This window comes from Magallana gigas, chromosome 2 (genome assembly GCF_963853765.1).
Source record: "Magallana gigas chromosome 2, xbMagGiga1.1, whole genome shotgun sequence".
NCBI classification, from domain to species: Eukaryota; Metazoa; Mollusca; class Bivalvia; order Ostreida; family Ostreidae; genus Magallana; species Magallana gigas.
The window spans coordinates 61,190,714-61,262,802 of record NC_088854.1 but is presented as its reverse complement, the minus strand read 5'-3'; the positions used below and the strand labels follow the sequence as shown (position 1 = coordinate 61,262,802).

Sequence of the window (72,089 nt, the reverse complement as noted above, 5' to 3'; positions counted from 1 at the left end):
TACTAAGTTCATTTTGATTGGCCGATTACCGGTGTGATACCTTGAAAACCCTTCCAAACTCCATTTGCAGGGGGTATAAAAGAAAATTAAAACAGCATGGAAAATGACAATTGTTCAAGGTAGATGTGTTTGCTGCAATTTGACATTTGTATAAAATCCTTCAAGAGTCAAGATTTTTTGCACAAATTACACAACAAAACACTAGACTCAAAAAGTTACACAATGTCAATTTCTAAAACACAAATCACCCTTTCAAGATTGGAACATGAAAACAATAAGTTCCAATATTTCCTTAGGCTAATTATACACTTTAGTAAAAGGATCACAACAGTTAAAATTTAGTATCATATGCTATTGGTACAATCCACTGAGAAAACCACAACATTTACATCTCTTAATACACTAATCAAATAAGTCCCATGATGAGAGGATCAAAACAGGTAACCATAATGTCATATGCTAATTATACAGTCTACAGAGAAGATCTTAATAGCTACACATAAATACCCTCAGCTATTTGTACACTCTCAGTCTATTAAAAGGATCACAACAGTTACATAGTTTTTGGTACTACATTACACATGTAAAGAGCAAATGGTTTAAGTTCAAAAGTTCACATTAGTACTACACACTACTGATACAGTCCCATGAGAATATCACAACAGTTACAACACATTAATAACCTAGTCAACTGATAGTCCTCTGATGAAAGGATCACAACATTTACAACATATGAGTACCAATAGCTGGGGATACAGTCCCTTGAGATAATCACAACAAGTTTACATTAGTACCATATAAGGCTATTGATACAGTCTACCGAGAGGAACAGAGTTTTCTTTAAATAAAACCCCTGTTTATTTTAAAGATATCTATACTTACCTGCTTGTGTTGGTGGTGATATCACTGGGTAGTGAAAAGTGTCTAATTACATGGATTGACCAATAGACCTACTGCTGCTGCTGGCTAGCCCTACATGTCGGTGAAGGAGAAGTCACTGGGTTTTAGATTGCTGTTGACTATCAGCCAATTGCCTATAAAAATTTAAATTGGCCAAATAAAATATAATAAAGAACCAAAAAATGCCTATATTAGGGATAAGACATAATAACAAATCAAATTCATTGAGTAATGGCCATTTATGCTATGACTGTTTATATCCAATGCATTATCTTTGTTACCTTCTGCATCTCTAGATTTCGCCAGTCAATGAAATTTCACATTTATTCTTAATAATCTTCTGAGCGCTTATTTACACAGCATACTAATACTACAAGATATTACGAAGGATAACTTAGAATAATACCAGTAGTGAAGTAATGGATAAAGAGTCCAAGACTGTCACACGTAAGGACATATGAAAATTTCAAAGCGCATGGCTCAGTCTATACCCTTGACTATGCAATAACAGGAACACCAATTCTATGACATGTGATTGATGCCTGCGGTCTAACCAACGCAATACTATTTCATACCATTGGTAACAAAAACTTTAAGACAAGTTCCATAAAAGATCACATCATATCATTAGACCATTTAAGAAAATATTTTGAAAAATCACAAGACAAACAACAGTTTGTAAAAGACAGTGCAGTTACAATTGCATTAAAGGCAATGTATTGAATGGCTAAAGATGGTATAGCTTAGACAAAATTCAGATCTCTTCTAAACTTTTTGAAAAGTATCAGAGTTAAAGATCTAGAAATGCTGTAAGTTGATTTGGAGAAATCTGCATCTACATTATATGAGGATGTTTCCACACAAGACAAATCACTTTTTAAAAAGATTTTAAAAGAGTTCCTATATAATATATTCCCATGTACAACTTGATCCCTCCATTAAGGCCCCACCCTACCCCCGGGGACCAATACTTGAAAAAATTCTTCGCAATGTTTCGCACTTGTCGCTTAATTCTGAGACTTGCACGTAAACTCAAAATTGTTCATTCGATGAAAAACTAGTCGCTGCATGCTCTTACGACAAAGTCTGAGGGCATCAAATATGACTGCGACAACCGATCTGCACACTTTTACAGCATCTAGAACACAGACACCAATATTCTAAGCTCCAGTGACTTCATATAATCCATTTTTAAAGGTTTTTATTATTATATATTAAAAATTACATGTTTTCCACACCAAAAATCATCATTTTTCATATTTTTTTCATTACAAAATTTTAAAAGCATTTTTCTATCTTCAGACTACAGAAACTAATTTCTGTTAACAAGATTTGACATAAAATACTGAAAACTTGCACCTGCATGCATTTTTTCAATTTGACACAAAGCCCTTCAAGGTATCACACCGGTAATTGTTTTCACTATATAACACTATAGAGGGGAAAAAATTCTTAAAAATCAGTTTGTATTTTTCATGACAAAATATTCGGAGGAAATGTTATTTGTTACCTATCTCATCAGCTAACACCATAAAAAGGGCAAGCGATACTGCATTTTCTCAAAATATCTAGCTCCAAACAGGTCTACCCTCAAAACCACATGTTTTCCATTTGTATGTAAACAGACTGCACACTCCCCAGGAAGCTGCTGCATGAGCCCTGAAAGAAGTAGTCCCTGTGAAAAAAATCATCACCTAACAAAATACATGAAATATCCTACTCAGTGGTACATAAAATTTTAAAACTGAGTAAAGGAAAATGTAAAAATGCAGTCAAGGAAAAAAATAATTCTGAAGTATATATGGAACTACTAAGTTCATTTTGATTGGCCGATTACCGGTGTGATACCTTGAAAACCCTTCCAAACTCCATTTGCAGGGGGTATAAAAGAAAATTAAAACAGCATGGAAAATGACAATTGTTCAAGGTAGATGTGTTTGCTGCAATTTGACATTTGTATAAAATCCTTCAAGAGTCAAGATTTTTTGCACAAATTACACAACAAAACACTAGACTCAAAAAGTTACACAATGTCAATTTCTAAAACACAAATCACCCTTTCAAGATTGGAACATGAAAACAATAAGTTCCAATATTTCCTTAGGCTAATTATACACTTTAGTAAAAGGATCACAACAGTTAAAATTTAGTATCATATGCTATTGGTACAATCCACTGAGAAAACCACAACATTTACATCTCTTAATACACTAATCAAATAAGTCCCATGATGAGAGGATCAAAACAGGTAACCATAATGTCATATGCTAATTATACAGTCTACAGAGAAGATCTTAATAGCTACACATAAATACCCTCAGCTATTTGTACACTCTCAGTCTATTAAAAGGATCACAACAGTTACATAGTTTTTGGTACTACATTACACATGTAAAGAGCAAATGGTTTAAGTTCAAAAGTTCACATTAGTACTACACACTACTGATACAGTCCCATGAGAATATCACAACAGTTACAACACATTAATAACCTAGTCAACTGATAGTCCTCTGATGAAAGGATCACAACATTTACAACATATGAGTACCAATAGCTGGGGATACAGTCCCTTGAGATAATCACAACAAGTTTACATTAGTACCATATAAGGCTATTGATACAGTCTACCGAGAGGAACAGAGTTTTCTTTAAATAAAACCCCTGTTTATTTTAAAGATATCTATACTTACCTGCTTGTGTTGGTGGTGATATCACTGGGTAGTGAAAAGTGTCTAATTACATGGATTGACCAATAGACCTACTGCTGCTGCTGGCTAGCCCTACATGTCGGTGAAGGAGAAGTCACTGGGTTTTAGATTGCTGTTGACTATCAGCCAATTGCCTATAAAAATTTAAATTGGCCAAATAAAATATAATAAAGAACCAAAAAATGCCTATATTAGGGATAAGACATAATAACAAATCAAATTCATTGAGTAATGGCCATTTATGCTATGACTGTTTATATCCAATGCATTATCTTTGTTACCTTCTGCATCTCTAGATTTCGCCAGTCAATGAAATTTCACATTTATTCTTAATAATCTTCTGAGCGCTTATTTACACAGCATACTAATACTACAAGATATTACGAAGGATAACTTAGAATAATACCAGTAGTGAAGTAATGGATAAAGAGTCCAAGACTGTCACACGTAAGGACATATGAAAATTTCAAAGCGCATGGCTCAGTCTATACCCTTGACTATGCAATAACAGGAACACCAATTCTATGACATGTGATTGATGCCTGCGGTCTAACCAACGCAATACTATTTCATACCATTGGTAACAAAAACTTTAAGACAAGTTCCATAAAAGATCACATCATATCATTAGACCATTTAAGAAAATATTTTGAAAAATCACAAGACAAACAACAGTTTGTAAAAGACAGTGCAGTTACAATTGCATTAAAGGCAATGTATTGAATGGCTAAAGATGGTATAGCTTAGACAAAATTCAGATCTCTTCTAAACTTTTTGAAAAGTATCAGAGTTAAAGATCTAGAAATGCTGTAAGTTGATTTGGAGAAATCTGCATCTACATTATATGAGGATGTTTCCACACAAGACAAATCACTTTTTAAAAAGATTTTAAAAGAGTTCCTATATAATATATTCCCATGTACAACTTGATCCCTCCATTAAGGCCCCACCCTACCCCCGGGGACCAATACTTGAACAAATTTGAATCTACACTACCTGAGAATGCCTCCACACAAGTTTAAGCTTTTCTGGCCAAATAGTTTCTGAGTAGATTTTTTAAAGATTTCCTCTATACATTATATGTGATTATGTGTGGGGACCATGATTTGAAGAAACTTGAATCTACTCTTCCTGAGGATGCTTCAAAACAAGTTACAGCTTTTCTGGCCAAATAGTTTTGGGTAAGATTATTTTTTAAATATACCATAAAATTTTCAATAATTCTTAAATATCTCTCCTTTAAAGAGAGTGTGGCCCTTCATTTGAAGAAACTTGAATCTCCTTCACCCAGTGGTCATGTGTGGCAAAGGACTATGTGCGGTATGGTCAAATATCTGCCCCCGATTTCAACCAATTTTTAAATTGTATTGTATAAAAATAAAATCTTTACAAATCATTGTATAGAGGATGCCTATAACTTTAATCTTGATTTTAGTCACCATTGCTCATTCGCTGTTTATCTATGACGTCACTTAGATGACCTAATTCCCGCAAATTTGCAAAAAAAATGAAAATACTCTCATTTTTTCTCCATATTTTGCATTCGGAAGTATAGAGCGCAGGTCTGCTCAAGTGTGATTTTAACATATGTTTTTCTTCCGATAGTTATACACATTATATTAAAAAATGGTACTTGAGCAAGCCTGCGCTCGATGTTTCCCAATCGAAAAACCATAGGAAAACACCCATATTTTGCTACAAAACCTCAATTTATCAAAATAATGTAATCTTCATGACGTCATTTCTACATTATGACGTCACTGTGGTGATAACCCCTTACACCTTTATTTCCAATATGATTTGAGCTATCTTTCACCTTATTTTTAAAGCTCTTTCTAAAACTTTGATTTCGGGGGCAAAAAATGCATAAAACCGCACATAGTCCTTTGGTTGAAATCTGCCCAGTGATTCTGGAGAAGAAGATGAAAATGTGAAAAGTTTACAACGACAATGCCAACGCCAAATACATCGACAGACAACAGACAAATTTTTATCAGAAACATTCACTTGAGCTTTCAGCTCAGGTGACAATGGAAATTTTTTTATCAGAAAAGCTCATTTGAGCTTTAAACTCAGGTGAGCTAAATACTGCTAAACTATGGAACCATGCATTTAAAGAGCACTCACAGAAATTACCAGAATGTGACGGTTCACTGGACTGGAACCAGCATGAGGAGAAAAAGTGAGGCCTGGCAAGGATCCTTTCCATTCGATGTAAGAAGTGCCACTACACCAGTCACTGTGAAAAACTGTATGAGGAAGTTAACCAGGAAGGGGATGAAGAGCCGAACAGCTTAAAGCTGCTTGGTCCGATTTTTTTGTAATTACAGTATCAAAATGTTTTCCATATAAATCATTTATCTTAGAAAGTTATGGACTTTCTCCTATTTACACCAGTAGAATCGGTCTCCTTTCAAAGTTAGAAATATTCAAAGTAAATAAAAATAATTTCTCTTTGGGCAAACGAAAAAAAAACCAAAATGCATCACGGGAATGTTTAGAGTAGGAAACCGCTTGGTTTCGTCCCCCGAATTATTGGGTTATTCAACCCGCATGCTATGCATCAATTGTAAAGAAAGCAGACTTTAGAAATATTAGCAAACAAAACGTACACATGTTTATTTGTAATTTGTCTGATCATTTCGACCTTTATTTAAAGCGAAGTCAAAGTTGTAATACAACCATACCGGTCTCGTCGTCAGGGGTGAAATTTAACATGAGGCGAAATAACGCGGTACCTTTTAATGTCGTTTGATTTGTTAGCAAATTTTGTACGTATTTATCTTCATTGAAATTTGGCATAATTGATGGGTAAAACTACTGCAATGTCTATTATTATACATATACTAAGCATAGCCATCGTTTAAAAGCGTGCATAAAATTTGATATAAAATCGGACCAAGCAGCTTTAATGTGGCTATGGCTGTCGGCCACTTGGGTACCAGTACCCATATTTACTAAAGTTCGTAGATGTAGACATAGACGTAAACTGAGACGTAGCGTACGTTTACGTCTAAATCCGTATTCACAAAATGACGTTGACGTAAAATTACATCATAATCGGACGTAAATCTACATCTGCTCTATAGGTAAACGTATTTTAATCAAACATGGCAGCAATTTTGTTTACACTTGCGAGATAGAGAAGTCTAAGACATCAGAGAGTTTTCCGGGACCGGACTAACCCCTTAGATGTCTTCAGTGACAGAGAACTGATTTGCCGTTATCGATTCCTGAGGTGAACTATCATTGATTTCATTCAGCAGGTGGACAGAAGACTTGCATGATCTACTAACAGGTATCATCACCCTCTGCCTGTTTCATCTATGGTAAGTAATTTCGCTGATATTGAACCCGATGTATTTCTTTAAACTAGTTGCAGTATAATTTTCACCCAAGCATTTCACTCCCCCCCCCATATATATATACCTGTTATATGTAATTACATATCATATAATATGTAATTACATATAACAGGATAACAGTTGAAATTGACACCCCTCGAAAACCATTGTCAACCTCCGCTTCGCGTCGGTTGACAATGGTTTTCTTGGGGTGTCAATTTCAACTGTTACCCTCCCAAAAAGGCTCTATTTATATAATGTATTATTATAGACGACAAGGTTCAGTATAAAGGGGTACACAGTAGTTCCACATACGTGAACTTATAATAAGATGTTTGTTATTTGGACAATGCAAAATTCAGGACATTTGATAATTGTTATTCCTTTGTGTCCTCATTAAAATTACAAGGGGTATAGAAATTTACAGTACAAGAGGCCCATGGCCACATCGCTCACCTGAGCAACACTAGGCAGGATAAAATTGGCTTCATTGAGTCATAATACAAAATATCTGGACAATGTGGTATAATACATGTAGATTCTATACAAAAAATCTGTTTCCCCCTGGATATTCTTATATTTACCGGCATAATCAAGTCCCTCTTCTAACACGATTTTATAGTCATGTCACATTCAGCATACATGTACATCAAACTCTGAACCTTTGATTTGATTTATTTGAACATATTTTATTGTGTAAATTATATCTGAACCTTTGTGAGGCCCAATAATCATCCAGGGGCCAAAGTTTAAACAATATTAAAGAATCAGCAATATATAAAAATGCTATATAAATAAGTAAAAGCATAAATAACATTTCAGTTTTTGTGAATAATTAAATTGTTTTCCTTTGTACAACTGAATCCCCATTGTGGCCCCACACTACTCCTAGAGATTGTGATTTGAACAAATTTGAATGTACACTATCTGAAATCCCTTTCACAAAAGTTACAGCTTTTCTAGGCAAATGTTTTTTAAAAAAAAGATTTAATGATATTTTTCTATATATTCCTATGAAAAAATTTGTCTCCCCCCCCCAATAACCCCATCTTACCCCATGGTAATCATTAATTGTCCAAACAACTGTTCTATTGCAGACATTCTGCCGCCTCCACAACAGGGCCATCGAAGACCGCATTCCAGCACCAGCAGCAGGACAAGTACCCATCTTCTCTGATAATGACACTTTCAATGCTGAAACTATTGTCAATGCAAACGCAGTTAACATCAGAAACATCGTTGTTAGAAGGTTTTAATTATTTAGTGGAATTGTCTGTTTATTTTATATATTTGCCTGCCCAATAGTTAGTTATTTTTGATAAGTAATGTGCAACACCCTGTTAAAAGTAGACTGATATTTTAATTATTCAAATAAGTGATAATTTTTTTCTGCCTACAGGTCATTATCTTTGAATTGTACAAAAGTTAGTATGTTAAATGTGTTCTAAGATTGATGTTTTCCAATGTTATCTAAAAAATCATGTTCTACATTGTCAACTCAATAATGGTAAACAATTTGGTTATTGTTTTAGATTTGTTTTATTTGATATTTTTAAAGAGATATCATTTAAAGCTGCCATCTTACTTTAGAATTGTAATATTTCATTTTTGAATTCTCCATCTAACTGGAACACATACAAAGAAACATTTTTTGTTAATCCACAGTGTCATTTTCAATTTTTTTTTTGTACGATAAATCTAAAAATTAATACCGTTCAACACATTAAGATAATGCCAGAGTATGACTTACTGTACTTTTTAATTTACATTTTATATGCATGTATTATTGTTAAGGTTGTCTTCAGATGGTACTCTTAAAATACATTTATGAAATACATTGAGTCCCTTGAAACTTAGCATGTGTTTCTTTGTTATTTGATAAATTTAAAAATAATTAAGTCTATTTTCCAAGACAATTCATTCATGTACTTAATGTTTTCACATTCTTTAAAACATACACAAAAATATTCTAGTCCATATAGTGGATAATTATAATAAAATTTAAAATAACCAGCAAATTAAAAATGCTGCTTCCATACAAGTAATTGTAATTGTAATAATGGTTAGAACAGGCAGATCAAGATATCTGTGAGCTAATGTTCACTAGTAATACCCAGCTCTGATGTGAATATGCAAAATGAGCAAAGTTGATAGAAAGCTGATTGGTACAAAAATAAATCTTAACTTCTGGCATGCCTAAACAAATAGTGTGTTAAAATTTCAAGCATCTGTAATGAATAGTTGCTGAAAAACTGTGATAGAAATTACCGTTACTGACAGATGAACAAACGGACAGTCATGAGACACACAGACACACAAGGGTAAAACAGTATAACCCCTTCTCCTTTGGAGCGGAGGTATAAAAACATTGGTCTCACATAGGGTGGAAGTTTCACGCAATTATAAACAAAATTACTAATTAAACTCAGACAAAAGATTACAAACAGATTGAACATTTGAAGAAGAAAACAAAGCATAAAAGTTCTTCAAAATCTCGAGCCTCTCTTTTTCAATTTCCGGTCTCTGCTTTTTGATTGAAAGCTTCTCCTCCTCAATTTCAATGAGGCGCTGAGATCCGTAGCTGTACTCATTAAATGTTTGAGCTTTCCATTTTCCTTATAAACGGAAAATAAATCTTATCTCGATATAGAGTAATGCCAGAACATTTTGTTTAATCTTTTTAAAATCTTAATATTATAAACGAGAATTTTTTTATTTTTAATTAGGAAAAAGCTTTTTCTTTTCACATATGTAAGGCAAAAAAGAATTGTGTTTCTGTTTTGTGCTTTTCTTGTTTTCATACCTTTAGAAATGAACGGTTCTGACAAAGAAGATTCTTCTGAGAAGTTAAAGGAAATTTTAAAGAAAACTAGCAAGAGGTACCTTGAGCTTGCAAGCTTACAAATGATACACCCCGTTAAGAAAATATCATAATTCAAGTTATCTAAGAAATAAACAGCATTGAGAAAAGTTCATTGATGATTTTTTCACATTGCTGTATATTACTTTTATTAAAGCTGACATGAATTCATAAATACGCATTATTTCCCTTTTATCTCCGACTACTGCCATATTAGTTGTTGATTTCTATTGTTCTGCTCATCGCTAAACACCCCCTATATTTATAGAACCGATGGAAAAGAGTCGCTGTTACGTTGTTACTATCTTGGATTTACTATCATTTATTTGCTGGGTTGGATGTAGTGCCGCCGGGGTTTTCAAAAAGATGCAGATGTTGTGCACTCTGTATCAACGACACACACATGTTCTATGTGCATGTGAAGTAAAGCAGCACTATCTGTGCAAAATAATACAAACACTTTGGAAATTCTTTCAAAGAATAAATAGATTTTGTATTTTATTGATTCTTGTTTCCTTTATTCTTTATTACAAACATTTTAATGCAATGTGTAGTTTATGAATTTAGAAGTCCAGGCAACCTGAATGCCTCAATCAGAAAGCAATCGACCGTAACTTTCTCGACCGGTATATATACCCCAGTGGCAGTAGAGGAGCGATCGAAACTAATATGGCGACCAAATGCTTTTATGAATTCATGTCAGCTTTAACATTTGAGAATGGCAAATCCATCAGAATCATTAACATAATGATGATCTTACAATATCAACATTGCAACCATCATGTGTGTGCAATACATGCAATCATTGACATGACTGCACAGACCGGGAACTCAGGGAATGACAGACGGACAAGGAGATTCCTATTTATCCCCCCCCCCCCCCCAAATCTTTGTTTACAAGGGGTATAATCATATCTGCAGTGTGTATAATTACCGGTATATCAATCTGATTAAAATCAGATCTGCGATCCTCTCCAACTAATTTGATGTTGCCACACAAGAGATCTTTGTGTAGCGACATTCAATTTGTTGGAGCGGATCACAGATCTGATTTTAATCAGATTGATAATTACATTTGCTTAAACTAACAGTTATAAGCATTTTGATAAATTTTGCACTTTTCTTGGGCAGAATGACCAATTTCAGTTTAATACCAGTAGTTCAAAATGTTGAATTGTTTAAAGTATACTAAACATAAGATATATTAACCTTCAGATTGAGAGACAACTGGCACATCACTATTAGTGTCTAGATTTTCAAGTTCTTCAGCTGGAACAAAAACAAATGTTGTTCTTTATTTATTTATTTAGTCATACTTTTAACCAGAGGCCTCTGGGTTACATCAATGCTATTTTTTTTATTTACAATGCAGAAAAAAGACAATAAACCCAACCTTTGCAGTTAATGAAAATAGCCATGCAAAGCTCTTTGATGGATAAAACCTTGAATAATCTAAGACTTGACAGAAGTAACTAGATGCTGTCATTAGACAGTAATACCCGCACCATGTGTTTGCCCCTAAATAACACTGTTTTGTACCAGTTTAATTAAAAATGAAGGCTATATGCAAGCTCCGATAATACAATTAAAATTTATAATTTTCATATGATAATACACATCGTGACATGAGCAGCACTTTATGTGCAATATAGGGGAGAACTGTTAACGTTTGCATTGAATTTTCAGTTAATCAATAATCTTAACATTTTATGTCATAGAAAGTATAATGGTCTATATAATTATTACAAACAAAATTGAAAATTAAATTATGCCCCCTCCCCGTGGCGGTTGCCGGTTTTAGATTTGCTTCTGTGTGCCTACATGAACATCATCGTGTGCACCATCTTCGCTAGCCAAGGGTTTTCGGTCCACTTTGCTCCCCATAAACCCTTGGCGGATTTCATTGCAAAAACTCGGTGACGAGCTCCGTTTTATGATTGGCTGCAGCTGCGAGTAGCTGATCCAATCGCAGTGCTTGTAAATATAAACTTTAAAAGAAAACACATGTGTGATCTTTGGTAAATAATAAATTGAGACACAAGTTCTCGAGAACAGCTAGTGCCTCGCCAACGATGGTCTAACCAGATCGCTTTGAAAACCTATATATTTTACTGGGATTGAACATAGTTCTACAAACTTGTCAAGGCTCGCGTGATAGCATGGGAAGTAAACATGGCGAATGTAGACGTTGCCCATCCCGTTACTATATACGTTCCTGCTTATAGTTATTGCTTTTAAAGGTTCAGTGAGATTTATTTTATTTAATTTCTTTGGTTCACAATATTTCCGACAACGATACCTGGTTTTATGACATGAAAGCTTTCATATAAATCGGCGACTTTTTCACTCCTGGTACAGGTCCATACAAAACACTATGAATAAAACATTCCGTGCTTTCCCTAGTTTAGAACTTAATTCGTATTTAATAGCATCGTTAATAATGTTCTAATATTCGGTAGTCAACATGTTTTCAAGTTGTATTAATGCCGTAGTGTGTATATAACCCGTTCTTTAATTCGCTTAAAATGTAAATATGCAAGGGGCGCAACTCAAGTTGCTCGCTAGATAGCGCCACCACATCACCGAGTTTTCGCAATGAAATCCGCCAAGGGTTTATGGGGAGCAAAGTGGACCGAAAACCCTTGGCTAGCGAAGATGCGTGTGCACAGATTTAGAGAAGGGGTGGGAGTGAGGGGTCCAGACCCCCCCCCCCCCCCCCCCCCATGAAAATTCATTCATATCAATTGTAAAAGTACCAAAAATACACCTTAGACCCCAATGCTCTTACAGACATGTAAATGCTCAAACCCATTGCGCTTCAATGTTAGGTAACATTATTTGGGGGGTAAATATTTAATCAATATTTGATATACTTTATTGTTTATCTCAATAGAAAGTTTACATGTACATCACAATGTGCAGGTGTCCTGCACCACCTTAAAGCTGTTATTTACCTAATAACCTAATAGTGCAAGTGGATTTGAAGAATAGGTCATAAAAATACATGCATGTTACAAATGAATGATCTTTGTCTGAAGTGACGTACACAACACACATCTGCATGTCCAATTAGCGGGTACTAGTTTTACCCAGCTCTTCGATTAGATGGGTTCACGTGTATACATACATGGGTGTTGCTAAAACGCGGAACGGAAAACGGAACGGAAAGCGGAACGGAAGGGAAAACGGAAAATCTTATCTAATGTTATTTACCTCATAGATTTGTTAATCATGCTAAAACGATATACTTTATGTACCTTTTTATTTTTTTTTTTGAAAGATTAGCAATATTAGAATATTTATTACCTCAAAATTAACAGTACATGCATTGACCACTATATTCTGTCCCAAAATATCCTCGATTCACTTTTTGCTGTATATTTATATATACCTCAGGGTTTAAGCGATTCTATTTTAGAAGCATTACACATTCTCATTATTCTTTCTTTAAAACGTCCTCTCTAGCTTATCAGCTGGTATAAATACACGGCTAAAAACAAAGAAGTCTACGGGGTTTTGCATTTCAACAGACCCGGATTATAGTGTTGAAAAATTGTGCAAGGTCTTCTGAGTGACTTCCAAATGGAGAAAAGATGTCAACATTTTCCATTATAAATCGTCCAAATGTGCTGCATGAATGTTTTGAGATCGACATACTATAGTCCCAATATCTATACTACTATATTAAAATAATAGACTCGAATTTTTGGTCTTTAATACCGAGAAATCGGAAGAATACTGTCTTTTGTTTTATATATTTTAAACATCATTGGTACTTGAAGATTACCAATTTGTTTTTATTTTTTCTCAATTAAGCTTCGCTAATTAATAATTAACGAAAATTCCTCAAAAAATCCCGGAAATCACCTGAATTTTTTGGATTTTACAATCTTGCGCTTGCGCAAAACATTCACGCTAACGGGATCTTTAGTTTATGTTTCCACAATATCATATCTGCATGAATAAACTCAGAAATGGTAATACAAATACGGGTAAATTTTCATTGGACTTTTGCTATATATTCTGTTCTTATATATAAATGATTTCTTATGAGAGAAAGTATAAAATATCAAATATACATTTCAACTAAGTACTTACTTTTGTCTTCGTGATGACAAAAAATATTTGATTACATGCAAAAAAGTTACATATATTTTTTAAGGAGAGTGAAGATAGAAAACGTTTTATCGTAAAAATGAATAATGTCCTAATGACCCAGTTTTACAAAGAAAATACGTATACGTTGGTGAAAAGGTGTTGAATTCTTCCATTCAATGGATTAACATTTTTACTCGAAAGGTATTTGCAGTCTCAAAAAGGTTTGTTGCGATGAATTTGACTGTTATTTTCAAGGCAACTTCATTAACTTTCTCCAAAATCGTTCCGGAGCGATTCTGCAATTTTCTGCTACATTACGGGTATAAGGGTATAATTCTAACTGTGGTGAGGGCCTTTCCCGAGACACTGATTATACAAACTAAAGAAAGTGTAGTAAAATTAATAACATTATTGTAGGTTTATAGCTTTGTTATGTAAATGTCAATAATAATTAAAGTGTTTCGATGTACCTATTTCGTAAATGTCCGATAAGCAATGTCAACCCGTGCACGCACGGGTCAAAGTCTAGTATAATCTTAAAATCAAATTCGGCAACGTCTAGAGCTCTCTATTCGGATCATATGTTTATAGCTGCTGGAATAAACAACTGCTTAGTAATGCAAACGTAAACAAAATTGCATTGCTAAAAATACTAGTTTCACAAATTACTAGTTTCACAAATTACCGGGTATATTTTAATGTTTTCTGAATTTTAATTTTTAATGTCGTCAGTCCTACGGTTTTTTTTTCTTCCATCTCAATGATACTGTATCGTCTGTATGGTAAAAGATCGTCTAGAACACCGACAATTCAATTTTGATGTAAGTATATACATGGACATCATCATATTTGAAATATAAAAATGTATACATTTGATTTTTCCGTTTCGTACTCAACTAAAGCCGAATGAATACAATGCTATAATTGATAGACATTCATATGAATATTAATAAGATAACAACATGTTGATAATCATTCATTAGATATAAATAAAAGATACAAAGTAAATCGTTTCTGGCCAGTCTATACCCTTTTTAAGCGATAAACGTGATGCTATTTTCCATTCCGTTCCGCTTTCCGTTCCGCTTTTCGTTCCGCGTTTTAGCAACACCCATACATACATGTCTGTGTTTTCCGTATGCAGAAAAGGATTAAGCCCCTAGTTAAGATCAGCTAAAGGAATTCATTATTGTGTTTTAATTGGATTATCATTATGATGTTGACCAATTTAGGTAAGCATAATACATGTAGTAGCAGTAGCGCAATATAATGAGATGCCAGCATGCATATATAAAAGTTCTACTTTCACTTTCTAAATGTGATCTCCCTTTGACAGCATACTGTATCATCATCTTTTAATATTTAAATAAGCTTATCATCGTTACCTATCCTATCGCATTTGTAAAGTTTCTGTCATTTTAGCTGCAAAAGTTATTTTTTTCATTTGTCAGACTGCATGATCATGCACTATTGAGTTGACCCCATATTGACCCTGTATAAACAATTTCTTATTAAATTTGTGTATTACATGTAAGTAGGTGTAGACACTTATCATTTTTATATGAGTTATAATAGGAAGGAAGGAGTATTTCTTTCCTAATGTATTATAATGCATCAAATACAATGTAGGTCATGACCTTATGGGACTGTTCTGACCCCACGAAACAGGAAAATACAAAATATCTTCTCATGTCATTATGCATGCATGATGCATCAAATGGTGTAAAGTACATTAATGACCCCCAGGTGTTGTCTTTAACCCCCCAACCCCCATAATAATGTATTTTATCTTATTCGTAGTGTTTGATCCATGTGCCGGGTAATTCCTAGCCTAATGATATGTCACTGCTTTGTTTAGGAAACTTTACAATTGCCCCAAATAGGCGATTAATACACATGGAAGTGATGCATATAACATTTTGTTAATCTAAAATGTTAATCACAAGAGAAAAAGCAATCAAGAAATGATTTAAAATGTGCTTCTGTACACATGTAAGAATGTACATGTATTAAGAAGACTGAATCTTTTTAACCAGATTAGATTGGGGGGGGGGGGGTGAATGTGGATATAAACACATTTATAATTTGAATAATTTATTGTTATTAATTTTAACTTGTCAATGAATACTACTTATTGATCCCAAGGTAGAAATATGACCTCTGATCATATCTCAATAGATCATTTGTCAATTATGCAAGGCGTAATATAATTTTTTTAAGAATAACATTTTTTACCAGTTTATGTAAGTTTTTAGACACCCAAATTATATTTTGATTTTGATAGATCATTCGACAAGGGAGTGGGGGGGGGGGGGGGGGGGGGGGGGGAGAACAGTTTATATTTGAGTTTGTTTGGGAGTGGGGGTTCCAAGTCATATATTTGACAATTTTTTAATGTAATTTAAAATAAGACTAAGCCATACTACAGTCATGAACATGAATAGTATAGAACAAAACAAAAACTAATACATATACATGTATATATACATAGGAAGTATTACAAAACAGATGATTGATCTGTATCTGGGTTCTTAAATTGATCAATCATATATCATGTACATATTATATTATTGTTTCTTTGTTTAAGGCATTTAAGATGGTATGTAGGTCATGATCCCAAATGCTCTTCCTGAAATTATTAAATATCATAAAAGCCATCCCCACCTTAATCCAAAGATATTATTCCTCCTTAGGTCATACAGGCGCATCAGATCATTATGGCATGTAAGTCATGACCCTAAGGGGTCATCCTGACCCCCTTAGAATCAGAAATTGTCAATTATCTTTAAATTATTGATGTTTGATGATCCTATCTCTATTTAATCTTTATTATTAAGTCTCCTGAATGAAATTTGAAGACTTATTGTTTTTGTACGGTTCTTAATACATGTATTATTATTCTTCATCTTCTTTTTCTTCTTTCCTGCTCTGAACTTGTTTCTTAGAGATGGCTGAACAGAATTGTACAAAACTCTAGGATTTGATAGGCCTGCATATCTAATTGTGCACCCTGGTTTGATTTTTCTCATTTTGGGTTAGACAACCACTTTTCGGGGGAGGGGGGTGTCAAAAGGGTGTGGGGTCTAACATTGAACCTTGTAGGAAGAATCGTAGACTCTATTGTAAAGGGTAACTTGAAAACGGACAAAGATAATAATATAGGGTTTTCATAATCATATATTGGCTGTTACTGGCAATATATAGGGTTTATTAGATCTGACCCCTGGGGTCATCCCCACCCCCCAGGAATTTAAAATTACTATATATCTCAGAAACTGTTATAATCATGACCCCTAAACCATATATATTCATGTTTCTGATGTCAAGGGGCATCAAATGTTATGTAGGTCATGGGCCCTGTGGGTGGTCCTGACCCCCTCAAACAGCAAGTCCCTTAATATCTTCAAAACAGTAGAGATCCCCACCCTTAAACCATATATATTCTTGTTCCTTGTGTCAAGGGGCATCAAACAGTATGTAGGTCATGGGCCCTGGGGGTGGTCATGACCCCCCTTGAACAGGAAGTGCACGAATATCTCGAAAACGGTTGAGATCCCCACCCCTAAACCATATATATTCTTGATCCATAAAGGGCATCAAAAGGTATGTACCGGTAGGTAATGGGCCTCAGGGTTAAATTTAATTTTTCAAAACCGTAATGCACATCTATGGAACAGTTCCTATCATATCCCAAGATATGATTGTCTATCCATTAAATCATAAGAGGAGCTCTTGGATCAATGTTTTGTTTTTTAGTAATAAACGTCAATTTTCTGCTACTATTTGACTCCCAGGATGAAATTTAAATTTTTAAAACCTTATTGCACATCTATAGGACAGCCCCAATTATATCCCAAGAGATGACGTAGCTACTCCAAAAGTTGTAAGAGGAGTTCTGGGAACCATATTTTTTGGCCAAAAAACGTCATTTTTTGTTGCCCACTGATCCCCTTAATAAAAAAAAAATTCTGGAACCTGATCACGCCTCAATATGACACCCCCAATCATATTCTAGAAGATCATTTGACTACTGCCAAAAAAAAGTGACGTTTTTGAAACCAGTTTTTTTGTAAAAAAAAACGTCATTTTTCAGCCATTAAATGACCCCCAGGACAAAATTGAAAATTCCGAAACCTTATTGCGCATCTACAGGATACCCTAAAACATATTCCAAAAGATGATTTGTCTACTGTTGAAAATGTAGGAGGAGTTCGAGGAAGAAGGTTTTTTGTGAAAAAACGTCATTTTTTACCAATTATTTGACCCCCAGGACTAACAGAGAATTTTTGAAACCTTTTTACAAAACAACATGATACCCCAAATCAAACTCCAAGAGTTCAGTTTGCTGGTTTATAAGATGTAAGAGCAGTTTGAGAAAGTAAAACGTGACAGACGGACGGACGGACGGAACAGGGTAACAACAATATACCCGAACTTTCTTTAGAAAGTGCGGGTATAATAAGTTGTTTTTCTCCTTCATTATTAATCACTTACTCCTATGGTATAATAATGCAACTCCATATCTTAGAAGACTGATCATGTAGAACAGACAGACAAAGAGATGGACAGAATGCTTCCAAAAAGATCCCCCTTCTTATGTGGGGGTATAACTACTGTAACCATTCATAGAGATAAACCAACATGATCAATGATAGCAAAGTATCATGGCAACTTATAATCTTACCCTCAGTGACAATAAATGGCTGTATCTCAAGGCAACTTGGTTTTTGGGACATCTGAAGGGAAGACCTGACTTCACTGGTGTCCACCCCATCCTTAATTCCAGATATGGCTGACTGAGGAATCAACTGCAATATCTAAAATTTTCATGGAGTTGAAAGTACATATTTCCTTACTATAGTCTGACAATTAACAACTCATTCCATAAAGAAAAAGGAGTTAAAAATAAAGCATCTTGTCAGAAGCATTTGAAAAAAAAATCATTTTCATTTCATCTTCATTTTCTTGTAAAGCAAATGATTCATAATTAATAACAATTTTATAAACAATATCATTTAGATTTAAATCGGATTGATGTTGGAGACAAAACAAGGGAAAAATAAAACAGCATGCAACCATAACAGTTGTATTAGTTGATACTAGAACTTGGAGACCTACCTTAAAACACTACTTGAAAACATATGCAGTAGTGATGGGATTTGAACCCATTATCTCCTAAGACAGTTATATACATTTAGGGTACATAAAAGGACAGACAAGGACTAACCCGGAACAACACATGTTCACAGAGATTGTCAGTAAGCATCAATACTGGTTAGTTCATACTTACCCACAATGATCTGTCTTCTCAGACATTTACAAATTTCAAGTATTCATTCACTAAATGACAAAACCTTAGCATGTAGCTAAATATTAATTTATACAGTAAAACTGGGTTATAGGGACCAATTGAATTACTTCGTTATATCCGTAATTCGTTATATCCGTATAACGAATCCGTAATAATATTTATAGCGAATTCACTATATACATGTTTTCTTTCACCAGACTATAATTTTTGCTATTTTAGGCTTAAAATAGAAATTCATTACTTTGATAACTTTACTAATCGGATTGTAAATTGAAAAAAGCATACGAAAATATATTCATTCAAACTAGTTTGTTAACTGGAAGTGCAAACTTTTTTTAAACTGTAAAAAAATTCGTTATAAAGGTGTTAAATTTCGTTATTATTCACCTCTATGGGACTCAAAATCAGTTCGGTATATCCGTAAATTCGTTATATCCGAATTCGTTATAAACGTAAAATTTTGTAAAGATTTGTTAAGAATTTTACCGGGGACTCTAAAAAACTTCGCTATATCCGATAATTCCCTATATCCGTGTTCGTACTAAACGAGTTTTACTGTATCATATTGTCAGTTATACCCACAAAATAATACCATTTGGGCTTATGTATGCTTAATCAATGGACCAGTACACACAATAACAGCTTGTCTTTGTATGTAACACCACGGATATCTTCAACTTGAAGTTTATCATTTCATTGTTACAGACCTACCTTAATTTCCTTGTAAGGATCACATGTAACAAATTAACATATGAATACAACAGTATGAAATACTTCTTGAAGGTTTGGCATGCCCTTTTAACACTGTAAAGATAAAAAGCAGACATTCCAGATGCTATCAAAATGTAGTTCTCGAAAGAAGACAGCAGTCATGAACTGAAGAGACAAAACATTGGCAGAATTGTGAAGGTCAAGAATTACCCGATCAACCTTCGATGGCCTGGATGGACTTCAAGGTTCATTTTGAATACTGCACAGAACTGAACAAATGAAACAGACTTCAATGAAGAAGAGATGTTTATAAAACACTTATGTCCCCTTCCTTGGAAACATCTGCAAAGAAAATGGATGGAAACTATAAATAATTGAAACTTTTCTATGACCAAGGGGTATAAATTGCTAGATCATACCCATACCTGTTAACCTTTCAAAGCTGCTATGTGGGAGAATCTCCCCCTTACCAACTTGGCTAAGGGGGAGATTTTGCGTAAACGACGTTTTTTCACGTGAAATGCAAATATATATTAAAAATACTGTTAGATACCTTATTTTACCATTGTAATTAATGCATTTGCAATCATTTTAAATTTTATCATTTCTATGACTACCAGTGTGCAATTACAACTTGTGTTGCTGTACATGTTCAGAAAACTATTATTTTGTTTGCATGGTACAATACAAGAAGTCAATAGTGCCACTTTTTATATTATTATAAGTCTTCTTATTGTTCAGTATTGAACCATCACTGCATAGAATCATAGATTTTTAATTCACAAAACAACATGTATTTCTCCAGCATTTTTTAAAAATGATCTCTGTTGTAATGTCTATAGCATATCCCTGTAATTCATAGTACCGGTGTCATATAATATTTTGATACCGCGAAATATTGAACCCGGGTTCAATATATTATGCGATATTATGAACCCGGGTTCAAAATATCGCTGCGATATATTGAACCCCCCCATAAAATATTGAACCCTGGGTTCAAAATATTATGGCCGCGATATTTTGAAACCCTCTCGAATTTTCATTGCTCTTGGAGAGGGGGTTCAAAATATTATGGCCGCGATATATTGAACCCCCTACCTATTTCCAATTCCCTTTGGAGAGGGGGTTCAAAATATTATGGCTGCGACATTTTGAACCCCCTACTGTTTCCAATTCCCATTGGAGATGGGGTTCAAAATATTATGGCCGCGATATATTGAATCCCCCTCTATTTTATTTTGCTATTGGAGAGGGGGTTCAAAATATTATTGCTTCCAATTCCCTTTGGAGAGGGGGTTCAAAATATTATGGCTGCGGTATATTGAACCCCCTACCTATTTCCAATTCCCATTGGAGAGGAGATTCAAAATATTATGGCTGCGATATTTTGAACCCCCCTCTATTTTTTATTGCTATTGGAGAGGGGGTTCAAAATATTATGGCTGCGATATATTGAACCCCCTACCTATTTCCAATTCCCATTGGAGAGGGGTTCAAAATATTATGGCTGCGATATATTGAACCCCCTACTGTTTCCAATTTCCTTTGGAGAGGGGGTTCAAAATATTATGGCCGCGATATTTTGAACCCCCCTCCATTTTTTATTGCTATTGGAGAGGGGGTTCAAATATTCCCTTTGGAGAGGGGGTTCAAAATATTATGGCTGCGACATTTTGAACCCCCTACTGTTTCCAATTCCCATTGGAGAGGGGGTTCAATATATTATGGCCGCGATATTTTGAATCCCCCTCTATTTTTTTTGCTATTGGAGAGGGGGTTCAAAATATTATTGTTTCCAATTCCCTTTGCAGAGGGGGTTCAAAATATTATGGCAGCGATATATTGAACCCCCTACCTATTTCCAATTCCCATTGGAGAGGGGGTTCAAAATATTATGGCTGCGATATTTTGTAACCCCCTCCATTATTTATTGCTATTGGAGAGGGGGTTCAAAATATTATGGCTGCGATATATTGAACCCCCTACCTATTTCCAATTCCCATAGAAGTGGGGGTTCAAAATATTATGGCTGCGATATATTGAACCCCCTACTGTTTCCAATATCCTTTGGAGAGGTGGTTCAAAATATTATGGCTGTGATATTTTGAACCCCTCTCAATGTTTCATTGCTATTGGAGAAGGGGTTCAAATATTCCCTTTGGAGAGGGGTTCAAAATATTATGGCTGCAATATATTGAACCCCATACCTATTTCCAATTCCCATTGGAGAGGGGATTCAAAATATTATGGCTGCGATATTTTGAACCCCCCTCCATTTTTTATTGCTATTGGAGAGGGGGTTCAAAATATTATGGCTGCGATATATTGAACCCTCAACCTATTTCCAATTCCCATTGGAGAGGGGGTTCAAAATATTATGGCCGCGATATATTGAACCCCCTACTGTTTCCAATTTCCTTTGAAGAGGGGGTTCAAAATATTATGGCCGCGATATTTTGAACCCCCCTCCTTTTTTTATTGCTATTGGAGAGGGGGTTCAAAATATTATTGTTTCCAATTCCCATTGGAGAGGGGGTTCAAAATATTATGGCCGCAATATATTGAACCCCCTACCTTTTTCCAATTCCCATTGGAGAGGGGGTTCAAAATATTATAGCTGCGATATATTGAACCCCCTACCTATTTCCAATTCCCATTGGAGAGGGGGTTCATAATATTTTAGCTGCGATATATTGAAAACCCTTCTTATCATGGTACTCTTCCAAGTCCATGGCAGATGCGGTCACAAATTAATTGATCAGTAGAAACTCACAATTCCCAAATTGTATTACATAACAGGGATATTATACAGGCTGATGTCAGCTATGAAGGGAGCTACTGTTTACCTAGCTACTACCGGTGTGTATACACAGTACACAGGTGTTAGCCCCCTTTTCTCCCACCTGGGGACTACCATTTAGAGTAACCTCCAAGGATACCCTATTTTCTAGGGGGTTCAATATATCACAGCCATAATATTTTGAACCCCCTTTCCAATACCAATGAAAAATAGAGGGGGGTTCAAAATATCGCAGCCATAATATTTTGAACCCCCTCTCCAATGGGAATTGTAAAAAAAATAGGGGGTTCAATATATAACAGCCATAATATTTTGAACCCCCTCTCCAATACCAATGAAAAATAGAGGGGGGTTCAAATATCGCTGCCATAATATTTTGAACCCCCTCTCCAATGGGAATTGGAAAAAGGTAGGGGGTTCAACATATCGCGACCATAATATTTTGAACCCCCTCTCCAATTGGAATTGTAAAAAAAATAGGGGGTTCAAAATATTATGGCCTCGATATTTTGAACCCCCTCTCCAATACCAATGAAAAATAGAGGGGGGTTCAAAATATCGCTGCCATAATATTTTGAACCCCCTCTCCAATGGGAATTGGAAAAAGGTAGGGGGTTCAACATATCGCAGCCATAATATTTTGAACCCCCTCTCCAATGGGAATTGGAAAAAGGTAGGGGGTTCAATATATATCGCAGCCATAATATTTTGAACCCCCTCTCCAATAGGAATTGGAAAAAGGTAGGGGGTTCAATATATCGCGGCCATAATATTTTGAACCCCCTCTCCAATGGGAATTAGAAAAAGGTAGGGGGTTCAATATATCGCAGCCATAATATTTTGAACCCCCTCTCCAATAGCAATGAAAAATAGAGGGGGTTCAAAATATCGCAGCCATAATATTTTGAACCCCCTCTCCAATGGGAATTGGAAAAAGGTAGGGGGTTCAAAATATCGTGGCCATAATATTTTGAACCCCCTCTCCAATGGGAATTGGAAAAAGGTAGGGGGTTCAAAATATCGGGACCATAATATTTTGAACCCCCTCTCCAAAAGCAATGAAAAATAAAGGGGGTTCAAAATATCGCAGCCATAATATTTTGAACCCCCTCTCCAATGGGAATTGGAAAAAGGTAGGGGGTTCAACATATCGCGGCCATAATATTTTGAACCCCCTCTCCAATGGGAATTGGAAAAAGGTAGGGGGTTCAATATATCGCAGCCATAATATTTTGAACCCCCTCTCCAATAGGAATTGGAAAAAGGTAGGGGGTTCAATATATCGCGGCCATAATATTTTGAACCCCCTCTCCAATGGGAATTAGAAAAAGGTAGGGGGTTCAATATATCGCGGCCATAATATTTTGAACCCCCTCTCCAATAGCAATGAAAAATAGAGGGGGTTCAAAATATTGCAGCCATAATATTTTGAACCCCCTCTCCAATGGGAATTGGAAAAAGGTAGGGGGTTCAACATATCGCAGCCATAATATTTTGAACCCACTCTCCAATACCAATGAAAAATAGAGGGGGGTTCAAAATATCGCGACCATAATATTTTGAACCCCCTCTCCAATTGGAATTGTAAAAAAAATAGGGGGTTCAAAATATTATGGCCTCGATATTTTGAACCCCCTCTCCAATACCAATGAAAAATAGAGGGGGGTTCAAAATATCGCTGCCATAATATTTTGAACCCCCTCTCCAATGGGAATTGGAAAAAGGTAGGGGGTTCAAAATATCGCGGCCATAATATTTTGAACCCCCTCTCCAATAGGAATTGGAAAAAGGTAGGGGGTTCAAAATATCGCGGCCATAATATTTTGAACCCCCTCTCCAATATCAATGAAAAATAGAGGGGGGTTCAAAATATCGCGGCCATAATATTTTGAACCCCCTCTCCAATGGGAATTAGAAAAAGGTAGGGGGTTCAATATATCGCGGCCATAATATTTTGAACCCCCTCTCCAATAGCAATGAAAAATAAAGGGGGGTTCAAAATATGGCAGCCATAATATTTTGAACCCCCTCTCCAATGGGAATTGGAAAAAGGTAGGGGGTTCAATATATCGCAGCCATAATATTTTGAACCCCCTCTCCAATACCAATGAAAAATAGAGGGGGGTTCAAAATATCGCGGCCATTAAATATTGAACCTGGGTTCAATATTTTATGGGGGGGTTCAATATATCGCAGCGATATTTTGAACCCGGGTTCAATATATCGCGGGGTTCAAAATATTATATGACAGGGGTACTATAAACTTTAAAAACTCTTGTGAAATGCTTTTACACTTTTTCCTCGAGCTTCACTTTTATCGGTAGCTTGTATAAACACTCTGTTCCAAACTCACTTTGATTTTTACCGACTGTGCTGGCCAGACAGAATTAGTCACGACTCACTGCACGTGGCTTGGGTGCTTTACCTGTGCACCTGTTAAGTGACACCACTGGCTGTTATTGTTTTCTTTGGTGTTACAGAGTAAATCCAGATGTTTTAAGCTTTCATTTAATTTTTTTATAAGGCCTATGCATAACAAAATACATAACTGATTTAAGTCAAAACCGGAAGTAATCGTAAAAAGTAAACTGGGCTATAACATGTCATACTATGATCACGGTAGACAGTACTTGGATGGATTTTGATATATTCAAGCTATACAGCAGCAGTTTGAGCTTAAAATCAGAGAAAAACCCCCAGTGGTTGTTGAAATTTGCATGTAAAGATTCAGAATGGATTCCCTGGTACAGGGGAAGACAAATACTATTGCGGGAGAAATTTGTCTCCCACGCGGGAGATAGGTTGGATGCGGGAGATGTTAAATTTTTGGGCCGTTTTGCGAGAGTCTCCCGCGCAATGCGGGAGGGTTAACAGGTATGCATACCCAAAATAGCAGTTGACTTAGATATCATTATGATAAACCTGTATACTAAATTTCATTTCAATATGTGCATCTTCTGCGAAGAAAATGAAAGGAAACTGTAAATAATTGGAACTTTTCTAAGGTCAAGGGGCATAACTCTGTCAAAAATTGCTCGTTTGTACCCAATGATAAACCTGTATACCAAATTTCATATCAATATGTTCATCCTTTGCGAAGAAAAAAAACGGAAACTGTTGGTGGACTGACCGACCAAAAGACAGTAGCAAAGCAATATGCCCTCCCTTCTTCGATTGGGGGCATAATTAGTCACTGCCTTGGCTAATTGCTTTGCACGGACAAGTATTGAAGGACTTTATAAGTCTGAACTGAGGACAAGGCAGAGAAAACCTGGTGAGTCACTGTTGGAACTAGGGCAGGCGATTAGAAAGTTGGTTACCCTTGTGTACCCTAAAGCACCAAAGAAAGTTCTTGATACACTAGCTATGGACAGTTTCCTAAACCCGTTGACAAAGTTTGAAGTTTGTCTTAAAATTCTGCGTGCCCGGCCAGTTTTCTTTGACAGAACATTACAGATAACTGTGGAATTCGATGCTTGCATGAAAGCTGAAGTAAAGAGGACAGGGAAATTAAATAAGGCAAAATTGTCACTGAAACCCTGTGTAAACAAGATGATGGCAGAGATGCAGAAATCAGGGAACTTAAGTCTAAAATTCAGCAGTTAAAGCAGCAGGGAAATTTGGGTAGAGTTTGCAGACAGACAATAAGAGATGACATCATTTGTTTTAATTGCAATCAAAAGGACACATTAGCCACAAATGTCAACAGCGAGTGACACAAGAGAAGACAAATAATGAACGTCAGCTTAGTAAAGAGAATGATAAAGAGTGCACACAACCTAATTGCCAGGTGAGGAGTGGATGCTAGACATCAATTGTCTCTGGATTTTACATTCTAACTAATGTTAATGGAAAAGATGCCAATTTCATTGGCCACTATACGGCTTCAGTTACAATAGTCTTACAAAACATGATGCTATACCATCGACAAATCAACCGATATTACAAACTGGCATACTTAGGATTCCCTTCAACAGATGGTAAAACATTACAGACCAAAGGATCAGCAGTGTCTAAATTTAGAGAGGGATAAAATTTGATGCAGTTGTTGCAGCAATAAGAGGGCAGGGTATCCTACGGCTAGATTTAATGGTTGAACATGAATGCACTCTAAACCTCATGTCAATGACCCTTGTTTAATGGATGAATTTGTACTATTGGAGCAAAATGTGCAATGTTGCAGGGTTTCTATCCAAGAAATTTCAGTAATACCGGGCAGAAGTGAGTGGATCATCTTTGGTAAGGTGATACCCTCAGAATGCATTCTGTATGGAATTCAAGAACCATCCATGAATTTCAAAAAAGAAGAATTGATGATGAGTAGATCCACTGTATCCACAGCTCCTAGCAACACAGTTCCTTTGAGGCTGATAAATCACAATGAAGATCTCGTAGTGGTATAAAAAAGGAAGTATTGCCAAAATATTTGAGCTGAAAAGAACCACAACACCTGCAGACAGCGGTGAGTCAACAGAAAACACAAAGCTACCTGACACATTCAAACTCTTTTGGACAATACTGATGGTCTTTCACCAGAACAAAGAAAGCAAGTAAGTTCGTTTCTGCTTAAGCATGCAAATCTTTTAGCTGAACAGGGTGCTGATCAAGGTCACACAAACTTGATAAAACATAAAATTGATACTGTAGATGCAAAGCCTATATGCAAACAACCCAAGAAACATTCCATGATGTGCCATCAGGAGGACATCTTGGTAGACAGAAAACTCTTGCAAAAAAAAAAGCAAAGCTTCTACTGGCCTGTCATGAACAAAGATGTTAGAAGATGGTGAGCATTCTGTCAACATTGCGCCAAAAGAAAGAAATACAGTAAACTCCTTGTGCGCCTATGCAAGTTACCAGAGCAGGAGATCCAGGAGAAAGAGTTGCGATTGACATCTTAGGTCCTATTCCTACATCAACCAGAGGGAATAAAAACTATCTGGTAATTCAAGACTACTTCACTAAATGGACCGAAGCTAATCCACTTCCGCACATGGAGGCCAAGACAGTAGCGTAAGCCTTCATAGACAATTATGTTACCAAATACAGCCCACCTAGAACTCTCCATACTGACCAAGGGCGCAAGTGTGAATCAAAATTATTCAAACAAATGGGATATACTGAGAATCAACAAGACTCACACAACCCCATACCATCCACAATCTGATGGCATGGTGGAGCGCATGAACTGCCCAATTGAAACAAGATATGCAATGCTCACTAGTGATACCCCTGCTCTGATGTGAATGTGCAATATAAGCAAAGTCGTCATTTAACAGGAAGTTGATGTCAGATTGGTACAACAAGATATCTGTGAGCCAATGCTCACTAGTGATACCCCCGCTCTGATGTGAATATGCAAAATAAGCAAAGTCGTCATTTAACAGAAAGCTGGCATCCGATTGGTACAGAAATATATTCCCACAATATGGCATGCCTAAACAAAAAGTGTGTTAAAATTTGAAGCATCTGCGATAAATAGCTGCTGAGAAATCTTTGAGGAAAATTTGTTTGAAAATTTTGGCTAAAATAAACAAAGTACTCATTTAACAGGAAGTTGACGTCTGATTGGTATGAAAATATATCCCACAATATGGCATGCCTAAACAAATAGTGTGTTAAAATTTCTAGCATCTGCGATAAATAGCTGCTGAGATAAATGCGACAGAAATTTTTGTTACGGACGGACGGACAGACAGACAGACGGACAGACAGACACACTAGGGTAAAACAGTATACCCCCTCTCCTTCGGAGCAGGGGTATAAAAATATATCCATATTTATACCAACACTCTTGCACAAAAAAATCCTTGCCAATGATTGTTTTTCTTATTTCCATATTCATACCCTGACCCATAAAACTGTTTCAGTCACTCTACAGATCTAAATTTTAAAGCCTGCAGAAACAGTGTTAAATGAATAGATTACAGATTGAAACAGTGGTTAACTCTGACCTCCGGGCTGTGGAATGGGGATGACTGGAGCTGTGGTAATCTGCTGTGGTGGTACCAAGGTTGAGCCTGGGTTTGGTACAAGAGTTACGCCCACGGGAGTGGTGTTCTCTGGTGGTACTGGGGTGGTGGGTGGGGATAGGGTTGGGGTGGACAGTACTGTACTTTGCAGCAGTTGTCTGTCTGGCTTGGTACCATGAAGCAGCTAGGCTTAACAGGGAAGGATGGGCACCTGTAAAAGCACATCAGAATAAAAAAAACCATTCCGTGCTAAGATCGTTTTTGATGGGCCTTCCTTAAAGCACATTTAAATTAACTTTAAAATCAGAATGTTAAACGTAGATGACATTGTTACCTCTCGGTACACTTGTAGCGGCCTGTGGCTTGATCGATACATTCGCAGTTGTAGTCACATCCATCTTGCCAAGTCTGTCCATTGGTGTATTGTTGTTCCTTGTGTACACAGAATGCTGCAATGGATCAGGTTATGCACTGTTACAGTACCCGCAAAGTTATTTTCTGTATTGTTAAAATTGTTTTCATTATCGAACACCCTAGCTGATCGCCGCGAATATTTCAGCCCGAGATTAAATCACTCGGAAAATAGCGGGTTTAATTATATAAATCCAACTCTTGTATAAAGTAAATATAAAATCTATTAAAATCAATTATATAAATCCAACTCTTGTATAAAATAAATATAAAATCTATCATAAGTACATTTTTTTCTGTGTAAGAAAATGATGCATTAAAAACGAATTATTACAGACAAGTTAAATAAATATTTACTCACTGACAGATACACATTCCGCGTACGATTTGTTAACATTGTTTTCCTTACCACACATCCTAGCTGATTGCCGAGAACATTTCAGCCTGAAATCAAATATCACACGGAAAATAACGGGTTCAAAATACAACTTGGGTTTTAATTAAATATAAATTATATCATAAATACTTTTGTTTCTGTAAAATATGATGCAACAAAATTATATTGCATAAAAGTTAATGTTTACGCAGGTATACACTTTGAGTACGATTTAATATATTCGATATACAGGTAAATATGTTACCTTGTTCCTAAGAACTTTGTTCTTCATTTTCAATGTTAACAGATATGATTTACATATAATATTGGCTAATTTTGATCTTAAAAATTAAAAAAAATAGTATCCTGACGAAATGTTGGATAGGATTTTACAATTCTTGTTCGATAAATATTCGTATACGGCGCACCGAACGAGTTGCAACTTAGTAATAAATTTACTTGCTTATGAAAAGGCACGAAACGATTAACACGGAAGAATTTTTGATATTAAACGATAAACCCGATAGGATTAACGCACGATAGGATAGGATTAACGCTCAAAGAACAGTATACACGCACGATAGGATAGCATTAACGCACGATAGGACAGTATACACCCACGATACGATAGGATTGATACACGATACGATAGGATAGGATTGTAAAAAATAATGTTGCGGGTACTGTATACAATACCTGTATCTTGAATCAATTCCTGAATTATCACTTTTCTGTAATGTTTTTTCCCCTTATCAATAATTTTCTCAACACTTACTTGGTTTGGGTGAAGGATTGTAAGGATTCTGTGTGGTAGGATTGTATCCCACAATTTCTCCTTTAGGCAGTGGTGTAACATAAGGATTGTAGGGTGTGGTAGGCTGGTTAGGATTGGGGGTGGTGGTTGGGTACTGAGGGTTGTAGGGTGTGGGTCTTGGGGTGCTGCAGACTGGCACCAGGCAGCATGGATCGTTGGGGTCAGCAGTCTTGGTACATCCTGCAGGTAAGTTAGGATACTGAGGGCACCTGGAAGTATAAACAATGGATACTTAACAACACTGTAATTGCACCTTACCAATCTTAATGAAAATGCCATGTACACATAAAAGAAGTAAAATTTCAATAATGCCCAATATCTTAATTCATATTAATTGCACATCAGTGTATCTAGTCTTGGCTTGACAGCTTGTAGTAGAAGCGGTTATCACAAACACAATTCTTAATACCATAAAACTTCTCTTCTGAACGAGAATATTCTTCACTTATATACACTTACCTGTCAAAGCAGTTGTAGATGTTGTTGTCAGCGTCATCACATCTGCAAGTGGTGGAGCAGCCATCTTGCCAGGTCTGGCCCTGGATGTATGGGACTCCTTTGTACACACAGAAAGCTACAAGTACAATGCAAACATTGTCATACAGAAGTCTTTGGTTGGCAAGGGTAAAAATCTATAGAATTAGTAATGAATGGATCCACATAAATGATGGCAAGTGCTTTGTGAAACTTTTGACAGTGGTTGCATGTTCATTTACTGAGTGGTTTGATGGGTGGGGCATTGAAAAAAGAAATTTTTGAATTTTTTGACAGTGACATTGATGGTCACTTACTTGGTGGTTTGGTGGGTGAGGGTGTTGGCTGTCCAGGGGCAGAGGTTGTGGTCTGACAACACACAGCCACCTTACAGCAGTAGTCGCTGGGGTCAGTCTCCAGGGTACATCCCGCAGACAGACGAGGAACTGTTGGGCATCTGTAAGATCAAAGCTTAGCATCAGAATCTGTATGCATTATTCAAATTTTTACAAATTTTTCAGAATATTGGGACCTAAAGTTTTATTTATCTACATGTAAAATAGGAATGATCTAAGGTAGTTATCATGTTAATGTACATGTAAATCAATTTTCAGCTATGCCCAAAATCTTAAAATGTGAAATTTTCTAAATGAAAAAAGAATAATTCCAAAACATAACATTGAACTATAAATGAAAAAGGAGAAAAATATTCTTGTCTTAGCTGAGAAATTCCCATGTCATGTGCCAAATTAACAGATATACTGTACATCCATTTTTTTTTGTGTCACAAAATTTGCGAAACAGGATAAAATGTGTACCAATTTTAATTTGCCTTAGTCATTATTTTGCAATTCAAATTTTTTTACCAAACATTATTGGATATAATTTCTGCATATTGAATATTTTGCAATTTAAAAGTGATTGCAAACAAGAGGCCCATGGGCCACATCGCTCACCTGAGGAACAATAGGTATGATAAAATCAGCTTAATGGAGTCATAATACAAACTATCTGGACAATGTACAATAATAAATGTTGATCCTGTATAAATAAAATCCATTTTTCCCCTGGATTGTCTTATGTTTATAATCATTAGTCCCTTTTCTAACAGGATGATTTTATAGTCATATCATATGTTGAGTATTGCAGTTCTCAAAAAGATCCTTAACAATTGTTTATATATGGGATATAAACGTACATAAACTCTGAACTTTCTTGTGAGGCCTAAGAATTGTTCTGGGGCCAAAGTCTTAACAATTACAAGATATCTGTGAGCCAATGCTCACTAGTGATACCCCCGCTCTGATGTGAATATGCAAAATAAGCAAAGTCGACATTTAACAGAAAGCTGGCATCCGATTGGTACAGAAATATATCCCACAATATGGTATGCCTAAACAAATAGTGTGTTAAAATTTCAAGCATCTGCGATAAATAGCTGCTGAGAAATCTTTGACAAAAATTTGTTTGAAAATTTTGGCTAAATATAAACAAAGTCATTATTTAACAGGAAGTTGACGTCCGATTGGTACAAAAATTTATCCCACAATATGGCATGCCTATACAAATACTGTGTTAAAATTTCAAGCATCTGCGATAAATAGCTGCTGAGAAATCATTGATGGAAATTTCTTTGAAAATTTTGGCTAAAAATAAACAAAGTACTCATTAAACAGGAAGTTGGCGTCCGATTAATACAAAAATACATCCCACGATATGGCATGCCTATACAAATACTGTGTAAAAATTTCAAGCATCTGCAATAAACAGTTGCTGAGAATTCTTTGACAAAAATTTGTTTGAAAATTTGGGCTAAATATAAACAAAGTCGTCATTTACAGGAAGTTGACGTCTGATTGGTACAAAAATATATCCCACGATATGGCATGCCTATACAAATACTGTGTAAAAATTTCAAGCATCTGCGATAAACAGTTGCTGAGAATTCTTTGACAAAAATTTGTTTGAAAATTTTTGCTAAAAATAAACAAAGTCGTGATTTAACAGGAAGTTGACGTCCGATTAGTACAAAAATATATCCCAAGATATGGCATGCCTATACAAATATTGTGTAAAAATTTCAAGCATCTGCGATAAATAGTTGCTGAGAAATCTTTGACGAAAATTTGTTTGAAAAGTTTGGTTAAAAAATAAGCAAAGTCTTCATTTAACAGGAAGTTGACGTCCCATTGGTACAAAAATATATCCAACGATATGGCATGCCTATACAAATATTGTGTAAAAATTTCAAGCATCTGTGATAAATAGTTTTTGAGATAAATGCGACAGAAATTTTTGTTACGGACGGACAGACAGACGGACAGACGGATGGACGGACAGACAGACAGACACACAAGGGTAAAACAGTATACCCCCTCTCCTTCGGAGCGTGGTATAATAAAGAATCATCTGGCTGATTAGTTTCTGAGAAGAAGATTTTTAAAGATTTACTCTATATATTCCTTTGTTAAACTTTGACCCCCCCATTGTGGCCCCACCCTACCCCTGGGGATCATGATTTTCACAACTATGAATCTACACTACCTGATGATGCTTCCACACAAGTGTCAGCTTTACTGGCTGATTAGTTTCTGAGAAAAAGATTTTTAAAGATTTACTTTATAGCGAGCGCAGGCGCCGCTCGCATAGCGAGCTCCATAGACAACGTGTACGAACGGAGGAAATTCGAGTTGAAATCTGCACATTGTTCAAAGAAAATTTTATGAGGCCACGTGAAAACGTTCTACTATCCCAGTGATCCTTTGCGGTGCATAGCAACATGGTAGAACAGAAAGTGTTTCTACGGAAAATTCTTACCTCTACATCGCATACATCATTTTCATTTAACAATAAAAAAAATCCTTCTAAAACATTACAGTAAACAACACATAAGCCTACGTAAACAAGATATCTGTGAGCCAATGCTCACTAGTGATACCCCCGCTCTGATGTGAATATGCAAAATAAGCAAAGTCGACATTTAACAGAAAGCTGGCATCCGATTGGTACAGAAATATATTCCACAATATAGCATGCCTAAACAAATAGTGTGTTAAAATTTCAAGCATCTGCGATAAACAGTTGCTGAGAAATCTTTGAGGAAAATTTGTTTGAAAATTTTGGCTAAAATAAACAAAGTACTCATTTAACAGGAAGTTGACGTCCGATTGGTACAAAAATATATCCCACGATACGGCATGCCTTAACAAACACTGTGTAAAAATTTCAAGCATCTGCGATAAATAGCTGCTGAGAAATCTTTGACCAAAATTTGTTTGAAAATTTTGGCTAAAAATAAACAAAGTCATCATTTCACAGGAAGTTTGACGTCCGATTGATACAAAAATATATCCCACAATATGGCATGCCTATACAAATAGTGTGTTAAAATTTCAAGCATCTGCGATAAATAGTTGCTGAGAAATCTTTGACGGAAATTTGTTTTAAAAATTTTGGCTAAAAATAAACAAAGTCGTCATTTAACAGGAAGTTGACGTCTGATTGGTACAAAAATATATCCCACGATATGGCATGTCTATACAAATATTGTGTATAAATTTCAAGCATCTGCGATAAATAGCTGCTGAGAAATCTTTGACCAAAATTTGTTTGAAAATTTTGGTTAAAAAATAAGCAAAGTCGTCATTTAACAGGAAGTTGGCGTTCGATTGGTACAAAAAGATATCCCACGATATGGCATGCCTATACAAATACTGTGTTAAGCATCTGTAATAAACAGTTGCTGAGATTTCTTTGACGAAAATTTGTTTGAAAATTTTGGTTAAAAAATAAGCAAAGTCGTCATTTAACAGGAAGTTGGCGTTCGATTGGTACAAAAATATATCCCACGATATGGCATGCCTATACAAATATTGTGTATAAATTTCAAGCATCTACGATAAATAGCTGCTGAGAAATCTTTGACGAAAATTTGTTTGAAAATTTTGGTTAAAAAATAAGCAAAGTCGTCATTTAACAGGAAGTTGACGTCTGATTGGTACAAAAAGATATCCCACCATATGGCATGCCTATAAAAATACTGTGTTAAAATTTCAAGCATCTGCGATAAACAGTTGCTGAGATTTCTTTGACGAAAATTTGTTTGAAAATTTTGGTTAAAAAATAAGCAAAGTCGTCATTTAACAGGAAGTTGGCGTCCGATTGGTACAAAAAGATATCCCACGATATGGCATGCCTTAACAAACACTGTGTTAAAATTTCAAGCATCTGCGATAAATAGTTGCTGAGATAAATGCGACAGAAATTTTTGTTACGGACGGACAGACAGACGGACAGACAGACAGACAGACGGACAGACGGACGGACAGACAGACACACAAGGGTAAAACAGTATACCCCCTCTCCTTCGGAGCGGGGGTATAAAAATTGAACTTTTGCTGACATATGACGTCATTTCCTTCTCCGAATTTGTCCGACAATTTACGAAAACTGTCGAGCGCAAAAGAATGTTAACTATGACGTCACAAAGATCTCGCGTTTTAATTCCCCGCGATACATTTAAAGGTGGATCAAGCATATGTACTGGATCATGTAGGAAGTACTCAGTATCAGTGTTAACGGTGACTCTTTGGCTGATTAGTTTTGTTTTGATGATTTTTTTTTTGCTTAGTAAATACACATGCAAGTTCCATGCTAAATTTATTGTCATATTGATCCAATCATATATGCATACGTTAGGTAGGTGACAAAAAATTATTAAGAAAGAAAAGTCTAATCATTATTAGATCTACGTGCAGCCACGCCATTTTGTAATGAATAGATAAATGAAAAGAATTAAACTGTTAAAATATCTACCGGTACATGTATTTGTTATATAGTTGCACATGTGGTCAAATAATATTGGATATCACACACTAAGAAAGGGGTGAGGGCACATGTCTACAACGCTTATATAGCGTACAAAAAATAAAAAGATTTAAAACAAAATTAATGTCACTGAGGAAAATAATTAAACCACGGGTTACAACAAGGAACAAAATGAGAAATAACAAACAAAATTTATTTTTACTGATTTTAATGATCATTATTAAAAGGTAAAGAAAAGATAAAACATAATTGTATCTACATTAAAAAAACGGCGTTGTGTTTATCAAAATATTTTAATACAATGTAAGTCTGTTTAACATTTTATTAATGCTCAGTGGTAGTTTGTTTAAGTGTATAAGACTAGGAAGGGGCCATTGGAATAAAAGTTTGATAATTTCGGGTTCCTTGCGGTGGTAAAAGTTTTCGAGACAAAGCCAAAGTTTTTTGGTTAGGGCAAGTCCACGGGTTGCATTTAACAATGATGACAGATGTGTGGTTCCTTCTGCGCTCGCCCCAACGGTCACACCGTAAAACATATTATATTCCTATGTTAAACTTCGACACCCCATTGTGGCCCCACCCTATCCCCGGGGATCATGATTTTCACAACTTTGAATCTACACTACCTGAGGATGCTTCCACACAAGTGTCAGCTTTACTGGCTGATTAGTTTCTGAGAAGAAGATTTTTAAAGATTTACTCTATATATTCCTATGTAAAACTTCGATCCCCCATTGTGGCCCTACCCTACCCCCGGGGATCATGATTTTCACAAATTAGAATCTACACTACCTGAGGATGCTTCCACACAAGTTTCAGCTTTCCTGGTCTTATGGTTCATGAGAAGAAGATTTTCAAAGATTGACTCTGTATATTCCTATGTAAAACTTCGACCCCCCATTGTGGCCCCATCCTACCCCCGGGGGTCATGATTTTCACAAATTAGAATCTACACTACCTGAGGATGCTTCCACACAAGTTTCAGCTTTCCTGGTCTTATGGTTCATGAGAAGAAGATTTTTAAAGATTTACTCTATATATTCCTATGTTAAATTTCGACCCCCCATTGTGGCCCCACCCTACCCCCGGGGGTCATGATTTTCACAAATTAGAATCTACACTACCTGAGGATGCTTCCACACAAGTTTCAGCTTTCCTGGTCTTATGGTTCATGAGAAGAAGATTTTCAAAGATTTACTTTGTATATTCCTATGTAAAAGTTCGACCCCCCATTGTGGCCCCACCCTACCCCCGGGGGTCATGATTTTCACAAATTATGGTTCATGAGAAGAAGATTTTTGAAAATTTCTCCAAAATTTTCATAAATTCCTAATTATCTCCCTTTGCAAAAGGGTGTGATCCTTAATTTTCACAAATTTAAATCCCCTTAGGCTAAGAATGCTTTGTGCCAAGTTTGGTTTAAATTGGCCCAGTGGTTCTTGAGAAGATGTTGAAAATGTGAAAAGTTTACAGACAGACGGACGGACAGACAGACAGACAGACAGACGGACGACAGACAAAATGTGATCAGAATAGCTCACTTGAGCTTTCAGCTCAGGTGAGCTAAAAAAGCGAAAATTAGACCCCCACGAAAAATTACCAGAAATACAGTATGCATTTTTGTCAATTAAAAATTGGTATTGCTTTAATACTTGGTATATAAAAGTCCTCTCACCTCTCATGTGTCCATCCTCACAGATACAGTTGTATTTGCATCCATCTTGCCACTGCTCACCTGTTCTGTAAGCCAGTCCATTGTAGATACAGACTGAAAAAAAATAAATTATTACTTCTTGCACAACATAAAATTAATGTGTTCAAAAATGTTGACCAGTTCAATGGTACTGCAAAGCTTTCTAAAAGTTTAACTCTTGACCCCATAAAGCCAGTTTCTAACACAATGGTCAAACTGACAAATACAAATCAACAGACTTTATCTTAAATTTGATATGCCCGGTAATAAATAAACATAAATTTTGTTCAACTATTTTCATTTCATTTCTCTCCCTCCTCCCTCCCTTTCTTTGTACCTATAAATTTGTTTAAATATTTACAAATCAAAATTTAGTGAATGAGTAAAATCATATCTCATATTCGCTTCATTTCCTATCCCATATTTCTAAACCATGCACACAAACTTTCCACACACTGAAATTCAGATACCTCATCCTCCAAACACCAACCTCCCTTTTCTAAACATTTTTAGTAGGTAATAGTATACAGGATAATCTCACCATCTGGTTTAGGAGTGCTAGGCTGAGGAGAAGGAGTAGGCTGCTGAGTTGGCAGGAATGGGTTGACAGTGGTAGGCTGGGTAGGAGGTAGTGTCTCGGTGATTCCATATCCCGTGAAGGATTCAGGCTGTCCCTTGATGGTGACAGGCTGGTTTGGTCCAGGTGTGGGCGTTTCACAGTGAGGCACCTGGCATCAGGTGGGGTCATTTGGATCAGGGATCAATGTGCAAGAGGAAGGCAAGTTGTCGTAAGTGTTGCATCTGGAAAAAGAAAACAAATTGTCTTAAATATCATATATTCTATCTTTCTATTTCACTTGCTTTTTAGAATTATGAATGAAAAAGGTCAAATTTGTAGCATTTTAAACTAGTAATAAAAATTCTGTAGAGAGAAGAATAAAAGCATGGTTACATTAATAACCTTTGTGTCCTCGTAATTAATATACTTACCTCTGACTACATCTGTAGTAGCCAGTCTTTCCATCATTACACACGCACTCTGGCGCATCCGTCATACCAAGTCATACCAAGTCTGTCCTTGGCTGTAGGTCTTGCCATTCATAATACAGATGTCTAAATGAGAGAGAAAGATATCACCACCAATAAAGAAACACACTCTCAAGATGTGACTTATTTAGAAAAATTTTGAATTCAGTTTTACAGCCTGATGAAAAATCAACTGGATGCACTTACTCTTAGGTGTTGGCATAGGTGTCTGGGGTTGTTTGGTATGGGTTGGGTACCTGTGTGTTGTTAGGTTGTGGGGGGAAGGTGATGCTGCCAGTGATCGGGGGTTTGTTTCCTGTGACCAGGTTGAATGAGGGGGCGGGGGTAGGTTGTCTGCACTGCATCATCTTACAGCATGGGTCTGTAGGGTCAGAGACAATCTGGCAGTTGGGTGGTGGGACGACACCATCCATGGATGGGCATCTACAGAAAGGAAGACACAGATCTGACTGTCAAAACATTGGACAAGAAGACCAGTTGGTAAAATCGTTGCTCAAAATTCCTGGCCTCTGACTGAACTGAGAATAATATTTAGTTAATTTAGATTTTTGCACCTGTCCTTGCATCTGTATCTGCCAGTCTGCATGTCCAAACATTCACAGGTGTAGAAGCAGCCATCTTTCCAGGTCTTTCCAGCATTGTAAGAGACTCCCTTGTACAAACATCCATCTGTTCAAACCAGAAAAAATGTTTCTGATAGAGCTTTAATATCCTGTATCACTTAATTAATGAACATCACTTATAATGAATTTCATGGAATGAAATCAACTGTTCATTGAAATAAGAAATTCCAGTTTCAATTGATAGGCGTATAATCATCTACATGTACAAATTTACATGTCCCTGAAATTGAGGATTTGACAAAATTCATGTAAGACTGCTGCCATTATAAATATTGATACCAAAGACTTTCAGGTTTGATAGAAAACAAAGAATCTTTAAAAAGAAATTGGTCACCATATGTTTAAATCAAATATTGAAACTGTTTCAGGAGAAGAAAATTCTCTTACGTCCTCCATTGGGTCCAGATCCATAGTTAATAGCTGTTGGCATGGGCAGAGTGTATGGGGTAGGGGATGGTGTGGGCATTGGGACCTCGCCAGGTTTGGGTGAAGGTGTGGGGGCCACAGTTGGGGGTTTCATCAGCTCTAGGTGGCAGACTGGTTTCTTGCAGCAAGAGTCATCAGGATCTGCCTCCATGGAGCATCCCTCAGTCAGCTGGTACTGTGGACATCTGTTCCAGAAACCAATGTTGTTCTCAAAACACTAGAAACTTCATTAAATACTGTGGTTTCATCAATATTAGTTGGATACCAATTTTCATGGATTTCATTGTTAAGTTTATCCATGAAAATAAATGTTTATTGAAGTGCACTTTCTACTAACTGTTTGTATTGATAGGATCATTGGCCATGAATTTAAGTATCCTTGAAACTGTGTTTTTCACTTTAACCACGAAAATTGATACCCTTATTACCCTTAAATATTAAGGAAACCACAGTACCTAAGATTTTCCACTTAACATACCGGTATTTTTTTTGGGGGGGGGGGGGGTGGTTTGTTATACATGTAGTACTTTTATGCTGTTTTTTTTTGGGGGGGTGGGGTGGGGTGGGGTGGGAAGGGGGTGTCTGAAAATGGTAAAACATTATAAGTTAACTATACTTAAGTAAAATTTAACTGGCATCCAATGCATTAATAATATTGGTCACATTTACCTGTCGTCACATCGGTAGAATTCTGTTGTTCCATTCTCACAGACCAGGTCACAGCCATCCTTCCAGGACTCGCCTTGTTGGAAGGACACGCCCTTGTACATACAGACAGCTGTAAAAACAATCAATAACATATCAGCACTTCCATCAAATCCACCAAGAAAACAAGTGTACAGAAATATTTTTGGGACCCCCCCCACCCCTCTATAGTCTCTATATCAATAACATATCAGCATCTCACCATCCAAGATTGATCAAGAAAACTCTAATTTGAAGACAAAAAAAAAATCTGTTCTATTCTCTGACCATTTTTGGCAATATCCAGTCTCTGATTGGAGAAGATGGCATAGTCTTAAAAGTACACTAAAACAGATTTTTAGCAAAGCCCCAGAGGATCTATTCATTATATATTAAATTTTATATCGAATTAGTTTAAAAAACATTTTGAATAGTAAGAGTAATAAAACTGAATTTGCTGTGCTCATGCATTTGTAAAAAGTGTGTATCTGTTACCATGTTTTACTGAAATGCTATGAAGTATTTGATTTGCTCACCTGGATATCCGTTAATGGTGGTGGGTGTTGGGGCCTTGATGACAATGGGGGACACATTAGGGGAACAGTAAGGCTTCTTACAGCAGGGATCATTAATGTCTTGGACCAGTTGACAGCCTGGGTTCAAGTCTGTGATTCGTGGGCATCTATGGGCCACAAAAGTCATGATATCATATTTATCCATGACCAAACGTGTAAAATAATATGACTCAAAAATGGACTAAACTTGAAAGAATAATCATAGATTACAAATATTTTGGCCTTTAAATCGTAAGTCAAGTCGAACATTTTTAGGCTTTAGAAGGATGTCTTACTTCTCAGTACATTTGTAGACTCCAGTCATTTGATTTTCACATACACAGTCGTAGTCGCAACCATCCTGCCATCTTTGTCCTTGGGTGTAGGATTAACCCTTGTAGATACAAGTGTTGGCTAAAATGGAAAAGCATCATTTATTCTTCAACAAAAAGATTAGTTCTGTGAAAAAGAATGGAGTTCTGTCATAAAAAAAATAACCAAAATTAAAAATGCAGCTAGAAAATTGCCATAAATATATGCTGTTTAAATATAATTCGTAATGGGCAAATTATTATTAAAATCCTAGTATAAAACATACATACTGCATAAAAGCTGCCTTAATTGCATGAATATGCTACCATTATAAGCTCTAAACAGAAATGGAGAGAGAAATTACTTATGGACATAGATTGGTTGTGGTGATGGGGTTGGTTGAGGTGTGGTGAACTGTGGTGGAATAGTAAAGCCTGGTGGGTAAGTTCCCTGTGGGTAGGGGGTGTATGGCACCGTCACACCTGGTGGGTATGTTCCTGAGGGGAATGGTGTCAAGAATGGTGGATAGGTTCTTCCTGGAATCAAATAAGGTTGGTTTGGATTATTATCCGTGTATCCTGGTGGATAGGTACCACTTGGATATGGTACTGGTGGGGGTACAGTGCCTGAGGGATAGGTTCCACTTGGATAAGGTGTTTGATTTGGTCCACCAGGATATGGTGTCACAGGTGTGACAGTTTGGCGAGAGGATATGGTGTAACATTGGTTGGATAGGTCTGTTCTGGAATGAATGGGCTTTGTGTGGTAGGTTGTGGTTTAAAGGTGAATCCTGGTGGATAGGTTCCTCCAACGAAGGGTGTTCCCATTGGGACAGTGCCAACTGGATAGGTGCCATATGGATAAGGTGTCTGATTGGTTGGATATGTGCCACCTGGTATGAATGTTGATGGTCTGTAATATGGAGGTGGTGTGTAGCTTGGCGGATATGTTCCGCCAACAAAAGGTGTGTATGGAGGCAAAGTGACACAGGTTGGGTAGGTTCCACTTGGATATGGGGTCTCATTAGTTGGGTAGGTCTGCCCTGGCACAAAAGTTGGTGGTGTCTGTCCTGGTCGGAAAGTGAAAGAGGGTGGATATGTTCCACCAATGAAGGGAGTGTACTGTACTCGAACAGTGCCTGTAGGGAAAGTTCCGCCAGGGTAGGGTGTCTCTCTGGATGGATAGGGTTCTCCAGGGACCAGAATAGGAGCCTGTGGTTTGGGTGGTGGTGTTTGCCTTGGTATGTATCCTGGAGGATAGGTTCCACCAACAAATGGAGTTGGAGGTGGTACAGTTCCAGTTGGGTAGGTTCCACCAACGTATGGAGTCTTGTTGGTTGGGTAGGTCTGGTAGGGCCTAAATGTGGGCTGAGTGAAATAAGGACCAAAGGTCTGACTGGGTGGATAAGTGCCGCCGACAAATGGAGTGTAAGTCCTTGGGGGTACAGTTCCAGTTGGATAGGTTCCGCCGACAAATGGTGTCTGTCTTGGTGGATAGGTGCCACATGGGATCAGTGGAGCATTTGTAAAGTACACCACAACAGGGCTGTAAGGAACTTGGGTTGTCACTGGGCTGAAACCTGGAGGATAGGTTTCTCCACCTGGATAGATGGTTGGCAGAGGATACGTTACCCTTGTTGGGTATGTTCCACTTGGATATGGAGTCATATTTGTTGGGTATGTCTGCCCTGGTCTGAATGTTGGAATCATTAAAGGATTGGGCATGTAGTTCACTGGATAGGTTGCTCCTGGGTATAGTGTGTAGGTTACGGGAGGAACAGTGGGAACTGTACCGGGTGGGTATGTGCCCCCTGGGTAAGGTGTGCCTGAGGGATAAGGTCTTCCAGGGATCAGGATTGCTGGAGTGGGTCTTGGTGTGTAGACTGTACCACTGGTAAATCCATTATAGTTAGGATTTGGAATGAAGGGTGTAGGTTGTGGGGTGTAGATGGGTCTCAGAGTGGGGCTAGGAGTGGCTTTTCCTCCCTGAATGACCAATGGAGGAGCAGTGTTGTAGTTTCCTGTGGTGGGACACTCTGGGATCTTGCAACAAAGAGGATCTTTGGGATCAGCAATCAGAGTACACTCTGGGGGTGGAGCCTGGAATGTTGGGCACCTGTCAAAAGACAAAACCTTCTAGTAAATTTTCCACACCAGCAAAAAAAGGCAGGTAAAACTAAATTCTGATAAAATCTCAACCTCTTTTGATTCTCATGGAGAGACATACCTTTGGTTGCATCTGTACACGCCAGTGACACAGTCCTCACAGATACAGGAGAAGTCACATCCATCATACCACTGCTGTCCTTGGAGATACTGTTGTCCTTTGTACTCACAAGTACCTATCAACCCGAATGAACGCAAGTTATCACTCGTCTTCTTTTCTCATTTAATTTATATAATGGAAGGGGGAATCTTTTACAATAACCCTATGTGTAAATCAAACGGAGCAAAAACTACTCTATATACACTATATATACATGTACACAGCTCATATTGATTCACATGATTTTGAATGACTTACATCTAGACTCTGAAGTTGGCTGTGGTTTAGGATTGTATGTCGGCTGTGGGTTGGGGTTGGGGTTAGGGTTGGAGTTGGGGTTGGGTTGTCCTGGAGCAGGGGTCTAAGTTGGGTTGGGGGCAGGTGTTGGCTCAGCACATTCCACAATGTCACATGTCACAAAGATCCATGTATCTTGGGCATCTGTAAGGCAGGGTTTAATTAAAGAAAAATGATCGCATTTATCATGAAATGCAAATATGAATCAAATAAAATTGGCTATAATAGTACCGGTATGTAATTTCTTTATTACACAATGAAGAAGAAAAAAATTTTCTTCAAAAGATACATTGCTTCAAATTCAGATGTGTATACAGGAACAGTGGTGGTAATATTTTTTCATTTACTACATAGCAACTTACTTAGGATCACATTTGTATCTTCCATGCTCTGCGTCATAGCAAGTACATGCGTAATCACATCCATCGTCCCATTTCTGGCCTTGCATGTAGGTCACACTTTTGTACACACAGAAACCTGAATTGGTAAAAAAAAAATCAGTATGAAATAGAAATTCATTTAAAAAAAATAAAAATAAAATCACTTCAAATTTCTGTAAATGTACACATAAAAATCTGTCTTACAAGAGTTATATCCAGGGTGAGAACAGTGGTTGAATTGTCTTTAATATCAATATCATTACCAAGGCATGGCCATACAAATTCTCAACAAACAAGGAGACCAAAAAGTTGATAACGTACCAACTGGTTTTGGTGATGGGGCTGGCTGTCCGGGCACTGAGCTAGGTGTGGGCAGATTGACCTTTCCTGTGAAGGGTATGGGCTGAATAGTGGGCACTGGCTTAGTCTGACTGGGGGCTGGTGTGGGCTGTGGGCAGACTTCCACAAGACAGCAGGAGTCCCTAGGATCAGTCTTCATTGTGCAGCCTGGGGTAACACTGGTGACTGTTGGGCACCTAAAGAATAAATAAAAATACTCAGTTTTGATAGATTTTTAAGAAGCAAATATCCCCTTTTTTTCTTTAAAGTTTATATCATTCTGTTTATGCTCTGAAAAGTGAGATCATAAAATGAGTAAATCTAACTCCAAAGTTCCTTGAAAAGGGACTCAATTAATGTTTAATCTATCATGTCTATATTGTATTAAAGTTCAGAGGGTAGAATTCATTATCATGGTCTCCTGAGCTAAACAATTTGACAACAGTCTTTTTTCCGACTCACCTCTGGTTACAGGTGTAGATTCCATGGCTCGAGTCGTCACAGCGACATTTGTAGCTGCAGCCATCTTCCCAGGTCTGTCCCTGGAGATACTGGGCATTTTTGTACACACAGTATTCTGAAATTGTCAAAAGAACAAAATATGTACATTCTTAGTACACAGAGTATTTTGAAAATCGTCAAAAGAGAGAGATATTTACATCCTTTCTACACACAGTATTCTAAACATTGTTGTAAGAGAAAAACAGGACATCTCATTGTAAACATTTGCCAAATGTTTATCATTTTCAATTCTTTGTACTGCAAGATTTTACATTCTAATTTTTTTCCCATCTCAAATTATTCAAAACTTTTGTGAATGCGAATTTCCTTGCTTTTGAAGTTGGATGGTCACTGATGACTTACGTTGTTTTGGTGGGAGGGTCTGAGGCAGAGCGGGGTTTGGCGTAGTTGTTCCGGTTCCCTGAATTACACCAGGGTGAGCGGAGATGGTACAGTCTGGTTTCTTACAGCAGGGGTTGGCAAAGTCGTTGACCATACGGCAAACATCTGGGAGATTGGTGTACACTGGACATCTGTTGTACAGCAAATATCAAATATGATGCTTATAATGTTCAATATTTCACAAAATGTATTCAAAAGATTATAAGTTTAAACAAGATATCTGTGAGCCAATGCTCACTAGTGATACCCTCGCTCTGATGTGAATATGCAAAATAAGCAAAGTCGACATTTAACAGAAAGCTGGCATCAAATTGGTACAGAAATATATCCCACAATATGGCATGCCTTAACAAACAGTGTGTTGAAATTTCAAGCATCTGCAATAAATAGCTGCTGAGAAATCTTTGAGGAAAATTTGTTTGAAAGTTTTGGCTAAAATAAACAAAGTACTCATTAAACAGGAAGTTGACGTCCGATTGGTACAAAAATACATCCCACGATATAGCATGCCTATACAAATATTGTGTAAACATTTCAAGCATCTGCGATAAATAGTTGCTGAGAAATCTTTGAGCAAAATTTGTTTGAAAATTTTGGTTAAAAAATAAGCAAAGTCGTCATTTAACAGGAAGTTGATGTCCGATTGGTACAGAAATATATCCAACGATATGGCATACCTTAACAAACACTGTGTAAAAATTTTTGTTACGGACGGACAGACAGATGGATGGACGGACAGACGGACGGACGGACAAGGTGATTCCTATATACCCCCCCAAACTTCGTTTGCGGGGGGTATAATTAGCTATAAGCAGTGGGATCGTGACTCCGTAAACTCGGAAATGTTACGAAGGAGTGAGTGTAGGACTAAATTCAAACTACTCTACAATTAAAACAAGCTTTGTTTAGGTTTACATGTATTTCCTTTAATAAAAATGAACACTCTTCGAACCCGATTGGTTATTATTAAAACCTATATTGTTAAAACTACATGTAGCCCTTGTGCGCTTTATGTCGTAGGTTGATTGTTTTAATCCTTCAGGCGGGCGCCTCAAATTTTGTCAAGATTTATAAGTTTATTACTTGGAGGAGCAAAAATAATGGTTAATTGGAATGAAATCCTTTAATAAACAGTCGATAGAGCGATACTGCGATGACGATAGCGCGATAAACAACTTACAATGACATGATAGAGCATTGCGTCATCGCTATCGCACTTTCGCGTCACCGCTATCGCACCATAGAGTTATCGCTATCGCACCATCGCGTTATTCGCTATTGTACCATCGCGTTCTTACTATTGCACCATCGCGTCATCACTATCGCACCTTTGATCCTCACTATCGCATCATCGCCTTATCGCTTTCGCACCATCACGTCAACGCTATCGCACCATCGCGTCATCACTATTGCACCATTGCGTCATTACTATTGCACCATTGCGTTATCGCTATAGCACCATCGCGTCATCACTATTGCACCATCGTGTTGTCGCTATCGTACCATCGCGTGATCGCGCTACCTCTGCATTGTGCCATCGCACCTAATGAACTTGGGGCAAGTTCATGACACACACTCAGGTCGTAAGAGAACTTTCAGTGTTTCTCCATAAGTATAAGTATTGACAAGACACAAATGTTGCACAGACAGACTTATGGACAAGGTAATTCCTATAACTCCCCTCTCCCCCCCCCCCAAAAAAAAACTTTGTTTAGGGGGTGGGGTGGGCTTTTAAATAATGTCTAGGAATTGTTGTGTTCATCAAAGTATCACTGTGGCTTACTTATCATTAAATATCACTGTGGCTTACTTATCATTAAAGCTAAAATACGGTATCATTGGTAAGTTAATGTTATTCAGGGTCTGGTTGGGATTAATTGTTCATTAAGTACAGGTACATTCTTGTATTAATAAGATTTATTTCATTTGGAAAATTAAAATTCATGGGTGAATGAATCATTAAACAGAGCTCATTTCAAGTTTATTGTGTTCGTTAGGGTGTCAATGAAATTTGGTTGGGATAACAATGGGTTCACTGGGAAATCAATCAGTAAAAAAACGCTGCGTAGTTGAAATTTCATTAATTTGTGTAACATGTTGGTAGATAAAATTCATAAAGTGTATCAATTATGAACATACTTAGTATCATTGGGGTATTTCAAAGTTCATTGGGGTATCATTGTGGTTCATTGGGGTATCATTGGGGTTCATTGGGGTAAAAAGACGCACCCCAAAGTTATTATCAGTAAAGGATATACAGCATAGTGCGATAAATGAATCAACTTTTTTAATGGCGCCCAATAACTAGCATCGCCTCAAAACTTCGAAGTTACGTTTTAGACAATAAAACGATGTCACACTTATCTTTTTTTGTGATCTAAGGGGAGTAACTCTTACGAATTTTTACTTCCGTAATTTTCCAAATCGAATTCATTTTATTATTACATTTCCCACTTGTTTACAAAATGGCAATGGTAATGAAATGTCAGACAACAATAAAAACGTGATCATAAAACTTATAGAAAGTGGACACAGGGCGTCAGAAATATCTGCATGTTTAAACATAAACAAGTCTACAATTTCTTAGTTTTTAAAGCGTTTGAGGAAACGTAGAAATGTCGAAAACAGGCTGCGAAAGGAAAGAACCAGATTCATAACTGTCAAAGGAAAATGGACACTTTTCAGGCTAGTAAAAAACACTCGTTTGAAAGAATCAGCGATATGTTAGGATCCTTGCATTTTTGTAAAACCATATATCATAACATTTCATTTTTTGTGATAAATTAAAATGTTTTATTTTGAAAAATTGGAATCCCAATGTGGCCCTACCCTACTCCTCAAGATTTTGATTTCAAAGAATTTAAGGTCAGATGACACATTCCTCAATTTTATATATAACATTTTCCAGGAATTTGTTAATGGTTTACTACTACTCTGACAAGCTTTCTTGCAAAAAATTAGGATACCTTATCAGGCATTTCTGCAAAATACTAGATAATGCAATTTCCTATACAGTCTTCTTGAAAATACATTTGAATTGCTGATATAAAAATAAAAAAAGAATACAGCACAGCGAAAATCACTAAATTAGGCCGGGCTTTGAACTCACAACCTCTAGAACCTACGCTCCTGGCAGAGAGCGGCCACGGCTTTAACCACTAAGACATCTAAGCATATATATACATATACAAGTAAATTTCAATCATTTTAAAAAACACCATAAAAAATTAATTTGTATTGGAACTCTTTATTATGAGAAGATACAGAAAAGATGCTCGAGGAACATGTCGTCTGACCTTTAATCTACTTTATCCAAGATTGCTTTTAATAAAGTTATAGCTTTCGTAGGCAAGTGGTTTTTAGAAAAAGATTTTTTAATATTTTCTTATGTAAAGTTTGTCCCCCTCCCCCACCCCCCAACATTGTGACCCCATCCTACCTGCGGGGATCATAATTTGAACAAACCTGAATCTACCTTACCACCCAAGTTTCAGCTTTTCTGGCCGAATGGTTTTTGAGAAGAAGATTTTAAAAGATTTACACTATATATTCTATGTAAAAGTTCGACCCCCTCCCCCATTGTGGCTCCACCCTACCCCGGGGGGTCATGATTTTTACAAATTTGTATCTATACTACATATTAAGGATGCTTCCACACAAGTTTCAGCTTTCCTGACTGATTGGTTTCTAAGAAGTAGTGATGGGAGTCGGTGAGATTTTCATAATCGATAATCGGTTTCCCGCAACTAATAAATAATCCATTATAATCGGACATTTTTATATTCTATAGTGTAGTGCTAAATAAATGTAAATAAACAAGTTACAATGAACAGACTCATTACTAGGCTTTCGTAATTTGATTTACTTAGTATTTTAAGCGATAAAAAAACTATATTCAAAAGATTTTCCTTTGTAGGCAGTCCGACTTTAATTTTCTTTAAACCAAAATGCGCCCAAATTCTAGAATGTGCTATATTTCCCGAGTAAGAATATCGAGCTTTCAGCTCAGTTGAGCTAAAAAATGGCAAAAGTAACCCTCCCTTTTTACATAACAGCACAAGAACCCACAGGCACTTACTACACTATATAAACATAAGTAATCACAGATTACAAAGCTCACCGAGACGAGGCATCACCTTATGAGGCATCACCTGTTTGAGACCACCTTTATCATATTATATGAAAACTATCTTAGATATTCATGGATACTGTTTTGATACTGTACACTATTGTATATCATATGTTAAAAAATTGTATGATTATCATATGTATTTGATCACATGATACAATATCATACTATATATACAATATAGCATTATATGATATAATATCATATCACAGTATTGAAATATATGATATTATAACGTATATAACTGCATTATATTATCAAACCTGCTTTTGTTGGCTTTTTTTCCGATAATGTCACGAAACACGCCATTGTTGTGAAACTTTTAAATCATGATTACTCAAATCCTTTCCTTAGGCAAAGTTATCAGTACTCACTTATGCAATGCCAGAGCTGAAGGATTTCTCAGAACAGTTAATTTTCCCCATTGCCATATGGAGTCATTATCAACTATCCCCTTTGTTGAAATTCTGTGCAAAACTCTCTCTGTAAACAGGCATTAAACCAAAGCTAAGGTCCAGAGTACAACAAAATATATTATTATACTGAAACAAATGATCGAGTTTGGGGTTCTGATAATTTTTATATCATGCGGATGTTATCTTTGATGCTTATGGCATTGTGCGAGGATAGTCCGCATGACACTTAGTATATATAAGAGCACACTTGAGAGAAGAGCTGATTCTGTGTTCGGCTATCAAAGAAGTACGTACGTTAATACGACTGCACAGTGTTAGTATTGGGTTAATCTTTAAATTGAGCATTAATATTTCATCATATCTTATTAAATGAGTTTACCAGGCTGCAGCTTGTGTCGGCTGCAGGGATACAGCCCTGTACATATGATATAGGCATAGAGCCAAGAGACAGATCTCGCAGCTAGGTCTCAAAGCCGAGACCTGTGCCTCGGATAGAGCCCCAGGTTATAACCCACAGATCATCAAGCCCCATCCTTTTTTTCATAATTTGTGAATTATTTGTTTTGCATGCTTAAGGATAGGTCATCCTTACAACTACATTACCAGCAACGTTATTTTTTACAATCCTATCATATCGTATCATGTATCAAACCTATCATATCGTATCATGTATTAATCCTATCCTATCGTGCGTGTATGCTGTTCTATCGTGCGTTAATTCTATCCTATCGTGCGTGTATACTTTTCTATCGTGCGTTAATCCTATCCTATCGTGCGTTAATCCTATCAGGTTTATCGTTTAATTTCAACAATTCTTCCGTTTATCCTATCGTATTAATCGTTTCTTGCCTTTTCATAAGCAAGTAAATTTATTACTAAGTTGCAACTCGTTCGGTGCGCCAGATACGAATATAATCGAACAAGAATTGTAAAATCCTATCCAACATTCCGTCAGGATACTAATTTTTAAATTTTTTAGATCAAAATTAACCAATATTATATATAAATCATATCTGTTAACATTGAAAATGAAAAACGAAGTTCTTAGGAACAAGGTAACATATTTAATACCTGTATATGGAATATATTAAATTGTACGCAGAGTTTTATGCAATATAATTTTGTTGCATCATATTTTACAAAAACAAAACTATTTATGATATAATTTATATTTAATTAAAATCCGAATTGTATTTTGAACCCGTTATTTTCCGTGTGATATTTGATTTCAGGCTGAAATGTTCTCGGCAATCAGCTAGGGTGTGTGGTAATGAAAACAATGTTAACAAATCGTACGCAGAATGTGTATCTGCGTAAAGATTTATATAACTTGTTTGTAATAATTCGTTTTTAATGCATCATTTTCTTATACAGAAAGAAATGTAGTTATGATAGATTTTATATTTACTTTATACAAGAGTTGGATTTATATGATTAAACCTGCTATTTTCCGAGTGATTTAATCTAGGGCTGAAATATTCGCGGCGATCGGCTAGGGTGTTCGGTAATGAAAATAATTTCATTAATACAGAAATACAATACAGAAAATTTATTGATCATTAAAGCTCATAATTTTAGTTGAAAAAAAATTAACTGCAGGTCATTTTTATACATTCTATAAATGATGCAGAGATGATTAACAACTCGGCAATTGCTACTAAAAAGAAATTCCACATAAATATTTATTTGTACGTGTTCTCTCTCAAAATCTGCCATTATCAGTTTGTTCGTAAATATCGTTTAAAGCGATCATACATTTATCATGAACATCGTTTATCCTTTCCTATCATGTATCAATCCAATCATATCGTGCGTGCGTGTATACTGTTCTATCGTGCGTTAATCCTATCCTTTCGTGTGTGTATACTGTTCTATCGTACGTTAATGCTATTCTATCGTGCGTGAATCCTATCCTATTGTTTATCTTGTAAAAAATAATGTTGCAGGTACTGTATATCTGTATATATTGACTCGTAATTTTTGTGATAATTTCATGCTGGTATTCATATATAATTATTAACTTAACACATTCCCCAGCCTGGTCTCAATCACCGAACCCAAAACACGTTACAAAATTGGTGGCAGCGTCGGAATTTTGATCAGTCAATTGTTTTCTACAAATTGTTATTATAAAAATATTACTTATTAGGTTCCGCCTCGCCTTCTATGGACTTTACCGACCCCACAAATTTCTGTAAACAGTCAGTAACAAACCTAATAAGTGTTTTGTTTTGTCAAGGACCTACAGTTTGATATGTAAACAAACAAAAGATAATATATAACGATTAAATTCATAGCTTAATTCTCTAAATTTTTACCTTCCTCGTCAGTTGTTTGTGCAAACCTCGAAGCTATTGTAGGATCATAATATTACGTCACGGGCAAAGGGGGGTCAAAGAAATTTATGAGGCAATCACGTGACGCGATTCATCCGATGACCTCGAGACATTCTAGTCTGAGGCAAAACAATATTTAACTATGATGCCGGTATTCATATATAATTATTAACTAAACACATTCCCCAGCCTGGTCTCAATCATCGAACCCAAAACACGTTACAAAATTGGTGGCAGCATCGGAATTTTGATCAGTCAATTGTTTTCTACAAATTGTTGTTATAATAATATTCAATTATGAGTGTGCGCAATTTACACGCCGATGTAGAGTTTTTAGAGCGGGAAATAAATTGGCTCAGTAGAGAGATACATGACCCTCTACGGGTTATGAATTCTCCAGGCCTCCGGAGACCCAGACCAGGCATAAGTACCAGTACCCCGTACGTGAGACGGAGAAACAGTGTGAATGGCTATGTGTCTGGAGATGTGTGGATGTGTGATGAGGCTGAGGATCCTGTACCTAGTAACCGGCCGCCAGTGCAGAGCAATGCAAACCCAAGAACAAGTAATACGAACCCTGGATCGGTCCAATCTCGGAACTGTGAAACCTGCAACATATGACGGTTCTGGTTTATGGAATGATTATCTGTCCCATTTTGAATCAGTCTGTCTTTTAAATGAATGGTCAGAGACTGAGAAAGGGCTATATTTGGCTGCATCCCTGAGGGGACTAGCACAAGGTGTGTTATAAGGCAATCAGCCCAGAGACGAGAGACAGAACTATAGAAAATTAGTGAAGGCCTTGCAAGATAGATTCGCCCCTATGATTCAAACTGAGCTATACAGAGCACAGCTGAGGGAGACAAAAGGGTTCTGAAAGTTTACCGGAGATGGGACAGGACGTAAGGAGGCTCGTGAATTTAGCTTACCCAACAGCCCCCGATGATGTTTGGGAAATACTAGCTACTGAACAGTTCTTAGATGGGCTACATAACTCAGAAATGCATCTTAAGATAAAGCAGGCTAGACCCATAAACTTGAATGACGCAATACAGAGAGCTGTTGAGCTGGAAGCATATTATAGGGCAGAGAATCGCCACACAGATACTGTCCGGACAATGAGTGAAAATACTGAAGACTCGTACAAAACTTCAAAACTCGACAATTTTATTGAGACCGTCGAGAAAAACATGCTGTCGCTACAGCGCGATATGAGAGATTTGAAACAATGGAAGTTTCAGTCTCAAAGCCAGAGACGCATGCCTCGCCCAGAGACACATGCAAGGGATAGGGACCGGACGAGGAAATGTTATAGATGTGGATTCGACAAGCATCTGAGAAAAGACTGACCACAATTGAATAAGGGATCTGATGACAAATTAATACATGTACAAGTTAATAGTACAAGAGAAACGAATCACAAAACTGATAAAAAGTTTCCCCAAAAAACCTATGTTCGGGTGATCAGTATTCAAGAGTAGTACACTCTATAAATGAATAAGGGGTTTAAGTCACTGCTCGCATACATGGGATGGATGCTTACCTATAGGTTGATACAGGTGCTACTGTATCATTGCTATCCACGATTTGTTATGAGAACATTACAAGGGATGCAAATCAGGCGTTGACTGAGGTAGAAAGAGATGTACTATCAGCTACTGGCTCAGTACTAGGAGTGCTTGGGCGAACTCCAGTAGATTTTACATTGAATGGCATTGCCCTACAGCAGGAAATGAATGTAGCAGACTTGACAGCAGATGGGATACTTGGACTAGATTTCCTGGTGAGGCATGAGGCCGTCATTAACATGAGGATGCTTCAGATATCAATATCTGGTATCGAACACCCAATTCAGCTTGAAGGGTCTGCGAGCTCTTATAAGGTGGCCATTATTCACCGAGTGACTGTACCGCCTAGATCAGAACTGTTAGTTGAACCTGCCAAATATGTGCAAGTTCTGATGGAGGACTTCCAACCAAAGCTGGACTGATAGAACCCTCTGAAAAGTTTCAGAATTCATGTATGCTGGCTAAAACACTTGTCCGTAGACAGGACACTATTCCACTCCGTATCATGAATATTTCGGATGATAGCATTTAAGACCATCTACCCAGGTACTGTTGTTGGGAAGTTACATGCTGTTGATGAGGTTCTTTCTTTGGTGTCAGAGGGAAATAGAGACTTGGATGTGGACAGAGAGTTGCCAGCTCATTTGCAAGAGCTATTCATTAGCAGCACCAGTCATATAGATAAAGATGATGTCATGAGAGCAAAGGCTCTTCTTTTGAAGTATGCAGCTCTATTTTCAGAGACAGATGAAGATGTAGGCCTAACCGCCAAGGTCAGACACAAGATAGAGACTGGTGTCAATGCACCAATTAAACAAGCACCGAGGCGTCTGCCGTTTCATATGCAAGAAGAGGTACAAAATCACGTATCTGACATGCTATGAAGAGGTATCGTAGAACTTTCTCAGAGCCCGTGGTCAGCAGCAATCGTGCTTGTGAAGAAGAAAGACGGATCCACAAGGTTCTGTGTCGATTACAGACATTTAAATAGTATAACAATGAAGGATGCCTACCCATTACCTCGTATTGATGAGTCTCTGCATCAACTACGAGGTGCCAAATGGTTCAGTACTTTGGACCTGAATGCTGGGTATTGGCAGGTTGAGCTAGATCCAGAGGATAAGAAAAAGACGGCATTTGTTACCTGACAGGGTCTATATGAGTTCAACGTAATGCCGTTCGGATTGTGCAATGCCCCAGCCACATTTGAACAATTGATGGAGATTGTGCTGACTGGCTTACAATGGCAGATTTGTCTTAATATATATCTTGATGATATAATCGTTTATGGAAAAACATTTGATGACATGCTGCAAAATTTAGAACTTGTGTTCGAAAAGCTTCTTGCGGCTGGACTGAAGCTGAAGGCAAGAAGGTGTTCGTTGTTTGCTCGACAGGTGAAATACTTGGGGTATATCATCTCGGAACAGGGGATCGAGACTGATCCTGAGAAGGTAGAGATTGTTCAACATTGGCCAGATCCAGTAAACAAGACACAGGTGCGCTCTTTTATCAGTCTTTCCAGTCATTACAGAAAGTTTATCCCTAACTTTGCTCGAATCGCTCATCCATTTACATAAACTTACAGAGGCGTAAGATGAAAGCTACCGACATCGATAGTTGTTCCGGATGACCGCACACAGGACTGACCTTACCTGTGTACACATTTTACTGTTTTTAGACGGTGGCTATAAATAGCCACGGTCTATTGCTACCCTCCTGACCGGAAGAGAATTCCTCACGGGGACCCTAGCGGATAAGGAACGATAACTCTGTTATGTATGCAGTGTTACAGACAATGTTTTATCCATGTGTCGATTTCAGTATGAGGACTAATTTTAATCTTATCAGATATTTTATGTATTATAGCTGCTAATTATTTTTTACATATATCTAAATAATTTATGAAATTATATTTTATTTAAAATTGGCCATTACCCTGTCTGCTTACCCGGTATCGATAATTTATGCACCAACGGCCAGTTGCGACGTTAAACTCTGTATCAGGGCTGCATAAACTATATCACTGCGATAATTTGCTAAGAGATCTCAAAATAATCGCTTCTTGTTTTTTTATGATGTAAACAATTGTCAGAAACACACTATTTAAACAGGTTTGCCATTTCATATTTCAGCAATTTTTCAACGCATTAATTTTAGCTGAGGCAGAATATTTACTTTGTTGTAGCTTATTTCAAAGAATTCACAACAGATACTGACAATGAATATTACATAAATGACATTTTATTGAACTTCAACCAATCAATGGCACACTTTCTTCTACAAGTGTGCATGTGTTTTCAAACATACAAAAAACTTTAAATTTACGATACAAATGTGTTTAATTTTGGACTGACCTTTGATTTACATGAACCTTATTTTGTAACCCACTCAGTCTGTAGGAACATTAATTCTATTACAGGAACCTCAATATTCACCAGACAATATTTACTACTGAATTTGACGCTTTACTTGCTGCTGACTTTCTCTCAAACACGCTAATTGATCAACCTCAGATTGTAAAATTTACGTGCAAATCGAGTCGCCATTTTACAATTTTACATGTATAAACAAACCACATTTTTTGATGTTTCAAAGATTTTTAGTTCAGATTTTTTGTAAGCAAATAAGGGGTTAAAGGCATATGCTTCAAAACGTCTTATGGATTTCACGGCTTGTCAGCTCGTGTATCTCTAAATAATTTGTAGCAAACGCTAGCTTTTTGTGAGAAAAAACAATCGATTCAACTCATGCAGTATTCTATATACATTTATGGTACATTGTGAACGGTGATGTAAGATATCATAATTTTGTTCACTAAACAATTTCTGACAAATTTTTTCACAATAAACTGAATAACGCAATTTGATGAGCGAAGTACAATCTGTGACTTTAATCCATATGCGCCCGTCGACGTCTCTGCTATTAGAGAATCTTTTCTTTGGTTTTGGGGGATTTTTTCATTAACAGATAACATTATTACACATGTACGTAAATATCGCCCCCTTTTGTTCTCAAATAATTTTTATCTTGCGAGTACAACTCTATTATGAGCTTTCTTCGACATTTGTTTCCATAATAGGCAGGCCTAATATATAAATGCGCCAGTTTGTTGCGACTCACAATCGAAATACACACCGGTTGGAAAGTGTCATCACTCAACGCAATGCTACATCGGCCGTATATAGTTTATTCAGGTTGCACACCACTATTAATTTTTACTATATATTCTTACCAAAATTACGCAACTTTAGATACGGCTAGCAAGTTTAAAACAAACTTCTGGGAAAATTCCTCTTTACAACTTTTAAAACAATTGTTCCTAACCAATTTAGTAGAAAACAAGAGGCCCAGGGGCCACATCGCTCACCTGAGCAACAATTGCCTTAATTCTGATCAAATTTTTATCCACCTCTTTTTTTTGGTAAATACCAAGCCCCTTTTGTTGTTGTACCTGTAAGAAGATTTTTCTCTATTCCAATTTACCCCCCCCCCCCTCCATTTCGTGGCCCCCCTTTTCTCTAGGGAATCATGGTTTCATCAAACTTAAATCTGCATAACCTGTGCTTTCACACTAAGTACCGAGTTTTGGACCGAAAACTTTCCCAAAATATTTTTAAAGATTTTTCTCTATATATTCCTATGTAAAAATTCAAACCGCCATCACGGCCCAGCCCTATCACTAGGGACTGTGATTTTGCAAACTTGAATTTACACTATCCGAGGATGCCTCTACACAAGTATAGGCTTGTCTGGCCAAATAGTCTTTAAAAAGAAGATATTAAAGATTTTCTCTATATATTCCTATGTAAAAATTCATCCCCCATTGTGGCCTCACCATACCCCATGACTATTATTTAAACAAACTTGAATCTTTACGATCTTGGGATGCTTCCACTTAAATTTGGGCTTTCCTGGCCTTATAGTTTTGAGAAGAAGATTTTTAAAGATTTTCTATATATATAAAAATTTATCCCCCATTGTGGCCCCGCCCTACCCCCAGGGACCATGATTTGAACAAACTTGAATCTACATTATCTGAGGATGGTTACAATTTGAGCTTCCTTGGCCATAAAGTTTTGAAAAGAAATATTTTTTTAAAGATTTTCTCTATATATTCCTGTATAAAAATTTATCCCCTAATTGTGGCCCCACCCTACCCCTGGGGACCATGATTTGAACAAACTTGAATCTACACTATCTGAGGATGCTTCCACTCAAATTTAAGCTTTTCTGGCCCGATAGTTTTTGAGAAAAAGATTTTTTAAAAAAATTTTCGATATATTCCTATGTAAAACTCTTGTGGCCCCACCCTACCCCCGGGGACCATAATTTGAACAAACTTGAATCTACACTACCTGAGGATGCTTCCATTTTAATTTGAGCTTTTCTGGCCCGATAGTTTTTTAGAAGAAGATTTTTAAAGATTTTGTCTATATATTTCTATGTAAAACTTGATCCCCTAATTGTGGCCCCACCCTAGCCCCGGAGACCATGATTTGAACAAACTTGAATCTACACTACCTGAGGAAGCTTCCACTTTTATTTCAGCTTTTCTGGCCTCATAATATTTTAGAAGAAGATTTTTAAAGATTTTCTCTATATATTCCTATGTAAAACTTGATCCCCCCATTGTGGCCCCACCCTACCCTTGGGGACCATGATTTGAACAAACTTGAATCTACACTACCTGAGGAAGCTTCCACTTTGATTTGAGCTTCTCTGGCCAAATAATTTTTTAGAAGAAGATTTTTAAAGATTTTCTCTATATATTCCTATGTAAAACTTGATCCCCCCATTGTGGCCCCACCCTACCCCCGGGGACCATGATTTGAACAAACTTGAATCTACACTATCTGAGGAGGCTCCCATTTTAATTTGAGCTTTTCTGGCCTGATAGTTTTTTAGAAGAAGATTTTTAAGGATTTTGTCTATATATTTCTATGTAAAACTTGATCCCCCCATTGTGGCCCCTCCCTACCCCTGGGGACCATGATTTGAACAAACTTGAATCTACACTACCTGAGGATGCCTCCACACAAGTTTGAGCTTTTCAGGCCGAATAGTTTTTGAGAAGAAGATTTTTGAAAAATACCAACAAATTTTCAATAATTCTCAATTATCTCCCCTTTAAAGAGGGCGTGGCCCTTCATTTGAACAAACTTGAATCCCCTTCACCTAGTGGTGCTTTGTGCCAAATTTGGTTGAAATCTGCCCAGTGGTTCTTGAGAAGAAGATGAAAATGTGAAAAGTTTACAACGCCAACGCCGACGACAACGACAACGACGACAGACAACGGACAAATTGTGATCAGAAAAGCTCACTTGAGCCTTTGGCTCAGGTGAGCTAAAAACACACAGCCATCAACAAAGGCACGAGAGTTTGTTTACATCAAAGTTACACATGTGCTTGAAAATCATGTCCAAGCCCTTTCACTCCCCTGCCTAAACAACTGGCATCAAAAATTCAAGTGGCCTCGTAGTTTTACAAAGGTGGGAAAATCAGGCATTTTACACATTGTTTTTCATCTCATAAAAAAGTACAGTCCCTGTCGCTGGCGGAAAACTCCAAAAAACGAAGGGGAATTCGGGAATTATTTTCACTCAGCCATGTTTTGACGTGAACCTTTGGAAAAATAGTGTTGTGATAACTGCATCCATGCTTTATTTGCGATAAATAATGAAATATGAAGGCAAAAAATGTGCTTCATAGATGACTGTAGTTTTCTGCTGAGCTACAGAACTATAGCTTTCCGGAAATATTGCTGGGATTTGCGAACCCTAGATATAGTGTATATACATGTAGTACATGCAAAGAATAAAATGAAATTTATATACACAGCTGTACGGTCAGAAAAACATGCGTTCAACTTGGATTTTGTTCGTTTGTTTTTTTTAAAAACTAATTTTGAATAATTAATCAATATTTGTTGTAAGTTTAATAGAAGAGTTTAATGTAGCAAGTAAATTATGCGTGTTAAAGTGTACTGAGAAGCCATAAAATACACATGTGACTTTCCCAAAGTCATTCAAATGATTTGAATGAATCTATAGCTAAATACAATTAATGATTAATGAAACTGCCGCGACTGAATATTGCATGATATTTTTTTCTTCAAATTTTTATTCATTTTTGCTGTTAGCAAATGGAAACAATCCACTAAAGTCTAAGATAAAAGATTGATTGACTCTTCTGTTTCATGATGACATGCATTCCAAAAGCAATACCAGTTTTATAACTAAGATATCATCATCAGAAGGCACCTGTTTCAAAAATTCATTCATATTAATATAGTCTAATCAACTAAGCATGAGTGTATCTCAGACATTACTTTTCTGAAAGATACTATTTAAGGAATTTTATTGGAATTTAAGGATGTGCGTTTGATGTGAGATTTTAAAAGAATAGTGCGAATGTTTCTCGACCTGTTGCAATACTGCTGTTGTCATAGGCAAAATCCCATTGTGAGCACTGGACCGGTAAATGTCCGAGTAAAAATATACTGGCGACTTCGAGAAAATAATGACAATTATCTCCGCTATTTTAAGACCCATCAACTTCGGCATGAGTGTATCTCAGACATTACTTTTCTGAAAAATAAATGCATATTGCAAGTGTTTTAAAAATTAATTGATTTATTAGGCTTTTGAAGCAAGCAGTAGTTTTTTATCTGGGTCAGTCAGTTCGACCCCTCTCTTTCTTTATGGTTACATTGAAATTAATGTTAAAACGGGCTTGGACCCTGTGACCAGAAGTAAGTCACTAAGATATAATCATCAGAGGACACACCATCCATGAAAGTTTGGTGAAGTTAGCAGTTACTTAGATATTGCTATCAAAGGGCACCTGCAACAAAAACTTTAACCTGCTCCGAAAACCTTAACCTCCTCCAGCATCTGAAACCCATAGCTCAGATTCAGCATTCAAGCCTGTATGGTGCATCAATATCATAAGACACACCATCCATGAAAGTTTGGTGAAGTTAGCAGTTACTTAGATATTGCTATCAAAGGGCACCTGCAACAAAAACTTTAACCTGCTCCGAAAACCTTAACCTCCTCCAGCATCTGAAACCCATAGCTCAGATTCAGCATTCAAGCCTGTATGGTGCATCAATATCATAAGACACACCATCCATGAAAGTTTGGTGAAGTTAGCAGTTACTTAGATATTGCTATCAAAGGGCACCTGCAACAAAAACTTTAACCTGCTCTAAAAACCTTAACCTCCTCCAGCATCTGAAACCCATAGCTCAGATTCAGCATTCAAGCCTGTATGGTGCATCAATATCATAAGACACACCATCCATGAAAGTTTGGTGAAGTTAGGACCAGCAGTTACTTACCGTAGATATTGCTATCAAAGGGCACCTGAAACAAAAACTTTAACCTGCTTTAAAAACCTTAACCTCCTCCAGCATCTGAAACCCATAGCTCAGATTCAGCATTCAAGCCGGTCTGGTGCATCAATATCATAAGACACACCATCCATGAAAGTTTGGTGAAGTTAGCAGTTACTTAGATATTGCTATCAAAGGGCACCTGCAACCAAAACTTTAACCTGCTCTAAAAACCTTAACCTCCTCCAGCATCCGAAACCCATAGCTCAGATTCAGCATTCAAGCCTGTCTGGTGCATCAGTATCATAAGACACACCATCCATGCAAGTTTGGTGAAGTTAGGACCAGCAGTTACTTAGATGTTGCTATCAAAGGGCACCTGCAACAAAAACTTTAACCTGCTCCAAAAACCTTAACCTCCTCCAGCATTTGAAATTTAGGACCCAGATTTAGCATCCAAGTCTTTCAATGAAAGTCCATAAGTAGGTCCAGATGCATCATCCATGCAAGTTTGGTGAAGATAGGACAAGTAATAACTTAGATACAGGACCTGCAACAAAAACTTTCACCAGGTCCGGACGCCGACGCCGGGGGTATAGCATAAGCTCCCCTTGACTTCGTCTCAGTGAGCTAAAATGGATGGTTTTATAGTCATATGTCGATGTAGTCATATATTGGCATATTTCGATGTGGGGTATAGGCCGAATTGCTTATTTTAGACAAAATTCAAGAAAAATCCTTAGAATAGCCGAATTAGGGGATAAGTCGATTTTCAATTGATGATTACTATAGTGAAAGTATGACCGCTGATTAAGGAAGTCATTGTATTAAGTATATACTTTCAGAATATCGATGTAGAAAGTCAAAAGAATAATTAAAGTTATTTAATTTGCTTAACATATATATTTTAAGCAATTTTTAAAAATACATCTGTGTTTTGTGGCTGTTTGGTCTCTTCCGTATTCATCGGTGTATCGCTATGTATCGTAATTTTACATAGTGTAAATCTAATTGCAACACCAACCTCCGTGGTTCTGTCTGGTAGAACTAGGTATAATATTTTACCATACCTTTTATATTTTATTAATACCTTATTGCTAAATTTCATTTAATCAAGTTATACTTTGAAAGCTACTTGTAAATACGGGGAATGGCGTCCATAATTAGCTCAACACGTGGTTTCATATTCAAATAGAGTTATCCCCCGTAATCGCTATGTTTGAGAAAATGAAATAGCAAACATAAAATATTTAATTTGTGTTCTTTCCATTAATTAATTAAATAGTGACTTGCCATTAAGCAGAGAAATTGTAATGTTAAAAACACAGTTAATGCAATGAAGTGTAACGGTGTACACTACGTGCCCCCAAGCTGTGTTTTAGTCACCGGTTTCACACCTTTGTATATACACACGACACCAGAATACCGTTATTTCATCCAACAGGAAATGATAATAATTGTAAAAACACAAAGCATTTGATTTATTCTACACCCAAGACCAGTGATTCCCACAAACGCAGACATTCACAAAAATTCCGTCATATTACATTCTACCCGGTTTCATTTTCTGATTTACTACCCAATAATAGCTTCCAGGGCTCATACACGAACGTGGGAAAAAAACTATTTTGATTGGGGTTGTAAAGAAATACCTCATACAGTACTGTACATTTTATTACTCACGATGTCATTACAAAAAGTATCATAGGGACAACTATCGAACAATAGTTCAAACGGATATATTTACATTCTACTGTGTTTTTCCATTAAATTCCGTGATGTTTAAATGCCTCTAAATGCAACAAGTAGTCAAAGGTCAAATTGACGAGTTTTATTATGACGTCACAAACGTTGAACGCTGTAAACTGCAACGTCACAAGCGAAAATCAAAGTTCACGCTTGTGGCTGTTACTGTGGCTCTTCCATTAATATTAACTTACCCTTAGGATAAGATAAGAATTTTAAGGTATGAATCACATTTGCAGACAAGGCAAGAATTTTAAAAAAATGTATATATAAGCATTAAATCATGATTTTTTGAAGTATACACTCTCATAACTGCAGCGGTGTGTGCATACAAATTTTCATAACGCGCTAACGCGCGTTACTCAATTTATATGCGCACACCGCTGCAGTTTTCAGAGTGTATACTTCAAAAAATCATGATTTAATGCTATAGAAAAGACCCAACCCTCATAGTAAACTGCTACAACAGTACAATTGATAAAAACAGTGGATTTTATATTTTACTGTTTAATTTTTTCAACTTCAAGTCTACGATTAGTCGATCCCAGGGGATAGACCGGGGCTCGCTCATCGGAGAAAAAAAATACCGGCCTATGCCCCGTAAAATACGGTATATCATATGGGATATAAACCTACATTAAACTCTGAACCATTTGTGAGGCCAATGAAATCGCCCAGGGGTCAAAGTCTAAACAATCTGAAAGAATCAGCAATATGTCAAAATGCTTACATATAAGTAAAACCATATATATATATATCATAACATTTTATTTTTTGAATAATTAAGATATTTTCCTTTGTCAAATTGGAATCCCAATGTTGCCCCACCATAGTCCTCAAGATTTTGATTTGAAAGAATTTAAATCTACATTATCTGAGTTTGTTTTCGGTGAAAATACAGTTTTTCTAGGCAAGCGGTTTTTTGAAAAAAGATATTTTTAAATGTTTCCTATTTCTATATTCCTATGTATCGTAATGTACCGTGTATAATACACATTCATGTACAATATGCACCCTCCAAAGTTGACTTAAAAGTTTCTTTTACAACAGCGGAGAAGTTGAAGATCATCATACATAGAGAAGAACGACAACGAAGCCTAATGCTTAAAAGTAATAATGTTTGCAGATATGAACCAAAATGACATCAAAAGAAATGATCAAATTGATTAAATATAGTCAAGGTCATTGATTGTTGTTAAATTAACATTGTGAATGTTAATGTAATTAACATGCTTGCACACAAGTTTCAGCTTTCCTGGCTGATTAGTTTCTTAGAAGAAGGTTTTTAAAGATTTACTCTATATATTCCTTTGTTAAACTTTCACCCCCCTATTGTGGCCCCACTCTACCCCAGGGGATCATGATTTTCACAACTTTGAATCTACACTTTCTGGGGATGGTTCCACACAAGTTTCAGCTTTCCTGGCTGATTACTTTCTGAGAAGAAGATTTTTAAATATTTACTCTATATATTCCATTGTAAAATTTGACCCCCATGGTGGCCCCACCCTACCCCCGGGGGGTCATGATTTTCACAACTTTGAATCTACACTACCTGAGAATGCTTCCACACAAGTTTCAGCTTTCCTGGCTGATAAGTTTCTGAGAAGAAGATTTTTAAAGATTGACTCTATATATTCCTATGCAATACTTTGACCCCCCCCCCCCCATTGTGGCCCCACCCCACCCCTGGGGGTCATGAATTTCACAACTTTGAATCTACACTACCTGAGGATTCAACTCATTTAAAAATGAGTCAAAAACGTTAACGTAAATGGACACCTTGGAGCACTGGGCCGTCATTAAATTTTGTGTGCACGCAGAAAAATCTCCAATGGAGACCAAAGGTTCTTAGATGTTGCTATTTTTATAGAACAAAGGTTTACAATTGGAACCACAATTGGAATTGAAGGTTTGAAAATGGAAAAAAGTGATATCTTGAACTCTTGCAGCACCCCCCCCCCCCCCCCATACATCCCGGATCTTGCACCCATGAATTTCACTTTATATGCTTATCTGAAGTCGAAGCTGAGTGGACAGAGATTTTTGGACCTAAATGATCTACGATATGACACAAAAGACATTGTACAAAAATTTGACAAATAATGGTGTGAACATGCGTTTTATAAATGGGTTAATGGCATGAAAAGTGTGTGAACTTAAGAGGTTTACTTTGAAAAAGAGTGACAGGTTTAAATTGCCTTTCAGTAATTTGAAGTCACCTGACTTCGTAGAAATATGAAATGGTGCTTCATAAATCCAATTTATGCAAAATAAAATCGCTGTATCTTTTGAAAACAACTTCAAAATCATATGATTTTTTGCATACTTATTTTTACATGATAGTAATTTAATAAAACATATATCAACCTATAAAGTACACAGTAATTTTGCCATAAATCACTTTGTCCGCAAACTTTTCTAACAACCCTCGTATATTCCTATGTAAAAGTATACCCTCCATTGTGGCCCCAACCTACCCCTGGGGGTCATGTTTTTCACAACTCTAAATCTACATTACATGAGGATGCTTCATCTTTTCTGGCTGATTGGTTTCTGAGAAGATTTTTAAAGGTTTACTCTAAATATTCTATGTAAATCTTTGACCCCCATTGTGGCCCCACCTTACCCCCCCCCCCCCCTAACAATAATTTGTACCAATTTAAATCTACACTATCTGAGGATGCTTCTATACAAGTTTCAGCTTTTCTGGCCAAATGGTTTTTGAAGAGAAGATTTTTGAAAAATATCAACAAATTTTCAATAAATCCTAATTATCTCCCCTTGAAAGAGAGCGTTGCCCTTCATTTTAACAAACTTGGCTCTCCTTCACCCAATGATGCTTTGTGCCAAGGTGCTACCTGTATAGCATAAGCTCCCTCTGACTTCGTCTCAGTCAGCTAAAAAAAATATTTTATTTTAGATAGTTCCATAAATAAAATGATATATACATGTAGTTGCGTGTAGCTGTCAATTAATTTGTTACGCCTGGGAGATAACTAGCGTTTCAGACAGATACTTTCGTTAACCTGTAATTTATCGTCAGGACCATTGCACTGTTGACTTGCAGGACGACTCTTCTGCGGGGTTACGCAGTTTTACCTGAGACACCTGTTGCAATTTGGACCCCGGGGGTGCACCGAAAAATACAGGATCTGCGTTAACTGTACTGTATTAACACAATTTTTCTTTTTAATTATTCAAATAATACTATGAGAGGAAAAATGCATGTAAAAGTTGAATTTTACTAGTAAAAAATAATTCCACTAGTTAAAATTTGCAAGTGGAAAAAGGTAATATCAATCCCTGTTTACATATTTTTAAAAATTAACATTATATATAGACTATAGTAAGGGACTATATTTTGTGGCAGAAGGTTTTAAAGAAGAAAATGAACAGTTTTAGAGTACCATAACTTAAGCTTCCTTAATTATTTTAAGTGCAGACCAAACTTCCAGATAGTTTGTCCATTGGTATATCTTCGAGTTGTTCTGAAATACATATTTTATCAGGGTTGTCTCTAATACCCGGGAGGAGGGGAATTCCCCCACCTATTATGCCTTATTTACCCGGCTATTATTGCATTTCAAACACAATGTAGCTATAAGAAAGACCCCCAGACCCCCCTGCTACTTTTTTATTTCCTCCTTCTACTTCCAATTAATTTTTAGAGAAAATTAACCCTGTTTTAACAATTTTTCAATATTTCCATTGACATATATTTGGCATATTAAACTGATATTTCATAAAAGTTAAGAATAAATTAACTCCAATTCCAGTTTATTAATTGCCATATCAAATTTTATATCATAGACCCATACGTTTGGGTTTCTTTTCTGACAAGTTTACTATAATTTGAGAAAAAGTTTGAGACTTTTGAATAATTTCAATGCATGTTGAATCATAATGGCTAAAAATAGTGTTTTATCAGTGCAAAGAGACTATAATATCATTTAGGTGAGAATTGTATTTGATGGCATGGTTCACTGCTATAAAAAAAATTACAAAGTGAGGCAATTTGCATTTTCAGTGCAGAAAGATCATATTAAATACTCCATAGCACCGAAAGAAGCTAGTTTATAGACCCCAAAATTTTACTTTGATATCCGTTAATCTATGCATGTACATTTTTAAACAAGAGGCCCATGGGCCACATTGCTCACCTGAGGAACAATAGGTATGATAAAGTCAGCTTAATGGAGTCATAATACAAACAATCTGGACAATGTACAATAATACATGTAGATCCTGTATAAATAAAATCCATTTTTCCCCCTTGGAACTCGGATAGCCCTGATTGCTGCCAATATTTACAAGAGCAGACTTTAATCACCGCTCCAGCACATATATAGGGACTCAAAGTTACGCAGGCAGGGATGACCGCACACCTACGCAACTCACAGGTACCAACGTTATCGCAAGCAGGGATGACCGCACACTTGCGCTAGAAAGGCCAGAACACCAGAAGGGATGACCATACACTAGTGCTCCGCCGCAACCACCACCAAGACAAGCAGGTATGACCTCACACTTGTATTAATGCGATACAGGGCAGGAAGGACCGCACACTCTGTATCATAGGTTAGAAAAACACGAAGATTAGATAGAGCAGGGATGTCCACACCCTCAATCTCTCCGTACCTGTTCAAGTTTAACCCCAAACAGTCGCTCGACGAAATGCAATATACACTGTCCCTATATATGTGCCGGCCTAAAATAATTCATAGTATCTAAAAATTGGAAATCAAAAATAAACAAACTAATCCGGCCTAACCCAAAACTACTTATGCAGAACAACTTATATACATTGAATATTTATTATTGTATAAAAATAATCATCACAATAATTGGTTAACAGTGGATGCATTAATTAAAATAATCAAGAATCAATAAATCAAGGGCAATAACTCAAAACAGTAATACAAAAAGATTCTAATGAAAAAATAGCTGCCTGCTTCAATTTTATAGTCATATCACATGTTGAGTATTGCAGTTCTCAAAAAGATCCTTTACAATTGTTTATATATGGGATATTTAGCTACATCAAACTCTGAACCTTCTTGTGAGGCCGAAGAATTGTCCTGGAGCCAAAGTCTTAACAATTATAAAGAATCATCTTGCTGATTAGTTTCTGAGAAGAAGATTTTTAAAGATTTACTCTCTATATATTCCTATGTAAAACTTTAACACACCCCCCCCCCCCCCCATTGTGGCCTCACCCTACCCCCAAGGGTCATGATTTTCACAACTTTGAATCTACACTACCTGAGGATACTTCCCACAAGTTTCAGCTTTCCTGGCTGATTAGTTTCTGAGAAGAAGATTTTTAAATATTTACTCTATATATTCCTATGTAAAACTTCGACCCCCCCCCCATTGTGCCCCACCCTACCCACAGGGATCATGATTTTCACAACTTTGAATCTACACTACCTGATGCTTCCACACAAGTTTCAGCTTTCCTGGCTGATTAATTTCTGAGAAGAAGATTTTTAAAGATTTACTCTATATATTCCTATGTAAAATTTTAACACCCCCCCCCCCAATGTGGCCTCACCCTACCCCCAGGGATCATGATTTTCACAACTATGAATCTACACTACCTGAGGATACTTCCACACAAGTTTCAGCTTTCCTGGCTGATTAGTTTCTGAGAAGAAGATTTTTAAAGATTTACTCTATATATTCCTATGTAAAACTTCGACCCCCCATTGTGGCCCCACCCTACCCCCGGGGGTCATGATTTTCTCAACTTTGAATCTACACTACCTGAGGATGCTTCCACACAAATTTCAGCTTTGCTAGCTGATTAGTTTCTGGAAGAATATTAAAGATTTACTCTATATATTCCTATCGTAAACTTCGACCCCCCATTGTGGCCCCACCCTACCCCCGGGGGTCATGATTTTCACAACTTTGAATCTACACTACCTGAGGATGCTTCCACACAAGTTTCAGCTTTCCTGGCTGTTTAGTTTCTGAGAAGAAGATTTTTAAAGATTTACTCTATATATTCCTATGTAAAACTTCAACCCCCCATTGTGGCCTCACCCTACCCCCGGGGGTCATGAATTTCACAACTTTGAATCTACACTACCTGAGGATGCTTCCACACAAGTTTCAGCTTTCCTGGCTGTTTAGTTTCTGAGAAGAAGATTTTTAAAGATTTACTCTATATATTCCATGTAAAACTTCGACCCCCCATTGTGGCCCCACCCTACCCCCGGGGGTCTTGAATTTCACAACTTTGAATCTACACTACCTGAGGATGCTTCCACACAAGTTTCAGCTTTCCTGGCTTTCTGGTTCTTGAGAAGAAGATTTTTGAAAATTTCTCTAAATTTTTCATTAATTTCTAATTATCTCCCCTTGAAAACGGGTGTGACCCTTAATTTTCACAACTTTGAATCCCCCTTGCCTAAGGATGATTTGTGCCAATTTTGGTTGAAATTGGCCTAGTTGTTCTTGAGAAGATGTTGAAAATCTGAAATGTTTACGGACAGACGGACGGACGGACAGACGGACGACAGACAAAATGTGATCAGAATAGCTCACTTGAGCTTTCAGCTCAGGTGAGCTAAAAATAACGGGTACTTTAGAAAAAATTTCAAAGACTTTTGAATGCAGAACCCAATGTCCTTAAGTAATTGTGGTTTTGTGAATTTGATAAATCCAACACTAAATATTATTAGATAACATTGATCACGCAAGGAGTCGAAAGCACCTGGTTACGCAATGGCAAATTCACTGTCAAGGACTTGTTTGATGCAAGAAATAGTGGTCTAAAAAAAATTATTATATGTCACCATGCAGGTTAACAGGTGTGTGACTGTCACTCTGTCAGTCAATAAATTGGGTCTCAATAGCTCAGTGGTTAGAGGGCTGGCACGGTACGCCAGAGGCCCTGGGTTCGAGTTCCGGTTGAGACCTGACTTTTCACCACCTGTTACATTTGGCGCCCAACATACAAATCCCACGGTCACTCCCTAAAACATTTCCTTAACTCGTAGAATTCTATTCATAAATTCAAGGACGAATTTCTACCAACACGGGGAGTATGTCACCAGGTTAATAGGTGTGTAACTGTCAGTCAATATATTGGCTAGGGTCTCAATAGTTCAGTGGTTAGAGCGCTGGCATGGTACACCAGAGGCCCTGGGTTCGAGTCCCGGTTGAGACTTTACTTTTCAGGACCTGTTTCATATATATTCCAAAACATGGAAATTACATTAACAATAAGGTATTTTTTATGTTGAGTGTACATTGTACACTCATAAAACTCGCATAACACACATTTTCAGCAGTCATGTCCTGCAGCATTCAAGACATTTTGTTACTCGCTCTGAAAACTGTTGTTCGTCCCGCACTTCCCAATTTTAATTAAATTTTGGCTGAAAAAAGTTAGGTATTACACACACTTTTTAGACTTTACAGATTACAGTGATTACGATTGGTGCATTAAATATTGTCTCGACATTTAACGACATATAAGAATGGATTCCAAAGGCTAGCCACAACCAATTATTGGAACTAAAAAAAACTTAGTAAGACTACTCTTGATCGGTGCTTCATTTGTTGTTGAGAAAAATCATGTCAATAACATCACAACTCAAAATACAAGAATTCTTATCAGCCCTTCTTCAAGGTAAAACTTACAAATATTGCAATGAAAAAAAAAACCAGGTTATTGACTAACTGTAATATCAGGATTTAAAGTAATAAACACTGTTTTTGTAATTTCCAATATAAAGTATGTTGTTGCATCACCCGTATTTATAACCCCTGAAGGCAAGATAGTCGCAAGTTATTCACCACAAGGTATATTTATGCAGTAAAAATGTCTGTAAATTAATTTTGTACCATTCTTTCGCCAGTGAGTTTAATTTACACGATTATGTACTCAGAAGACTTGGTCATCTTCACTTCTCTTTCTGAGGAAACTCTGGCAAAGTTACCGATCACCACCATTATCACTAAAAAAAACTTTTAGGGTCGGGGGGGGGGGGGGGGGGGGGTAAAAGATAGGGCGACAGGAAACAGGAATAAATTTTTTTTTGGCCTAATATAGGTATCTTGGCAATACAAGCTGTTCATTCTGACCTTATTCGTAGACCCTGTCTTGAAACTTCTTTGCTTGCGTAGTAACACAAAACTCTCAAATTATAATCATGGTTTTGTTTGTGTACAATATATATATATATAATTATATATTATATGTATTCAACCTATAATCATAACAAATCAGCATTGCCATACATCCCTACCGCATCTTGCACCCAAAAATCACAAAATATTTTGTGAAGCTTGTATTACAGTTTTTTATCACTAATGAGCGATCCATAACATATCAAATTTAAAGAATGACTGGAATTGCCTACAGCGACAGCATGTGTACCTGTGACGTCATATAGCACGTTAGGCCCAGAATCAACTTAAATGCGCAAAATTCGGTCGACTTTTCCATCAAACATAACCAAATTAAATAATACTTTTGCACAGTATCAGTATAAACATAGGAAATACTTATTACCTTCACGGCTTCAGCTTAGATCTGTTTGTCGCAGTGATGACTGTATGTGCAGCCTCCCGCCATGTACCTTCGGAAACCGACGGTTTTTCAAAAAGTTCCGAAATTTTATTTTCCATTACGAGCCCGATCTAATTATCCCGGTCATTATTCCAGTCGTTTTCACTATTGATTCAGTGTATTATGTAGCATTTGACCAAACATTATAAAAAGTAATTCTAAATATATATAGTTGAGAAGTGACATTCTCTCTCTCTCTCTCTCTCTCTCTCTCTCTCTCTCTCTCTCTCTCTCTCTCTCTCTCTCTCAGTCTGCATCCTTTTGCAGACTCTCATTCTGCGTTATATAGCCTTGGCCAGATCAGCTTTACTCCTTACGTCATACAAAGTTAGATACATGTAAATTGATGAAAAATATTTCTTATGATAAATTGAAATACATATACTCTCTCCCTAGCTTTCTCTTTCTTACTCGCTCCTATTTCTTGTCTACTTACTAGTATATCATTTATCGTGATTGTGTGGTTTAGACATTTTCAGCGTGTTTTGGGTTGGGTGGTTCGAGAGATATTTGAATTTGCCAGGGTTGAGGTCCAAGGCATATTTTCGGTTACTTAAAAAAATGTTTTTCCAGAAGAAAGGGAGTTCCAGACCCCCCCCCCCCCCCCCCCCACGACCACCCTCTTGATCACATCAATGTATTTCTGTTTATTTTTTCTCTTTCTATCCATCCTTTTTTCTACTTTTTTCTGTCTCTGTCTCTGCACATCTTCTACTTGCTTCTCTTGTTTTGCTCTCTCTCTCTCTCTCTCTCTCTCTCTCTCTCTCTCTCTCTCTGTATGTGCATGTTTAAGTCTAAATATCTCTACTTACATGTATAAACTTCCTAGTACATGTCTG

General features: G+C 36.8%; 3 protein-coding genes, 1 long non-coding RNA gene and 1 other non-coding gene across 6 annotated transcripts in view; 1 reads left to right on the top strand and 4 right to left on the bottom strand.

Annotated features, from left to right (window-relative positions):
* LOC136272572 (uncharacterized) overlaps nt 1-2,680 on the bottom strand; it is a 3,700-nt gene extending 1,020 nt beyond the window's left edge. Inside the window, exon 1 of the long non-coding RNA XR_010710567.1 lies at nt 2,411-2,680. This is a non-coding gene — a long non-coding RNA (uncharacterized lncRNA). The remainder of the gene's footprint in view (nt 1-2,410) is intronic.
* Nucleotides 2,681-28,711: 26,031 nt separating this feature from the next.
* On the bottom strand, nt 28,712-31,552 carry LOC136271817 (putative epidermal cell surface receptor). The gene is made up of 6 exons (XM_066072349.1): nt 31,542-31,552; nt 31,097-31,236; nt 30,765-30,879; nt 30,267-30,514; nt 29,039-29,153; nt 28,712-28,915 (listed from the first exon to the last, which is right to left on the bottom strand). Exons 1-6 carry the CDS (start codon nt 31,550-31,552, stop codon nt 28,771-28,773), a joined length of 774 nt encoding a protein of 257 aa, XP_065928421.1. The 3' UTR covers nt 28,712-28,770.
* A 6,982-nt stretch (nt 31,553-38,534) lies between these two features.
* Nucleotides 38,535-41,578, bottom strand: LOC136271812 (putative epidermal cell surface receptor). The gene is made up of 7 exons (XM_066072341.1): nt 41,314-41,578; nt 40,930-41,047; nt 40,616-40,761; nt 40,065-40,173; nt 39,357-39,580; nt 38,901-39,015; nt 38,535-38,769 (listed from the first exon to the last, which is right to left on the bottom strand). Exons 2-7 carry the CDS (start codon nt 40,956-40,958, stop codon nt 38,535-38,537), a joined length of 858 nt encoding a protein of 285 aa, XP_065928413.1. The 5' UTR covers nt 40,959-41,047; nt 41,314-41,578.
* A 32-nt stretch (nt 41,579-41,610) lies between these two features.
* LOC117682092 (adhesive plaque matrix protein) lies at nt 41,611-45,283 on the bottom strand. Of its 2 annotated transcripts, XM_066077621.1 has the most exons (7): nt 45,091-45,283; nt 44,689-44,803; nt 44,209-44,423; nt 43,870-43,984; nt 43,469-43,651; nt 43,172-43,286; nt 42,564-43,060 (listed from the first exon to the last, which is right to left on the bottom strand). In XM_066077621.1, exons 1-5 carry the CDS (start codon nt 45,221-45,223, stop codon nt 43,618-43,620), a joined length of 612 nt encoding a protein of 203 aa, XP_065933693.1. In that variant the 5' UTR covers nt 45,224-45,283; the 3' UTR covers nt 42,564-43,060; nt 43,172-43,286; nt 43,469-43,617. The 2 variants fall into 2 exon arrangements, with proteins under 2 accessions (XP_065933692.1, XP_065933693.1); XM_066077620.1 differs by lacking the exons at nt 43,870-43,984; nt 44,209-44,423; nt 44,689-44,803; nt 45,091-45,283 and having other exon boundaries at nt 41,611-43,060; nt 43,469-43,609.
* Nucleotides 45,284-69,770: 24,487 nt separating this feature from the next.
* Trnat-ggu (transfer RNA threonine (anticodon GGU)) lies at nt 69,771-69,843 on the top strand. Its single transcript has one exon. It is a non-coding gene; the product is annotated as a tRNA-Thr (tRNA).
* The last annotated feature ends 2,246 nt before the right edge of the window (nt 69,844-72,089 follow it).

What these genes read in the sequence shown, in the direction of transcription:
- LOC136271817 (XM_066072349.1), bottom strand. An exon ending in ATCTACAACTGCTTTGACAG is followed by an intron (nt 30,515 to 30,764) that starts GTAAGTGTATAT and finishes TTATACTTCCAG; the next exon opens with GTGCCCTCAGTATCCTAACT. An exon ending in CAATCCTTCACCCAAACCAA is followed by an intron (nt 29,154 to 30,266) that starts GTAAGTGTTGAG and finishes GATCCATTGCAG; the next exon opens with CATTCTGTGTACACAAGGAA.
- LOC136271812 (XM_066072341.1), bottom strand. Translation starts at nt 40,958, where the DNA reads ATGACTGGAGTCTACAAATGTACTGAGAA. An exon ending in CACCATTAACGGATATCCAG is followed by an intron (nt 40,174 to 40,615) that starts GTGAGCAAATCA and finishes TTGTTTTTACAG; the next exon opens with CTGTCTGTATGTACAAGGGC. An exon ending in TTCTACCGATGTGACGACAG is followed by an intron (nt 39,581 to 40,064) that starts GTAAATGTGACC and finishes TTTCTGGAACAG; the next exon opens with ATGTCCACAGTACCAGCTGA.
- LOC117682092 (XM_066077620.1), bottom strand. Translation starts at nt 42,669, where the DNA reads ATGCCCAATCCTTTAATGATTCCAACATTCAGACCAGGGCAGACATAC.